This window comes from Hyla sarda, chromosome 1, assembly GCF_029499605.1.
Source record: "Hyla sarda isolate aHylSar1 chromosome 1, aHylSar1.hap1, whole genome shotgun sequence".
Classification (NCBI taxonomy): Eukaryota; Metazoa; Chordata; class Amphibia; order Anura; family Hylidae; genus Hyla; species Hyla sarda.
The window spans coordinates 152564574-152636662 of NC_079189.1; positions in this window are offsets into that span (position 1 = coordinate 152564574).

Consider the following 72089-nt stretch of genomic DNA (forward strand, 5'->3'; position numbering starts at 1 on the left):
ATTTTTTTTGCGCAAAATTTTGCGCAAGCCCTTTTTTTGCGAATTTTTTTGCGCACGTTTTGGTAGAGCATGTCGTCCAGATGTGGCCGAAACGGGGTACCTTGGAGCTGCATATATAGTACACATGGATTTATTACCCAGCAAATATAAGCCAACTTTAACTGCACGTAGCAATCCTTTCTATTTCTGAAGGAAAGTTCTACTAAGGAACCACCAGAATGTTTTTACTTTCCTATCTCAATTCCTCATTTGGTTTGCTTTATATTTTTACTCCTTGGTTATTCCAAAGCACTTTTAAAATAATTTGCATATAGAATATTTGTTTCCAGTTCAGTTATTCATTAGATCACTTGTATATTGGTATTGTTATTTTATGATCCAACAATTTAATACATTTACATAGGAAATGTTTGATATCTTACTTATCATTGAACAAGATCCCTCACATTAAAATAGCATTGTAATCCACTTAACACTGTAGATCATTCTCCTTTTATTTTGAAAATTTACTGCTTTCTGTTATACTTTTCCCCAGCGCCTGGTAAAATGGGGGCTATCACTGATAGCCAGCCATCTTACCATGTGACCACGGGGGGTTTCATCCCCCCCAGCGATCGCTGCGTTTTGCTATGAGAATACTTAGCAGCGCGGTGTGCGAGTCCGGATCACGGGGATCGGGACACACACCGCTCTGCTAAGTGTCCCTTACCCGTCCCCCGGCGTCACTTACCCACCCATGCGGTGTCTCGAGCGGTCTCGGTGCGAGCGGCGTCCTCCAGGCGGTCCCGGGGGTGGTGCGTCCCAGTGGTGAGTTTCCGGCAGCAGGGCGGCATCTTCATTGGCAGCAGTGAGATCGCCGTAAAGCGATCTCACTGCTGCCTCTGGGAGTTTCAAAACTGCAACTACCAGCATGCCCAGACAGCCTTTGGCTTTCTGGGCATGCTGGGAGTTGTAGTTTTGCAACATCTGGAGGGCTACAGTTTGGAGACCACTGTATAATGGTCTCCAATCTGTGCTCTTCCAGATGTTTCAAAATTACAAATCTCAGCATGCCCACTCTGTCGAGGCATGCTGGGAGTTGTAGTTCTGTAACATCTGTAAGACCACAGATTGGAGACCATTATACAGTGGTCTGCAAACTGTGGACCTCCAGCTGTTGCAAAACTACAACTCCCAGCATGCCTAGACTGCCCAAGCATGCTGGGAGTTGTAGTTCGTCAACATCTGACCCTTCAGATATTGCAAAATACAACTTCCAGCATGTCTGGGCATGCTGGGAATTATAGTTTTGCAACAGCTGGAGGCACACTAGTTGGGAAACATTGTTCGTTTCCTAACTCTTTTTCCCAACCCGTGTGCCTCCACTTGTGCCTCCAAACTATAACGCCCAGCATGCACTGACAGACCATGCATGCTGGGAATTGAAGTTGTGCAACAGCTGGAGACACACTGGTTTGGAAACACTAAGTTAAGTAAAAAACTTTCAAGTGTTTTGCAACCAGTGTTCCTTCAGCTGTTGCATAACTGCAACCCTCAGCATGCATGGACTGCCAAAGGGCATGATGGAAGTTGTAGCAGTATGCCTCCAGCTGTTGCATAACTACAAGTTCCAGCATGTCCTTCTGCTGTCACTGCATGCTGAGATTTGAAGTTTTTGCAACAGCTGAAGGCACACTGGTTGCGAAACACTGAGTCTGTTTCCGTGTTTCGCAACCAGTGTGCCTCCAGCTGTTGCAAAACTACAACTCACAGCATGCACGGACAGCCAAAGGGCATGCTCGGAGTTGTAGTTTTGCAACAGCTGGATGTTTCCCCCCCTCCCCCCAATGTGAATGGACAGGGTACACTCACATGGGCGGAGGTTTACAGGGAGTGCTGCAAGATTGAGATGCAGCAAACTCGCTGTGAACCCCCGCCCGTGTGACTGTACCCTAAAAGCACTACACTGCACTACACTTAAATAAAATAAGTAAAAAACACTATATATGCACATACCGCTACACAGCCCCCCTCCCCTCCCCAATAAATATGAACAACGTCTGGTACGGCAATGTTTCCAAAATGGAGCCTCCAGCTGTTGCAAAACAACAACTCCCAGTATTGCCAGACAGCCATTGACTGTCCAGGCATGTTAGGAGTTTTGCAACAGCTGGAGGCACCCTGTTTGGGAAACACTGGCATAGAATACCCCTATGTCCACCCCTATGCAAAACCCTAATTTAGGCCTCAAATGCACATGGCGCTCTCTCACTTTGGAGACCTGTCATATTTCAAGGCAACATTTTAAGGTCACATATGGGGTATCGCCGTACTCGGGAGAAATTGCCTTACAGATTTTAGGGGGCTTTTTCTCCTTTTACCCATTATGAAAAGGAACAGTTGGAGTCTACACCAGTATGTTAGTGTAAGTTATGTTAAAAATAAAATTATTTACACTGACATGCAGGTGTTGCCGCATACTTTACATTTTCACAAGAAGTAAAAGGGAAAAAAGATCCCCATTTTTTGGGACACAATTTAGTATGGAGATACCACATATGTGGGCACAAAGTGCTCTGCGGGCGCACAACAAGGCCCATAAGGTTGAGTGCACCATGTACATTTGAGGTGATTTGCACAGGGGTGTCACAGATGTTAAATGAAGAATAAGGACATTGGTATAATTGATGTGTTATAATTGGGTGCAAAAAGTGGTATTATTGTGAGATTAAAACTACATAATGAAGAAAAAAAATTCTAAAACTAATAACGAGGACACACTTACTGTTTAGGTGCAGATACGCTGCAGACAAAGCTCCTATTAAATAGAGCTGCGGTGTAAATTTATGCTCTGAGGAGAATTCTAAATTTAAACGCAATTCAAGAAAGTAGCTGCACAAGAATGATAAATTTAACGCAGCTGCGCCAAATTTAGACAACAGGCAGAGGGGTAAAAAAACTTCTATTATACACTGGAAATGATACATGTCCCCCAGTCTGACTGGGAGAGCATGGTAAGGGAGCTATTACACCTTGTCCACACTGGTGTGGTGCTGTGCGGTGTCCGTTGCTGCCGTGGCGCCGTGTCTGCGGGGAGGTGAGACCCATTGACTGGTTTGAGTGGCATTGGGGCCGCTCTGCCAGTGGGTCGTTTCCCCCCCCCGTGGGCACTGGTGTTGTGGCGGTGGTGGTTGCCGCCCAGTGCTACGCCATTTTATGCTAGGGACGTTAGGGACCCACTCTGAATAGGTGGCCTTGACGTGGCGAGTGGGCTTGTACTTTTTGATCAAAAATGTATACTAACAACCTGTTAGTTTTTGATATTATGCTGAGAAGCAATCAGATCGTTATACAAGATTGTAGATGTGCACCATGTCTGTTTTCTACCCAAATTATTTATGATGGCGGTGTGTGTATTTACAGTGGCAGTGTATGTGTATATAGTGGCTGTATATGTGTGTATGATGGCAGTGTGTGTCTATATAGTGGCAGTGTATATGCATATAGAAGCTGTGTATGTGTATGATGGCCATGTGTGTATAAAGGGGCTGTGTGTGTATATAGAAGCAGTGTATGATGGCCATGTGTGTGTATAAAGGGGCAGTGCGTGTATATAGAGGCAGTGTATATATTTATGATGGCTGTGTGTGTATATACAGTGGCAGTGTATGTGTATATTGTTCCTGTATATGTGTGTATGATGGCAGTGTGTGTCTATATAGTGGCAATGTATATGCATATAGAAGCTGTGTATGATGGCCATGTGTGTGTATAAAGGGGCAGTGTGTGTATATAGAGGCAGTGTATATATTTATGATGGCTGTGTGTGTATATACAGTGGCAGTGTATGTGTATATTGTTCCTGTATATGTGTGTATGATGGCAGTGTGTGTCTATATAGTGGCAGTGTATATGCATATAGAAGCTGTGTATGTGTGTATGTTGGCCATGTGTGTATAAAGGGGCAGTGTGTGTATATAGAAGCTGTGTATGTGTATGATGGCCATGTGTGTGTATAAAGGGGCAGTGTATGTATATAGAGGCAGTGTATATATTTATGATGGCTGTGTGTGTATATATAGTGGCAGTGTATGTGTATATTGTTGCTGTATATGTGTGTATAATGGCAGTGTGTGTCTATATAGTGGCAGTGTATATACATATAGAAGCTGTGTATGATGGCCATGTGTGTATAAAGGGGCAGTGTGTGTATATAGAAGCTGTGTATGTGTATGATGGCCATGTGTGTGTATAAAGGGGCAGTGTGTGTATATAGAGGCAGTGTATATATTTATGATGGCTGTGTGTGTATATACAGTGGCAGTGTATGTGTATATAGTGGCTGTATATGTGTGTATGATGGCAGTGTGTGTCTATAGTGGCAGTGTATATGCATATAGAAGCTGTGTATGTGTGTATGATGGCCATGTGTGTATAAAGGGGCAGTGTGTGTATATTGAAGCTGTGTATGTGTATGATGGCCATGTGTGTGTATAAAGGGGCAGTGTGTGTATATAGAGGCAATGTATATATTTATGATGGCTGTGTGTGTATATATACAGTGGCAGTGTATGTGTATATAGTGGCTGTATATGTGTGTATGATGGCAGTGTGTGTCTATATAGTGGCAGTGTATATACATATAGAAGCTGTGTATGATGGCCATGTGTGTATAAAGGGGCTGTGTGTGTATATAGAAGCTGTGTATGTGTATGATGGCCATGTGTGTATAAAGGGGCAGTGTGTGTACATAGAGGCAGTGTATATATTTATGATGGCTGTATGTGTCTATACAGTGGCAGTGTATGTGTATATAGTGGCTGTATATGTGTGTATGATGGCAGTGTGTGTCTATATAGTGGCAGTGTATATGCATATAGAAGCTGTGTATGATGGCCATGTGTGTATAAAGGGGCTGTTTGTGTATATAGAAGCTGTGTATGTGTATGATGGCCATGTGTGTGTATAAAGGGGCAGTGTGTGTATATAGAGGCAGTGGCCGACATTTATCATTGTCTTTAGACAGTTTTTTGTGTCTACAAAACGCACAAAAAGGCGCAAGCAGGGTTTATTTGCGCCTTTTTTGTGCCTTTTTGTTTACACACTTCTGCTGAATTTGAGTTGCAATCCACTGATTTTGGCAATACACATGATATAGAAGGGATTTATAAACGGCGCCTTTTTGTAAAAATGCACAAAAAAGGCGCAAAGCCACTGAAAAGTCTCTAAAACTACACCATTCCAGACCTGGCGTAGCTTTTTGGTGTATGTGAAGAGAGAAATTTGAGAAAATGTGACTTGCACAAAATTTATCATATGCTCTGTGAACATTTAATAAATATGGTGCTCCTACACATTATCAGCACACAAAAAAGAGGTGTAAAAAAATGCTTCACCTACAATGATAAATGTGGGCCAGTGTATATATTTATGATGAATGTGTGTCTATATAGTGGCAGTGTATGTGCATATAGAAGCTGTGTATGATGGTCATGTGTGTGTATATAGGGGCAGTTCTACCCCTTTACACTGCTGTCTAATTTACACTCTTGCTCAAGATTTACTAAAGTTGTGCACTCCTTTGATAAATTTTGTGCAAATATAGAAATGCCCCCCTCGCTCTACCTTGAACTCCTTCTCTACCTCACACGGTGCACTGCTCATAGCTAGAAGTGCTGGAGCAGCAGTGTGTGCCGAACAAGACTCTGCATAATAGTAAAATCATAAATCTGTATAAAGTACACAGAGGGGGAGATTATCAAAGAATTTTGCGCCAAAAAATAAAATAAAAAATACATTTTTGCGCGAAAAGTATCACCACATGTTTAAAGAGCTTTGTGCCGCAGTTTACACTGTTCACGTCAGTTTTGTAAAAGTGGGCGTGTCCACGTATATTTCTGCTTTACGTGATATTTATACGTGGGGTGAGTCCAGTTTACATCAAAAATTTCACACCAGCTTTTTGATTAGTGTAGAAATCACAGAAATTGTTGCAGTTTTATAGTTTTGTGTTTTTTTTTTTTTTTTTTTTGGGGGAGAGGTGTTATGTAAGTAATTATAATAAAAAATTATTATTGAAAAATTTTATAAAAATATATATATATATACACTTTTATTTTAAGTTTTTTTTCTTGGTCCCTGCACCTGCAATCACATTTAAGCTCAGAAATGTTTTATTTATACAGTTATCGCTTGTCTGGGCACTAGTAACCATGAATATTTTGTGAGATGTTTTGATCAGAATTTTCTTGGATGTAAAAGTTGGTGCAAAAATTTACAATTTTGGCACAAAAAAAGTGGTCCATAAATGAATTTTCGCATATTTTAAAAGCAGCAAAAGAGACCTTTGAAATGTGAGGATAAAAAAATAAAAGGTGTGAATAATATCGCTGGAACAGAAATTACAGTCGTTTTTGTGAATTTCCCCCAGAATGTCTGGGTTGAAAAAATATGTAATTTTGCTGAACAATCTGTCCCCTTACCTCTATATCTGTGTTTACCAAGTGTTGCAAAACTTGGCATGCTGGGAGTTGTAGTTTTGCAAAAGCTGTAGGCACTCTGGTAGCAGAAATTAGTGTGCGACATGGGTATGCATATGATTATATGTAAACTTGACCATGCACACACTCAGCTCTGCTGCATACACCTGATCACACTCAGCTCTGCTACATACACACATTCACCCACTCAACCCTGCTACACACACACACACACACACACACTCACCTCTGCTACATACACACATAACACACTCACCTCTGCTACATACACACACAACATACTCAGCTCTGCTACATACACACACAACATACTCAGCTTTGCTACATACACACACAACATACTCAGCTTTGCTACATACACGCACAACATACTAAGCTCTGCTACATACACACAACATACTCAGCTCTGCTACATTCACACACGCAACATACTCAGCTCTGCTACATACACACACACACACAACATACTCAGCTCTGCTACATTCACACACACACACACACACACACACACACACACGATACTCAGCCCTGCTACATTCACACACACACATACACAAAGATACTCAGCTCTGCTACATTCACACACACACACAACATACTCAGCTCTGTTACATACACACACAACATACTCAGCGCTGCTACATACACACAGCTGTACCTCCTTCTCCCTCCCTGCACATTACAGTGGTATATTCTTAGCTGTGGTCACCGTAGTTACATTACACAGGTGGAATCTCCTGCACTCATCAAGAAGAGTGGGAAGTTAGAATTTTACACAGTGTGAAGTCTGATCTGTGTCAGGAAGTATTTCACCCGCACTCTGACCAGCTGTATATGGTTAGACTGCGGGTGAACGGGTGATCACAAGTGTCCATAATCATTTCATTGTTATTAAAAGGTACATGGAAAGATTTTAAGTATCACAGAGATAATCTGACTGGTGGCAGAAGCAGAGTAATCTCCACAATCCGCTCTGAAAAATGACATCGATGATTTAGAGCATCTCGCTAAGTGCAGTCCAAGACGGCTTATATTTGCGTTCAAAAAAAGGTACTTGCGGAAATTTTTTGTGTGTAAAGGAAAAGTACACAGTTATTAAATCCTTGCATACTATAGATGTCACTCCAAGGTACCCCATATTGCAACATCAGGAGGAAATGCTCTATCAGAATGAACGCAAAAAAAGAGACGCAAAAACAGCTTGCGCAAAATTTTGCGCAAGAATTTACACACAAAAACGGTGTAAATTCTTTAATACATGTCCCCCATTGTCCTGCTGTAAGACCCGAGATCTCGGATGCAAACCCATCTTTTTGAAACTGGGCTGTACAGTGCGACCCAAGATCCGTTGGTAATCCTCCGATTTCATGATGCCTTGCACACTTTCAAGGCACCCAGTACCAGAGGCAGCAAAACAACCCCAAAACATCATTGACCCTCCACCATATTTCTTTGTAGGCCTCATTCCGTTTTTGGTAAATAGTAGAATGATGTACTTTACCAAAAAGCTCTATCTTGGTCTCATCTGTCCACAAGGCGTTTTCCCAGCAGGATTTTGGCTTATTCAAGTTCATTTTGGCAAAATGCAGTCTTGCTTTTTTTATGTCTCTGTGTCAGCAGTGGGGTCCTCCTGGGTCTCCTGCCGTAGCGTTTCATTTCATTTAACCCCTTAAGGACTCAGGACGTTTGAGTACGTCCTGTCAAATCCCAGCCCCCCGCCGCTAGCTGGAGGGGAGCCGGTGCCCGATGCCTGCTGAAATCGTTCAGCAGGCATATCGCCCAGGGGGGTCATTATGCCCCCCCATGTCGGCGATGGCCGCAGATCGCTGGACAATTCAGTCCAGCGATCTGCGGCAGATTCCGGGTCAATCGGGTCTCCAGTGACCTGGTGACCCGGAATTACAGGCTGTTCGGGGCCGTCTCCGACGGCCCCGAACAGCCAGAGCCTGCAGGGGTGAGGTGGCACTGGTGCCACTTCACGATCGCCCTGATTCGTCGGCCGGTTTCCCGGCCGACCAATGAGGGCGCCTGCTGCGGGTGTCACTCCCGCAACCCGCTCCGCCCCTCTTCCGGAGGACGTGAGCGGGTGCGGGACGTGTACCCCAGGTGCTGGGGACCCCGATCCCCAGCGTCAATGTTGGGATCGGGGCCCCAGGAGCGACGGCCGCGGCGGCGACGACGAGGGACTGACCTGTGCGGCGAGGATCGTTGGAGATGAGTGACAGCCTCCTGCTGTTGCTTAGCAACAGCTCCCAGCATGCAAAAAGGGCATGCTGGGAGCTGTAGTTATGCAACAGCAGGAGGCAGACCACCTTATGGGCATGCTGGGACTTGTAGTTTTGCAACAGCTGGAAGCACATTTTTTCTATGGAAAAGTGTACCTTCAGCTGTTGTGTAACTACAACTCCCAGCTTGCACAATCAGCTAAAGTGCATGCTGGGAGTTGTAGTAGTGCATCTGCTGGTTGCATAACTACAACTCCCAGCATGCCCGTTGGCTGTCGGTGACTGCTGGGAGTTGCAGTTTTGCAACAGCTGAAGGCACACTGAGTTATGTAGCAAACCAGTGTGTCTCCAGCTGTTGCATAACTACAGTCCCCAGCATCCCCAGCCAAAGTAGTATGCCTCCAGCTGTTGCATAACTACAAGACCCAGCATGCCCTTCCGCTGTCCGTACATGCTGGGGGTTGTAGCTTTTGCAACAGCTGAAGGCACACTGGTTGCAAAACACTGAGTTTGTTACCAAACTCGGTGCTTCACAACCAGTGTGCCTCCAGCTGTTGCAAAACTACAACTCCCAAGCATGCACTGATAGACCGTACATGCTGGGAGTTGTAGTTTTGCAACAGCTGGATGTTTCTTCCCCCCCCCCCCCAATGTGAACGTACAGGGTACACTCACATGGGCGGAGGATTACAGTAAGTATCCGGCTGCAAGTTTGAGCTGCGGCAAATTTTCTGCCGCAGCTCAAACTGCCAGCGAGAAACTACTGTGAACCCCTGCCCGTGTGACTGTACCCTAAAAACACTACACTACACTAAAACACAATAAAATAAAAAGTAAAAAACACTACATATACACATACCCCTACACAGCCCCCCTCCCCAATAAAAATGAAAAACGTCTGGTACGCCACTGTTTCCAAAACGGAGCCTCCAGCTGTTGCAAAACAACTACTCCTAGTATTGCCAGATAGCCACTGACTGTCTAGGCATGCTGGGAGTTTTACAACAGCTGGAGGCACCCTGTTTGGGAATCACTGGCGTAGAATACCCCTATGTCCACCCCTATGCAAGTCCCTAATTTAGGCCTCAAATGCGCATGGCGCTCTCACTTTGGAGCCATGTCGTATTTCAAGGCAACAGTTTAGGGCCACATATGGGGTATCGCCGTACTCGGGAGAAATTGTGTTACAAATTTTGGGGGGTATTTTCTGCTTTAACCCTTTGTAAAAATGTAAATTTTTTGGGAAACCAAGCATTTTAGGTAAATATTTTTTTTTTTTACATATGCAAAAGTTGTGAAACCCCTGTGGTGTATTAAGGTTCACTTTACCCCTTGTTACGTTCCCCAAGGGGTCTAGTTTCCAAAATGGTATGCCATGTTTTTTTTTTTTTGCTGTTCTGGCACCATAGGGGCTTCCTAAATGCGGCATGCCCCCAGAGCAAAATTTCCTTCAAAAAAGCCAAATGTGACTCCTTCTCTTCTGAGACCTGTAGTGCGCCAGCAGAGCACTTTTCACCCCCATTTGGGGTGTTTTCTGAATCGGGAGAAATTGGGCTTCAAATTTTGGGGGGTATTTTCTGCTATTACCCTTTTTAAAAATGTAAAACTTTTGAGAACCCAAGCATTTTAGGAAAAAATTTTTTTTTCTTTACATATGCAAAAGTCGTGAATCACCTGTGGGGTATTAAGGTTTACTTTACCCCTTGTTATGTTCCCCGAGGGGTCTAGTTTCCAAAATGGTATGCCATGTGTTTTTTTTTGCTGTTCTGGCACCATAGGGGCTTCCTAAATGTGACATGCCCCCCAAAAACCATTTGTCGGTCCTTCCCTTCTGAGCCCTCTACTGCGCCCGCCGAACAATAAACATAGACATATGAGGTATGTCCTTACTAGAGAAAAATTGGGTTTCAAATACAAGTAAAAATGTTCTCCTTTTTACCTCTTGCAAAAATTCAGAAATTGGGTCTACAAAAACATGCGAGTGTAAAAAATGAAGATTGTGAATTTTCTCCTTCACTTTGCTGCTATTCCTGTGAAACACCTAAAGGGTTAAAACACTGACTGAATGTCATTTTGAATACTTTGGGGGGTGCAGTTTTTATAATGGGGTCTTTTATGGGGTATTTCTAATATGAAGACCCTTCAAATCCACTTCAAACCTGAACTGGTCCCTGAAAAAAAGCGAGTTTAAAAATTTTGTGAAAAATTGGAAAATTGCTGCTGAACTTTGAAGCCCTCTGGTGTCTTCCAAAAGTAAAAACACGTCAATTTTATGATGCAAACATAAAGTAGACATATTGCATATGTGAATTAAAAAAAAATTATTTTGAATATCCATTTTCCTTACAAGCAGAGAGCTTCAAAGTTAGAAAAATGCAAAATTTTCAAATTTTTCATCAAATTTGGGGATTTTTCACCAAGAAAGGATGCAAGTTACCATAAAATGTTACCACTATGTTAAAGTAGAATATGTCACGAAAAAACAATCTCGGAATCAGATTGATAACTAAAAGCATTCCAGAGTTATTAATGTTTAAAGTGGTCAGAATAGCAAAAAATGGCTGAGTCCTTAAGGTGAAAAAGGGCTCAGTTCTTAAGGGGTTAAATGTCGACAGATAGTTCACGCTGACACTGATGCTCCCTGAGCCCTCAGGACAGCTTGAATATCTTTGGAACTTGTTTAGGGCTGCTTATCCACCATCCGGACTATCCTGCGTTGACACCTTTAACCCCTTAATGACCGACCCATTTTTTACCTCTATGACCAGGCTCTTTTTTATTTTTATTTGACATTTATCTCTTTAAATGGTAATAACTTTAGAATTGATAGATTCTGAGATAGTTTTTTCGTGACATATTGTACTTTATATAACTGGTGCCTTTTTGTTAACACATAAAGCATTTTTTGTGAAAAACTTCAAAATATTATGAAAAACTGGAAAATTTCTGGCATTTTTATTTTTTTATTTTTTTATGATGTACACTGTGCGGTAAAAGTGATGTTATATTTATTCTGTGGTTCAGTATGATTATGACGATACCCATTTTTTATAGCTTTTTATGTTCTTTTTCCTTTTCTGAGCAAAATTCTTTTTCTGCCATTCATTTTCCAACAGCCGTAACTTTTTTTATTTTTTGTCCGACACCATTGAGTAAGGGCATATATTTTGCGGAATGAGCTGTACTTTTTACTGGCATCATTTTTGTGCTATGCACTACCTTTTGATCTTTTTCATTCCGCTATTTGTACCAAAATTGGTGAATTTAGCGTTTTTTTGTATGTTATTTTTTTTACGGCGTTCACCGTGCGGGATAATTTACATTATAATTTTATAGTACACGTCATTACGGACGTGTTAATACCTATTGTGTATATGATTTGTGTTTTTGATCTTTTTTGGTGATAAAACAGGGCTTTTATTGGAAAGGGGCATATTTTTTTTTTTTACACTTCATACTTTTATTGAAGAACTATTTGTTAAATTTTTTACACTTTTTACAGGTTATTCTATGCTGCAATACCTTTGTACTGCAGCACCGTATAACCTGATGAGCTGCAGACACTGCAGCCTGTGCGATCCAGCCTCTGGCTGGATTTCACAGGCTTCTGTAGCAGGCATACAGGAGGTCATGATCTGACCTCCTGCTGCCATATCAACCAACGGCGACCCACAATTGTATCGCGGTGCCGCCGCTGGAGAACAAGGGGAGAGCACTCCCCCTGTCAACACCCCGCGCAAATGCCCAGGGGGGTCATCAGACCCCCCCCCATGTAGGCGATCGCCGCAAATCGCAAGTGAATTCACACTTGCGATTTGCGGCTGTTCCGGGTCATACGGGTCTATAGTGACCCGGTGACCCGGAAAATAAAGGGGATTGCAGATGTCCTAGACACCCACGATCCCCCTGTAGCGATAGGAGTGAGGTGGCAGAGGTGCCACCCCTCCTATCTCTGCTATTGGTGGTCTAGACGCGACCACCAATAGCAGATCGGGGGTGGAGGGGTTTACTTTCGGTTTCCCCGTTCTGCCCACCCACAATAGGCGGGGCAGGTCGGGGAAACCGACAGGGACCGGCGCCGAAGATCCATTTACCCATCGGCGGCGGCAGCGGGCAACGATCGGCGGAAGAAGAGGACGGCGACGCAGCTCCCTGGATCCGACAGAAGCCAGTGAGTTACTTAGCAACATCTGGAGGGCTACAGTCTGAGACCACTATAGTGGTCTCTAAACTGTAACCCTCCAGATGTTGCAAAACTACAACTCCCAGCATGCCCAGAGAGCTGTTTAGGCTTGCTGGGAGTTGCAGTTTTGCAACAGCTGGAGGTCTACAGTTTGAGACCACTGCACAGTGATCTCTATACTGTGCACCTCCAGATCTTGCAAAAATACAACTCCCAGCATGCCCACACAGCAGTTTGCTTTCTGGGCATGCTGGGAGTTGTATTTTTGCAACATCTGGAGGTCTACAGTTTGGAGACCACTGTGCAGTGGTCTCTTAACTATAGCTCTCCAGATGTTGCAAAACTGCAACTCCCAGCATGCCTAAACAGCAAACAGCTGTCTCTGCATGCTGGGAGTTGTAGTTGCGTACCTCCAGCTGTTGCATAACTACATCTCCCAGCATGCCTTTCGGCGATCAGTACATGCTGGGAGTTGAAGTTTTGCAACAGCTGGAGGCACACTGGTTGAAAAATACTGAGTTAGGTAACAGAACCTAACTGAAGGTTTTCCAACCAGTGTGCCTCCAGCTGTTGCAAAAGTACAACTCCCAGCATGCACGGTCTGTCAGTACATGCTGGGAGTTGTAGTTTTGAAACAGCTGGAGGTTTGCCCCCCCATGTGAACGTACAGGGTACATTCACACTGGCGGGTTTACAGTAAGTTTTCTGCTTCAAGTATGAGCTGCGGCAAATTTTTCGCCGCAGCGCAAACTCCTAGCTGTAAATTCACTGTAAACCTCCGCCAGTGTGAATGTACCCTAAACCCACTACACTACACTAACACATAATAAAGGGTAAAACACTACATATACACCCCTTTACACTGTCCCCCAATAAAAATAAAAAACGTATTGTACGGCAGTGTTTCCAAAACAGAGCCTCCAGCTGTTGCAAAACAACAACTCACAGCATTTCCGGACAGCCACTGACTGTCCAGGCATGCTGGGAGTTTAGCAACAGCTGGAGGCACCCTGTTTGGAAATAACTGGCGTAGAATAGCCCTATGTCCACCCCTGTGCAATCCCTAATTTAGTCCTCAAATGCGTATGGCGCTCTCTCACTTCAGAGCCCTGTCGTATTTCAAGGAAACAGTTTAGGGCCACATATGGGGTATTTCCGTATTCGGGAGAAATTGCACTACTAATTTTGGGGGCTTTTTTTTCCTTTTACCCCTTATGAAAAAGAAAAGTTGGGGTCTACACCAGCCTGTTAGTGTAAAAAAAAAATTTTTTTTTAGACTAACATGCTGGTGTTGTCCTTTACTTTTTATTTTCACGGGAGGTAAAAGGAAAAAAGATCCCCAAAATTTGTAACGCAATTTCTCCTGAGTACAGAAATACCCCATATGTGGGCGTTAAATGCTCTGCGGACGCACAACAAGGCTCAGGAGTGAGAGCGCATGTACATTTGAGACCTAAATTGGTGATTTGCACAGTGGTGGCTGATTTTACAGCGGTTCTGACATAAACCCAAAAAAATAAATACCCACATGTGACCCCATTTTGGAAACGACACCCCTCATGGAATGTAACAAGGGGTATAGTGAGCCTTAACACCCCACAGGTGTTTGACAAATTTTCATTAAAGTTGGATGGGAAAATGAAAAAAAAAATCTTTCACTAAAATGCTGGTGTCACCCTAAATTTTTCATTTTCACAAGGGAAAATAAAAAAAGCCCCTCAAAATTTGTAACCCCATTTCTTCTGAGTAAGAACATACCCCATATGTGGATGTAAAGTGCTCTATGGGTGCACTACAATGCTCAGAAGAGAAGGAGCGCTATTGGGATTTTGAAGAGAAAATTTGTCCGGAATTGAAGGCCACTTGTGTTTACAAAGCCCCCATGGTACCTGAACAATGGATTCCCCCCCATATGTGACCCCATTTTGGAAACTACACCCCTCATGTAATGTAATAAGGGGTACAGTGAGCATTTACGCCCCACAGGTGTCTGACAGATTTTACGAACAGTGATCCGTGAAAATGAAAAATTTAATTTTCTATTTGCACAGCCCACTGTTCCAAAGCTCTGTCAAACGCCAGTGGGGTGTAAAAGCTCACTGCACCACTTATTAAATTCTGTGAGGGGTGTAGTTTCCAAAATAGGGTCACATGTGGGGGGGGGGGTCCACTGTTCTGGCACCATGGGGGGCTTTGTAAAGGCACATGGCCCCTGACTACCATTCCAAACGAATTCTCTTTCCAAAAGCTCAATGGTGCTCCTCCTCTTCTGAGCATTGTAGTTCGCCCATAGTGCACTTCAGGTCAACTTATGGGGTACCTCCATACTCAGAAGAGATGGGTTACAAATTTTGGGGGGTATTTTCTGCTATTAACCTTTGCAAAAATTTGAAATTTGGGGGGAAAAACACATTTTAGTGAAAAAATAAGAATTTTTTTTTACATATGCAAATGTCGTGAAACACCTGTGGGGTATTAAGGCTCACTTTATTCCTTGTTATGTTCCCCAAGGGGTCTAGTTTCCAAAATGGTATGCCATGTGTTTTTTTTTTTTTTTGCTGTTCTGGCACCATAGGGGCTTCCTAAATGCAACATGCCCCCCAAAAACCATTTCTGAAAAACGTACTCTCCAAAATCCCCTTGTCGCTCCTTCGCTTCTGAGCCCTCTACTGCACCCGCCGAACAATTTACATAGACATATGAGGTATGTCATATGAGAGAAATTGGGCTACAAATATAAGTATACCTTTTCTCCTTTTACCCCTTATAAAAATAAAAAAATTGGGTTTACAAGAACATGAGAGTGTAAAAAATGAAGATTGTGAATTTTCTCCTTCACTTTGCTGCTATTCCTGTGAAACACCTCAAGGGTTAAAACACTTACTGATTGTCATTTTGAATACTTTGGGGGTGTAGTTTTTATAATGGGGTCATTTGTGGGGTATTTCTAATATGAAGACCCTTCAAATCCACTTCAAAGCTGAACTGGTCCCTGAAAAAATGCGAGTTTCAAAATTTTGTGAAAAATTGGAAAATTGCTGCTGAACTTTGAAGCCTTGTGTCTTCCAAAAGTAAAAATACATCAATTTTATGATGCAAACATAAAGTAGACATATTGGAAATGTGAATAAAAAAAATAATTATTTTGAATATCCATTTTCCTTACAAGCAGAAAGCTTCAAAGTTAGAAAAATGCTAAATATTCATATTTTTCATAAAATTTTGGGATTTTTCACCAAGAAAGGATGCAAGTTACCACAAAATTTTACCACTATGTTAAAGTAGAATATGTCACGAAAAAACTATCTCGGAATCAGAATGATAACTAAAAGCATTCCAGAGTTATTAATGTTTAGTGACAGTGACTGTGGTCAGATGTGAAAAAAACGCTCTGGTCCTAAGGTGTAAAATGGCCTGGTCCTTAAGGGGTTAAGGATGCAGGGTGTAAATGTATGTCCTGTCCCCCCTCCAGTTCTATGCTTCATAACCGGTTGGTTCCGCCTGCTATTACCAGAGCTGGGACATGTGGCTAATGCCAGAGTTCACCAATCAGGGTGATGTCCAGCATTAACCACATTAGATGCCACAATCAAAGTTCATTGCAGCATCTAAAACTATGAAAATAGGTTGCCAGATAGCCCAGAGGAACTGATCAGGACCACGGCAAAATTGTGGTGTCCCGATCAGCTCAGCGGACGGTGCCTATCTGCCTCCGGCTCGTCTGATCTGTGCTCCATTAGTGCAGAAAACTTCAACAGCCTGTAGTAAGGTAGCACCGATAACACTGATAAATTCTGTGCTATGGCACAGCATTGGTAAGTGTATGCAATCTAAAAATTACCTGGGGGCAGGGAGGGGTTGAAGGGGCCCAGGCCTTGACCTGTGTAAGGGGCCACAAAATTTCTGATGGCAGCCCTGCCTGTAACAGCCAAGCCCTTGTGGTGGAAGTTTGTAACAGTAAGGCACATATGTTACATCCTTCTTTGTACAAAAAAATGTAGTCTACATTGTTAATAGTCCATGTGGTTTAAGATACATAGGAAAACAGACAACTTGCAAATTAAAAACACGAATACAGGAACATTATAGGAATATAAAAATTGGATTGAAAACACATTGGCCCTGAATAATTATTATAAACCTGTGTTTTGTCGTGTTGTGCACCAAAATGTGTCGTATTGCGCCGCAAGTTGTGTCTGCACCAGAGTCTGTGCCAAATAAAAAAAAAAAACTGACCAACTCTCCATTTTACTCAGAAAACCTGAAAAAGGGGCGTGGTCACCAGGAAAAGGGTTTATGGCTGTCGAAAAGGGGTTATGTCCCCCGACATTTAAAAAAAAAATCCCTACATATTTACTAAGGCTTTGACAAAATGTTGTGGATTTAAACATTAGCAAATACCGTGGAAAAAAATTTTGAGAGGGGAAAAAGTGAATACCAAATTTAACAGGAAACAGGGATTTTGGAGCCGTACTTTGAAAAGTTCACCCCATGGATGATTAAACTTCAACTCTGTAATGGTGGCTATTAACTGTTTAAATTCCATTGTCAAAGCTGACAGCAGAATAGCAGTATTTCATCAGCCTTTGTGCAATTGTTCTGATCGTTTCCCCACAACTTGATTGCATTATCATGGGGGCCCAGAGCCTTTGCTAGGCCTTTGTGTTTCCTAGGACTGAGCTATTGATACAGCCTGCCTATGTTCTGCATTGATCTGTAAAAGATTTCAAATAATCAAAAAAGTGTAACAAAAACTTTTTTAAAGGTTTTAAAAATACCTTTTTAAAAAGTCCCTTTATGTTTCCCTGCTGTGTCTTCATTTCGGATAAACAAATGAAATAAAAGAAGATAGGATATTGTGGTGAGCGCTGCATCTGATTTCTTTGCACCTGTTTGATGTATTTCTGCTACTATTGTAAGGATTCCTCCTTGGGGATTAGCTCGGGGATCGTCCTGGACCACGCCACAGGATGCATTTCTTCTCAATAAACCAGCAAGCAAATGGTTCTAATGCAAATCTGGCACCTTGCCAGTTTTATTACACAGGTTGCAGGGAAAGAAATAAACAAAAAGCAGGAACAAACAAAATCCTAGACCGTCTGGTCACTGACTACACAGATCAGCTTGTCCTGACTAACAACCGCTGAGCTACCCTCAGCCGGTTAAACATATGTCCCCTGCAACCTTTTACTCACAATTCATGTCACTCTCTTTGAGCCACTCAGCTCGGGCTGTGTACTCCTCAGCAGCCTCTGTCTCTTCCCTACAGCCCACATGCTGTCTCCTAGGAAGAGCCCCAACTATTCTGTTCCTTTTCCTTTTAAACACACACTTTCCCTTCCTGATACCTCATTAATCAGGCCACAGGTGGAGCATTCTGCAGAGATAGCAAGGGAAATACACCCTTTCCTTGCCACACTGCCACATATCCCCCCCCTCTGCTCAGACCACCGGGAAGGAGCACTTGTATTCAAAAGGCAGAGTCCAACTGCCTTTCCTTTTCCTTGAACAACTACATCCAACAGATTTTGAGGCACTTGGCTTCCTTCATCAGTAGATTTTATCTGCACCACTTCAATGGTGCACCCTTCTTTCATTCGCACTTTCATCAGCCACCGAGCACAAGACTTTTGGTCACCTTTGACAAATTCCTTGTAAAAAGCTCCATTCATGTCACACCTTTCCAACACCAGGTTCTTCATCTTGGTCTGTGCAGTGCTCTGAACTCTAGGTGCGGACAAGGCAGATGCTCTAGGCCATTGTCTTCTTCTGTCACTGGTATGACCATTGCACGAACTTTGCTGGTGGCCAACCGAGCCTGTATCACCCATTTGCAGGTCTTCTAAGTCATCCTCCACAATTTCAGGAGGCTTCCCTTTAATGCACCTGTCCCTCTTCTCCTTGAGACGGACTCTTCTCCAAATTCTACTTCTGCGGACTTTCTTCCAGTGTTTTCTAATCCAGTGCCTCTCAGGGTTTCCACCACGACCCAGTCTTCTATCACAGTGACCTCTTTTTAAGGACTCTGCTTTCTTATTAGCCCTTTCTTTAGGGACACCGACTTTCACAGGCTCATTTTTAGGCTGAAAACTCTTGGCTCCTTTAGCCAGTTTTTCACCTGCACCTTCAGATGTGTCACTAACTTTACTTGCAGCTTCTGCAGTTATCTCTGGTTTAACTTCTACCTCAGAGAACTTCTCTGCCTCAGAATTTTCACCATGCAATGTTAATATCTCTGCAGCTTCAGAGGACTTCCCGTGTGGTTTCACCTCAGTCTCAGCTTCAGAGGACTTCCCATATGGTTTCACCTCAGTATCAGCTTCAGAGGACCTTTCATATGGCTTCTTCTCATGGTCTTCAGACTCTACTGTTTCTTGCGTCCATTGTTCAGACTCCGCCTTTTTTAGAGAAAGCATCCCTGTCTCCAGTAGCTTTTGCCTCACAAGCAGTTTTTCTTCTTTTACACGGACGGCTGTGGCTTTGGCCTCAATTTCCATCTGAGACACTTTTAACCTCTCGTTAGCCAGTTCTGCTATAACTTGGTCACGGCTTTCTTTTAGGACCTTCATGTCCCCTTCCAGCTTTAAACATTTCTGCTGCTCACTCTTGAGCTTAGAAGAGTTCTTCTTCTCACTTTCCAGCAATTCTGTCAAGTTTTTGACAGTATCCTCCAGGGACAGCAGTTGTTCTCTCATCTGCTCATTGTCTTTATTCAGTTGCGCCATCTTGGACACTTTCTGCTCATAGAATTTTAGCTGAGCCTCTTGTTCAGAGAGCTGAGTACCCAGTGCATCCAAGGCAGCTGCGCGAGACTTAATATGCGTTTCGTTCTGCGCCTCCAGGCTCTGCACCTTATGAGCCATTACCACTTTCTCCTTCTCCAGCTCTTCCATGGCCACCAACCTAGCCTTGTGATCACTTTGTAGAGCCAGATATGCCCCACACAGGACATTCACTTCTTCATCCTTGAATGAGATCTGCTTGGCCAGAATCTCCAATTCTCTCTCCTTGCTGGTCATAAGACCCTGGGAGCGGGACAGTTCATCCTGCAGAGCCGCAAACTCACTTTTGTGGCGCTCCATATCTTTCTGCAGCTGAAGCGTTGCTTCCTGCTCTTTATTCAAGTCTGCAAGCGTTTTTTCTTTCTCCTCTGTCAGGTGATGAACTACTTCTTCCTTTTGAGACAATTTAGCAGAAACCATCTGTAAGGTTTCTTCAAGGTTCTGGATCTGCTCCCTTTTTTTACCAAGACCAGCGCGTTTTTTCCGAGATCTCTTACTTACAGCGGTCTCCTTACTCTCGCTGCTGGACCTTGTGACATTCTCTTGTCCTCTGACAGTCACCTGTGCTTGGCCTGTCTCTTCCTTCAAGCAAACTCGTTCAGACTCTTTTCCACCTTTAGGAGTAGTCTCCCCCTTTTCAAGGGTCTTGGCCACTTGGGCTTCAGGGTAGTTCCTGGACAGTCTCTCTGGACTGTCTCTCTGCTCACTGGCAGACTTCTCTTTCACTTCAACACTGTTTCTCTGCTGCCCAGCAGAAAGGTCTAGGGCTCCTGGGTCTGCAACAACATCTGGTCCAGTGGTTCGACCTTCCTGGTCACGATCCATCTCTGGTCCAGACATCACATCGCCTTCACTCAGGACTCTGTCTGTGACAGTAAGCGCAGCACCCAGCTCCACATGTACTCTCTTCAGTACTTCTGCATTATCCACAGACATCTCTGTAGCTTCTTTTCCAGTCACCTCTTCCAGATGACCGCGCAACTCTGGCCCCACCTTTGGCTCATCTTCAGCTGGCGGATGGAACCCATGTTCCTGTACCTGATCCGTTTCTGGTTTCACTGAAGATTGTGTTTCAGTCAGAGGCACACTTGTCACTTGAGTCGCTGGATCCTCTTGGACTTGACTCACGGTCTGGTCTTCAGCTCCCCCAGCAGTCTGGCAGACCCCTATCTGACCTACATCTAGTAACTGCTGACACTCCCTGTCCTCAGCCTCTGCTGAGTAACTCTCCACTAGTGTGTGGTGCAAGTCAAGTGTTGTGGGCCTATCAGGTGTTCCTGCTCTAGTCACCTGACAGTCTTCCCATAATTGCTGAAAAAATTGAAAATCCGTCCCCAGTACTACATCATACTCCAAGGAGGGGTCTATTGCAACCTTATGACCTATAGTACCATAGGGAGTAGAAATACAGACATTAACCGTTTTATAAACCCAAATACCAGCCTGCATAGACACTATAGCGGGGTCTGGCTTTCTCCTGCTGGACTTTACCAGACTTATTACACATCTAGGGTCTAACAAAACTGTCATCTTTTTACCTTCTATTTCCAGCTCACACAGGTTTTCTTTTGTCCTGTCAGAGGTGGCAGCAGTTCTCTTTACATCTGAACACAACATAAGTTTTTCAACAAAAACATTATCAGATTGCACATGTTCAAAATTTACAGGACAGTTCATAGCACTAGGACCTAACTCAGGCAAAGTGTGTTTTGTTACATTTTCTCCCAGTCCTGCATCTAACATTTTCTGTTCACCAGATTTTTTCAATCCGATCTGCACAGTGTGAACAGTCTCATCAGTTTTCATGAGGGGTTCTCCACCCTCACATGATTTTGCAACTGGACATAGGTTGGTACCACCTTGAACACTGTTCACACAGTGAACTAGGGAAACACCACCCTCCGACTCAGCTTTTTTATGCACAGTCCCATCATTCTTATGTACAGTCTCATAGTCATTAAACATGGCCCCCATAACCCCTGGAACAGTCTTACCAGAATCTCTTGCCGTCCAATCAGTTAAGGGCTGGTGCTGGACACCTCTCACCAGCTTCTCTGCTGCAGAACATCGCTCCACTTGCTCTTTAAGTAGCTCTGCAACTTTAAACCCAGCATCACTGTTAGGCTGCAGTGCACACTGTAGTCTTGCAGCTTGGCTTACTCCCACTTTAGTCAGGATCTCTGTCTTGACTTTCTCATAGTCCCGTAAGATCTTTGGATCCAGTTCACAATGAACTTTTTGGGCATCTCCTCCAATGAATCCAAACACCAAGTTTCCCCAGTGTGTCTTGGGCCATGCCTCATGCATAGCAATCTTTTCAAACTCTGCAAAGCTTGCTTCCTCTTGTGCTGCAGCAGTCTGCAACAAAGCACTTATCAGGACATCCATCTTGCAACACTTCAAACCTTGCAAACACAGTATAGTCCTCTGCCGAAATGTCAGCCGCTTGCCAACAAAATTTTCCGTTGCCCCTAGCAACGCCTTTATACACAGTCTCAAAACGTAATCTGCACTCTGCAGGTGGCCCGTCCACCTGTCTCCTTACTTGAGAAAGAGAGCCCACTCGCTTGATGCGATCTGTTGCCCCTAGCAACAACTTCACCACAGGCGCAGTCCTGCTCTTGTACTCCACAGCTGGGCTCGTCCCACTGTCTCCTCTCTGAGAAAGAGTACACCCTTGCACCATGCACGGTAGTTTTCTCTTGGCAACAACTTCACTGCAACTCGACCACTGGTTGCTCCTAGCAACGTGTTTGCCCGCATCCTCCACCAATTGTAAGGATTCCTCCTTGGGGATTAGCTCGGGGATCGTCCTGGACCACGCCACAGGATGCGTTTCTTCTCAATAAACCAGCAAGCAAACGGTTCTAATGCAAATCTGGCACCTTGCCAGTTTTATTACACAGGTTGCAGGGAAAGAAATAAACATAAAGCAGGAACAAACAAAATCCTAGACCGTCTGGTCACTGACTACACAGATCAGCTTGTCCTGACTAACAACCGCTGAGCTACCCTCAGCCGGTTAAACATATGTCCCTTGCAACCTTTTACTCACAATTCATGTCACTCTCTTTGAGCCACTCAGCTCGGGCTGTGTACTCCTCAGCAGCCTCTGTCTCTTCCCTACAGCCCACATGCTGTCTCCTAGGAAGAGCCCCAACTATTCTGTTCCTTTTCCTTTTAAACACACACTTTCCCTTCCTGATACCTCATTAATCAGGCCACAGGTGGAGCATTCTGCAGAGATAGCAAGGGAAATACACCCTTTCCTTGCCACACTGCCACACTATATTCTATAAGTTGAGCACCCCATAGAGTTATGCATGGATAAAACATGGTGTGAACAGCTGGAGGCTTCCTGTTGGAAAGACACTGCCAGAAGGGGTCTGTTCACATTATCCAAAAGGTACAATGTTAACAAAGCCATACTTACCACTAGAGATGAGCGAATTTTTGGAAAATTCTATTTGGCCGATTCGCTGAATTTTCCCAAAAAATTTGGTTCGGTCCGAATTTATTTGCAGCGAATCGCTATTAAAAATGGCTATTTCTGGGCTACAGAGAACTTCAATAGGGGTGTAGAACACTTTTCTCTTACGGCTGTGGTGAGGTGGATCCACCGACCTGTGAGGATGATGACGTGAGCCATACGAGAGAGCAGAGTCTGGGCTGGCGGCAATGAAGCAAGGTCAGGATACGTAGCAAGGGGTCATATACATGGCAAGGCAAGACACAAGTAAATGCTTACTCTTAGGCAATAAAGACATAAAGATCCTGCAAGGATTAAAGGAAGTGGGGGTTATATATGGTCAAAAGAGACTAGCACCAATCACTGTTGCGCTGGCCTCTTAAATATTAAAGAGCCGGAACACGCATAACCTAGTAGACGGGGAACCTACTATAAATAGGCCTCAAGAACACATGTAGTGGTGTCAAAACCACACAAAAATGTATCCCCAATGGGTTAACAAAACTTCTTTTAATCCATGTGTTCACTATAAAATGTAACTTTTATTAAATATAAGTAATATTGTGAACCAGTGAGAAAAAACACATGCTGAAAAACACAACCTGAGGAATAGGAAACAGGTATGTATTTTGCCCGCTGAAATTGTGGTAACCAGTTGTACTATTGTGCCACTCTCAAAAAGAGGATATATATCCGGGGTTGCTAATTCCCTTCCAAATGGTAAATTACACTCTGGATCGGGGTGTTATAACCCTCCCTTATTGGTCAACTGTGGTTATTCAGTCTCCCTCCACTTATTATGTGTAATACCGCAGTGGTAAATTAATCAATATTAAGTATTTCACTCATGTATAAGAACTGTGGATAAATAATCGCTAGCCTGCTGTGCACCGCAGGTGTGAATTGCCAGTGTATATGGCTAACAGCCACTAACATATTATATACTCCATATTGCGATCACTGAATAGCACAAGACGCAATAGGGTTGCAATTAAAATGTAGTACTGTCACACCCGACATGTTTTGTCACTACATGGAGCTTTATCAAGGAGAACAACTGACATCATTGAGTGTCAGCCACAAATGGCCCCTTTTTATAAGGTATCACTTTGACATCACTAATTCATATGCCAATCGGTAACTGTCTATCTACCAGCCAATACTAGATCTCCATCTTGCACATATTGTCTCAATCAAAGCGCATTATCAAATAACGGCCAATCCCCAGCCAATCTGCATGAGTGTTATTGGATGACATCACACGCCATCCATTCCATGTGCCTGATTTCAACAAATACAATTGGTCCATTAGGTGTCCAATCAGTACATGTTACTATGAAGGTCCTTCAGATCTCTTGTGCGCCGACTCCCAACTCCGATGCACATGATCCCCATGTGATCAAAACAAATATACGTGGTAGATGTAAACAGTGACAGGCACATGCATGCGCATAATCCTACCTTACGGCCGCAATCTCCAACTTCAAGCCACTGCGTTAACAGTTATACACCGACCTCTGCGCTTGCACGCTATTAGCCACATGGTATATGTAAATAAATTGATAGACTAAGCACATGCATATACACATATCTAGCGGCCTCAAGGGGACTCAAGGGCTATCACTCATAGATTCTCTACCAAATTAGAATACATGATCCGTGAAAAGGACTTTGGACTGGTAGGGCTTGGTTGGTAGCAAATTCCCTAACACAAATCAAACATATTTAGATGAATGCCGAATAATTAAACCCTTCATTTAATCCCTTAGGGCTTAAGGATCCCAACCAGAAGATCCAATATTATCCAAATTACCTCTTGGTCCGAGGCTGATCTGCCTCAGACCCCAGAATTTCAAATTGTTTAGATTTAGATACATTTCCATGTACTTCCCTAATATGGCGGGCTATAGGTGTATCCGCACCCTTTCTTATGCCACTCAGATGTTTCAAAATGTGTCATCTGAATTCTTGCAGGTTATTCCCTACATACAATTTAGGGCATGAACATGCACACACATATACAATTCCCGAACTTTTGCCATTGATGTAATCATACACGGTAAACTCTCCCATCCGTAGGATTAGTAAATTCCTTCTGCCGAGTTACAATAGTGCAGAAGGAGCATTGCCCACAAGGGCACGTTTCCATGTTTGGATTCCTCAGCCACGTTTCTCGTTTACTTGTACTATAATAGCTGTGGACCACTAGGTCCTTTAAGTTCGAACCTCTCTGGTACATTACATTCGGGTAAGTATGTAGAACTGATTTAAGGTCCTCGTCCGCTCTCATAATGGGCCAATATCTCTTCAATACATTCACCACTTGGTTGGTCTAGCAACAGCTGGATTTACAGAAAAAGAGGGCCGGTGTAGTGAAGAAAACAGCACAGGGATGAAGAGGACCTGATTGTTGGCTCCACCCCCAGCACAGGAAGAGGACAGGGCTAAGAGCTGACAGGCCTCCCGGGAACACAGAGAGGCCGCTTCATGTGAGGTGAGTGATGTCCCTGTGTGCTGCCTCTCTCCCCCCTGACTTGCAGTATATTCTGGCTGGGTGATGTGTATAGTAGCAGACCAGTGGGGTCACTTTCCCTCCTCCAGTGTCCACAGGTCACGAACAGGTCACATTACCAGAACAATTTTTGGGAAAAATCTTGGCAAAAATGGTGCGGTTTTACTGCGATTTTTCGAAATCGTAGTAAAACTGCGCCATTTTTGCTACGATTTTTCAAAGAATTGTTCTGGTAATGTGACCTGTTAGTGACCTGGGGACACTGGAAGAGGGAAAGTGACCCCACTGGGGCGACAACATGTGAACACACTGCTTGTTTATTTATCATTAACCCCTTAAGGGTACATTCACATATCCAGGATCTGCTGCATATTTTTGTTGCATATTTTGTGCAGCTGACTTTGCAATCCATTAGCTTCAATAGGTAGCAAAATCAGCAGCAGAAAATATACAGCAGATCCTGTACGTGTGAACGTACCCTAAGTGCTTTTTCACATGGACAGATCCGCAGTGTATTTTACGCTGTGGATCCGCCGGCAATGAACCCTACAGTGCTGCCTCCATCTGTGTCTGCTCATAACGTCAATCCACCGCTATGAGCAGACATGCTTCGAGGTGCATGTCTGCCTCGCGCAACATACTCGCATACATTGCAGCCACTCCTCCTGTTCCCTGAGCTAGGCCGAGAGCAGCTGCGATGTGTGCGAGTATACTGCGTATGTGTGTGGCGAACATGCACATCAAAGTGTGTCTGTTTGTAGCAACGGATGGCCGCTATGAGTAAACACAGATGGAGGCAGCACTGTAGGGTCTATTGTCGGCGGATCCGCTCCGTAAAATACGGTGCAGATCCATCCGTGTAAATGAGCCCTAAAGACACAAGGTGTACGTGTACACACAGTGCCTGCTCCCACTCCCTTGGCTAATGCCAGACATCACCAATCAGACTGATGTCCGAATAGGGGTAGGGCAGAGGTGTGGCCAGGGGCCGACTGGGGTCCCTTGCTTTATTTGGTCCGGGGGCCCTGAGTGTTGTCAGTCTGCCCCTGGCTGCATTTTAGTTCAGCCTGCGCACGCTAAGATTGAAGTATTACCCCACAGTTTCTGCCGCCTCCCTGAGGTCCCACCGGCGGTCTCTGCCAAAGGTACCACCAGGCATGAACTTACTTGCCATTCAGGTACACAGAAAAGCTAGGTGACAATTTATCATCTAGCTTTTCCATGTTCCTTAAGCAGGCATGCCATTCAGGAGCATGGAAAAGCTAGGTGAGAAATTGTCACCTAGCTTTTCTGGGCTCCTGAATAGCATATCTGCTTACCATAGCTCAGCTTATAGATAGATTTACCTATAACTTTTAGTCAAATCTGTATATAATAGCTGAGTTAGGATAAGCAGATGTGCCATTCAGAAGCCCAGAAAAGCAAGGTGACAATTTTTAACCTAGCTTTTTTCATGCTCCTGAATGGCATTTCTGCTTATAAAAGCTCAACTATTTTTAGCAGACATGCCATTTAGGAGCATAGACAAACTAGGTGAGAAATTGTCACCTAGCTTTTCTGGGCTTCTGAATGACATATCTGCTTGTTGTAGCTCAGCTATTATAAATAGATTTACCTATAACTTTTAGTCAAATCTGTATATAATAGCTGAGCTATGAAAAGCAGATATGCCATTCAGTAGCCCAGAAAAGCTAGGTGACTAGCCTTTTCATGCTCCTGAAGGGGTATATCTGCTTTTAATACATCAGCTATTATAGACAGCTTTGACTATATGTTATAGGCAAATCTGTCTATAAAAGTTGAGCTATTATAAGCAGATATGCCATTCAGGAGCATGAAAAGGCTAGGTGAGAAATTGTCACCCAGCTTTTCTCTGCTCCTTATCCATTTCTTCTTATATTAGTTAAGCTATTATAGACGGATTTGCCTATAATTTAGAGGAAGTTATCCATATAGGCTATAAGCAGCAATCGCATTCAGGAACACAGAAAAGCTAGGTGATCATTTCTCACCTAGCTTTTTCATGCTCCTGAATGGAATATCCGCTTATAATAGCTCAGCAAAACCTGTGTCAAGGAAGCGTGGTTCAGTTGCCCATAGCAACCAGTCAGATTGCTTCTTTCATTTTTATAAAGGCCTCTGAAAAATGAAAGAAGTCATCTGATTGGTTGCTATGGGCAACTGCACCACTCTTCCGCTATACAGGTTTTGATAAATCTCTCCTAATATGTCACTGTTTGCAAAAAGTGCACTGTGTAGAAAGACACCAAAAATAGCAAAATTGCATTTATTTATTTTTATTTTCACTCCACTAATATTTTTTTGTGTGTTTCACTGTAGATTTCATGGTAAAATAAGTGATGTCATTGCAAAGTATAATTGGTGACGCAGCAAACAAGCCCTTGTATGAGTCTGTAGGTGTAAAAACAGCAATGGCATTCAGGAGCATGAAAAAGCTTGGTGACAATTTTTCACCTGGCTTTTCCATGCTCCTGAATGGCATACCTGCTCATAATAGATCTGCTATAAGGCAGATGTGCCTATAAGCAGATATGCAATTCAGGAGCATAGAAAAGCTAGGTGACAATTTCCCATTTAGCTTTTTCATGCTCCCCAATGGCATATCTGCTTATATCAGCTCAGCTATTATAAACAGATATGCCATTCAGGAGCATGAAAAAGCTAGGTGTGAAGAGCTTTTTCTTGTTTCTGAATGACATATCTTCTTATAGATGTACTACTTTATGTAGTGCTGGGTAATTGCTGCACCTAAAAGGTTTCCCTACTAATTCCGCAGAAACTATATACGTCTGGAAGGAATCGTCACAGCGGTCTAAGCTAGATGGAAAAAAGAATAAAAGAGGATGACTCTAATGAGAGAAGATATTGCCTGTGAGTCCCACAAAGATATGGCATTATAACAACCATTTGGGCACTATAGATAGGCAGGGTTCACACTTGTGAACAATGGAAAACAAATTTGGACATTCCGCACATATGACTAACCGGAGGGCACTTGGACTGCTAGAGAATGCATCGTCTCATAGATGGCAATGCGTTTCCATGCGGTATCCGCAAAAAGAATAGACAAGTCTATTCTTTCTGCAGATGCCAGAATCTGAATTTTTGCACAAGAAACATGCCGTGTGAACAGTGCAGCAGTTTCTCATTTAAATCAATGGGACTCTGCTGCTGAGGGATATTAATGTGGAATTCCCAGCAGACATTCTGTCATGTGAATATACCCATAGAGTGTTTGTATAGAGGGGCCAAGGGTGCCGGATAAGTGCAGAAATCTTTTCTATAAGGTTTCTGTTATGACACTTTATTGGTAATTGTGATGGATGAGCAGTCTGACAGGTTTGAATTCAGACTTGCAGCTTGTGAACCCCAATCCCCATTCACGTCGCATGCACAGGATGTCAACACGTCGCTGGCAAGCAAGCCCTGGTGTTAACCAAAGAAGCAGTGGGTCGTACTTTACATCAAATAGATGTTACAGTCTGGGAGTATAGCGGACCCTCAATCACACCTCTTTGACACTCTGGGCCCCCATAAAAGTGAGTTTTTTTGTTTTGTTTTTTTATAGCTGAAAAACAGATTCTATAAAGATATGCAAAGTTTCCATACAGTATCATATATTCATCTATCCTGGTAAGTCTGGTGTATTGGAACTTCTTGATAGTAAAACTGATCAAGCGAGTGAATATATTGAATAGATATTGGCCCATATTGAGAGAGGACGAGGACCTTATATCAGTTCTACATTCTTACCCGAATGTAAAGTACCGGAGAGGTTTGAACTTAAGGGACCTAGTGGTCCACAGGCATTATAGTGCGGGTAAACGAGAGACATGGCTGTGGAATTCAAACTTGGGAACGTGCCCTTGTGGCCAATGCTCCTTCTGCACTTTTTTAACTCGGCGGAAGGAATTTACTAATCCTACGGACGGGAGAGTTTACAAATTGTATGATTAAATCAATTGCAAACATTTGGGAATTATATATGTGAGTGCATGTACATGCCCTAAATTGTATGTAGGGAAGACCCTGCAAGAATTCAGGTGACGCATATTGAAACATCTAATTGGCAAAAGAACGGGTGTGGATACACCTATAGCCCGGCATATTAGGGAAGTACATGGAAACAATCTAAACAATTTGAAATTCTGGGGTCTGAGGCAGATAAGACTCGGACCAAGAGGTGGTAATTTGGATAATATACTCCTTAAAGGGGTACTCTGGTGCTTAGACATCTTATCCCCTATCCAAAGGATAGGTGATAAGATGCCTGATCGCGGGAGTCCCGCCGCTGGGGACCCCCGTGATCTTGCACCCGTTTGTAATCAGTCCTGACAGCTATTACGCCCCCTCCCGTAGGCTTGCATTGAGGGGCGGAGCATGACGTCACACGGGGGCGGAGGCGTGACGTCACACGCCGCCCGCCCTGTAGTCGCCGGTAATCAGTCCCGGAGCGAACATGCTCCGGGGACTGATTACAAACGGGATGCCGCATGCAAGATCACGGGGGTCCCCAGCGGCGGTACTCCCGCGATCTGGCATCTTATCCTCTATCCTTTGGATAGGGGATAAGATGTCTAAGCACCGGAGTACCCCTTTAAAGGGGTACTCCGGTGAAAACCTTTTTTCTTTTAAATCAACTGGTGGCAGAAAGTTAAACATATTTGTAAATTACTTCTATTAAAAAATCTTAATCCTTCCAGTACTTATTAGCTACTGAATGCTACAGAGGAAATTTCTTTCCTTTTGGAACACTGATAACATCACGAACACAGTGCTCTCTGCTGACATCTCTGTCCATTTTAGCAACCATGCATAGCAGATGAATGCTAAGGGCTGGTGGTTAGCACTGCTGCCTTGCAGTGCTGGGGACTTGGGTTCAAATCCCACTAAGGACAACAATAAATAAAGTGTTATTATTATTATAATAACGTCAGCAGAGAGAACTGGGGTTGTGATGTCATCAGAGAGCATTCCAAAAAGAAAAGAATTTCCTCTGTAGTATTCAGCAGCTAATAAGTACAGGAAGGATTAAGATTTTTTAATAGAAGTAATTTACAAATATGTTTAACTTTCTGCCACCAGTTGATTTAAAAGAAAAAAGGGTTTCACCGGAGTACCCCTTTAAAGAAGAGTCCAAACGGATCTTCAGGTTGGGATTCTTAAGCACTAAGGGATTAAATGAAGGGTTTAATTATTCGGCATTCATCTAAGTATGTTTGATTTGTGTTAGGGAATTTGCTACCAACCAAGCCCTACCTGTCCAAACTCCTTTTCACGGATCATGTATTCTAATTTGGTAAAAAATCTATGAGTGATAGCCCTTGAGTCCCCTGTGATTTAAAATATATGCATTCCATAGGAAATCTAGATTGGTCTCCCTGTTTCATTCCCTCTGAATTACAAATTATCATAAATATATAAGGTGCCCCAATATACATGAATACATGATATATTATGAATCCACAGTTGTACAGCGGTATATATATGCTCAATTGTGAGCTCCGGTGTGGGACCTGGCATTAAAGCCAGGACGAGTAGGAAAGTAACATTTTTGTGGTAATGAATTTAGTGAGTAAATGGGTATTAGCGTGCATGCGTAGAGGCACTGCCCTAGATGGAAATTGTGGTCGCTAGTTAAGTGTATATGCATGTGCTTAGTCTATCAATTTATTTACATATACCATGTGGCTAATAGCGTGCGGGCGCAGAGGTTGGCGCATAACTGCTAACGCAGAGGCTTGAAGTTGGAGATCGCGGCCGTGCACGTGCCTGTCACTATGTTTACATCTACCATGTATTTTTGTTTTGATCACATGGGGATCATGTGCATCGGAGTTGGGAATCGGTGAACAAGAGATCAGAAGGGTGGTAGAACACTTTGCTTTGTTCTAACACGCATATGGAGTGTGCTGGGGTAGTGAAATAATACTGCTATTCAGTATGACATGCAGATAACAGGCATCGCTTTTTGAATCACTGCCGCAGAGCAGCACAGTGACAGAGCCTAGAGGTGGTATCAGTATGAGGAGACCATATAGTGTCTGAATGACACAGCGTGGAGGTGTCTGAAGCATGAGGAGGCCATATAGTGTCTGAATGACACAGCCTGGAGTTGACTGAAGCATGAGGAGACCATATAGTGTCTGAATGGCATAGCCTGGAGGTAGCTGAAGCATGAGGAGACCATATAGTGTCTGAATGGTACAGCCTGGAGGTGGCTGAAGCATGAGGAGACCATATGGTGGCTGAATGGCACAGCCTGGAGTTTGTGGCAGCATGAAGAGACCATATAGTGGCTGAATGGCACAGCCTGGAGGTGGCTGAAGCATGAGGAGACCATATAGTGTCTGAATGGCATAGCCTGGAGGTAGTTGAAGCATGAGGAGACCATATAGTGTCTGAATGGTACAGCCTGGAGGTGGCTGAAGCATGAGGAGACCATATAGTGGCTGAATGGCACAGCCTGGAGTTTGTGGCAGCATGAAGAGACCATATAGTGGCTGAATGGCACAGCCTGGAGGTGGCTGAAGCATGAGGAGACCATATAGTGTCTGAATGGCACAGCCTGGAGTTGGCGGCAGATGAAGAGACAATAGGGCCTCACAATCTCTAAGAAAAAAAGATTAATTTTGAAATTTACATTGAAGATGTATGGTACCTAGTGCTACCATAAACATATATAGGTAATGTCCTAGGCCCAGCAGAATCACTAAAGAATGTAGTTGCTGAATGACACAGACTAGAGCTGGCAGCAGCATGAGTACACAAGAGGGCTTCACAACCCCTAAGATTAAATTATGAATTTTGAAATTTCCATTGAAGATGTATGGTACCTAGTTCTACCATAAACATATATAAGTAATGTCCTAGGCCCAGCAGCATCACTAAACCATTTAGTTGCTGAATGACACACACTGGAGCTGGCTGAAGCATCAGTAAACCATATATGGATGAATGGCAAAGCCTGGAGGTGGCTGAAGCATCAGTAAAACATATATTGGATGAATGGCACAGCCTGAAGGGGAGCTGAAGCATCTGTAAACCATATATTGGATGAATGCACAGCCTGGAGGTGGCAAAAGCATTAGTAAACCCTATATTGGTGACACAGCATGGAGGTGTTGGCAGCATAAGGAGACCATATAGTGGCTGAATGACACAACGTGGAGGTGTTGGCAGCATGAGGAGACCATATTGTGGCTAAATGACACAGTGTGGAGGTGTTGGCAGCATGAGGAGACCATATAGTTGCTGAATGACACAGCCTGGAGCTGGCAGCAGCATGAGTAGACACTAGGGCTTCACAATCCCTAAGATTAAAAGATGAATTTTGGAATGCCCAGCAGCATCAGTAAACCACATATTGGTAACTCCTTGGGGTGACTATGCTAGTTGCGGCCACAAATCAAGTTTGGCTGCCCAGAAGTCCAGCAGATCTTCAAGGTGTGTCAGCATGGAGATGTCAAGGTATGCCACCACCTGCTGGTTCAGGTCCTGCTCCAGGTGTACCTGCTGCTGATGAGTTGCTTCACTATGCGGGTGAAGAAAGCTACTCAATAGCGACTGTAGACTCAGGCTGCTGCTGATGGAGCTGGTACTGCTCCTTCCACTCCTCCCCAGCAGCCATGGCAGAGAGAGGTGAGCTCAGATTCAGACCTGCGAGAGGATGGATGATGGCGCTGACAGGCATCGGCCAACTGACTACATATGTCTATGTAGTAGGTCACTTTGTCCTCCCTCTCAGTGGGTGTAAAAAAGGACCCTATTTTGTGGCGGTAGCGAGGGTCCAATAAGGTGGAGATCCAGAAGTCACCCCGCTGCTGAATGGTGACAATTCAGCTGTCACTACACAAGCAAGTGAGCATGCATCGTGCCATTTGTGCAAGTGACTCAGAGAGACACCCTGCCTCCATCTCCACTGCATAATGCCATGGTGTGTCTGGGTCCTCTGTCTCACCCTCCTCATAACACTCTAGCTGCTCCTGCTTCTCCTCCTGTCAGTTTACTAGAAAAACCGCCCATTTGGCAAAACCTAAACTGTGCTCCACTCTGCCCCCCCCTCCTTCAGTTCAGCCCCCACAGGGCTCATGTGGCTGTGAGATTTAGGGGCAACGTCTTAATTACTATTAATGTGGCTTTCTTAAAGGGCCTGAGCAAACGGCAGGTGTCACATATGAGCTGCCACTGGTTCACATTGAAGTTACACAGGGGAGTACCTTTATCCGATGGGTTATTAAGAAATCGGTAATGGCTTTTCTCTGTTCGTACATTCGGTCCAACATATGGAGGGTGGAATTCCAATGTGTGGCAACATCACAAATTAGACTATGTTGGGGGATACCGTTCTGATGCTGCAGCTCAAGGAGGGTGTGCTTTGCGGTGTACGAGTGGCTGAAGTGCATGCAAAGTTTTCTTCCCATTGTTAGATTGTCACGTGTGCCTGCAGGGCGCATGGCTCAGCCTTCCCAGTCGCAGCGCATACAAGATGTTCTTTATGTTGTCAGTCACCATGGTTCCCATTCCAGTTTTCGTAGAGTAAGCCATTCTCCGATTTCTTTACTAATGACTTATAGAAGTTCCTCCCCTTTGTGACTCTGTTCGCCAAGGGAAACCATATGAAGAAAAGCGTGACACCGCCGTGCCCTGCACACATGGTATGCTGTAGGGCCACTGAGACTTGTCTGGGAAGTGGAGTCTGAGGACACGGTGGAGGATGAGGAGGTGGAGTCGCACACTGTGAAAGGACCAACGGCCTGAGAGCGTGGAGGAGGAAGCGCAAGCTGTCCAAGTGCAGGAACCACATTCACCCAGTGAGCCATAAAAGTCATGTATAGTTACAGCTCCAGACATTGGCGCTGCCGTGCACTTTGGTACACACCAACAGGCTAAAGGACTGGCCCACCTTTTTCTTCCACAAAATTGTGCTGGGCTGGTACTGCCTTCTACGTGAAAAAATGATGGCTTGGCACTCTTCAGCTCGCCTCGGCCAAGCCATCAGTTCTCTGAAAGGTGCAGAGTCCACCACTTGAAAATGGAGGAACTGCAGCACCAGCAACTTGGACAGGAGCACATTCAGCTTCTGCACCATTGAATGAGTGGGTGCATACTGTTGTCTCTTGGACATGGCTTTGCCAATGCATTGTTGGCGGAATGACTGACTAAAACTAGGAGGAGCAGGAGCATCTGGAGCGACAGAAGGAGGGTATGACACACAGCTCCCTTTGGCTGAGGTGGTGGAGCCTTGGCTGGCTGAAAGAGGGAGTGGCGTGCCACTGGGTGATGCAGCTGGCTGGACCACTACATCTGAGTCACAGTTCTCCCAGGCCGCTTTATGGTGGTGAAGCATATGTTGACATATAGGGCCATGGTGCCAACATTAGGACTCCAGCCACACTTCACCTTCTGCCAAAATAATTTGCATGTGGCTGTGTGAACCTCCTCAGAATGCTTGATGAAAAACTGCCATGCCACCGAGTAGCTGATTTTCCCCCCAACAGTCCGCACTAATTGACTGCTACTGCCACCGTCTCCAGGAACCCCTATTCCACTACCTCCCGGGAAGGTAGGCTGTGACGAAGCAGGTGGTCTACCCCGGGCACATTTGGCTCCAGAATTTCCACTTCTGCCACCATGCTGACTGCCAACCATGCTACCACCTTGCTGGCTCAGCTGCTACCTCACGGGCAACCTGCAACTCTCTTCTTCTGATGATGATGAAGCCCCTTCTGCACCCGGCTCCCAAATGCAATCGGCTTCATCATCATCAACAAGTGTCTGTACGTCACTGATGTCCTCCTCAAGTTCCTAAACAGCGTCTCTAATGTCACTCTCCTCATCACTACTTGCCCGCCTAGCGGGGGAAGCGGCAGATGTCTCCTCCACTTCTTGGCTGGGCAGTAGCTGCTGACTGTCCTCTATTAGAGCGTCCTCACTGAATAGTGTAGCTAAATCCACTGCATAAGATACTTCTTTAGGTGAGGGAACAGCATAGGACGGGGACTGCTCCCGGGCCATGCCAACTGAGGGTTGTGATGAAGTGGAGGACCGTGTTAACCAATCGATAATGGCAGATGGGTTGATGGTCGAGACACGACCGCTAGCTGATACCGGGAGCTCAGGCCTCTCGCTGCGACTTCTGCTGCCACTCGCCCCTAGTTTGCTGCGACCTATGCCTGATGAATTTAGGTCTCTGCCACTCATCTGTGTATGTCCTGGCACTTCTCTGCCTGACATACTTAGTGCATATATGAGGGGAGTACAATACACTTCACTACGCTTAAAACAGTATTTGTCTAGAACAGCAGCAGCTGTGTACTTTTGACTGTCCTTTCACAGTATCTAGGCCCTTGACAGATTAACAAGTATAAAATAGTACACTTCTTAGATGTAGGTATGTGGTATGCACTTATGAGGGCAGAAAAATGCGCTACTGTACACTTAACCCCTTAACAACAGTGGACGTAAATGTACGTCATGGTGCCGTGGTACTTAATGCACCATGGCGTACATTTACGCGCCACCATGATCGCGAGCACCGGAGCGGTGTTGGCGTCATGCGAGGCAGGTTCCGGCTGCTATCAGCAGCCAGGGACCCACCGGTAAAGGCGGACATCCGCGATCGTGCGGATGTCCGCCATTAACACCTCAGATGCCATGATCAATACAGATCACGGCATATGTGGCAGTGTGGTACTTTGAATGGATGATCGGATCGCCCGCAGCGCTGACCCGGGGATCCGATCATCCAGCATGGCAGCCGGAGGTCCCCTCACCTGGCTTCAGCTGTCTCCCGGGGTCTTCTGCTCTGGTTGTGTTTTGTATATAATTCATTTTATTATCGTGTGCATATCTTGTGTTCGTGGGGGCCTCAAGCTCAAGTTTCGCCTAAGGCCTCACAAAGTCTAGAGCCGCCTCGTGTGTGTGTCTGTCTGTGTGTGGCTATCTGTGTGTGTGTGTATATATGTGGGGACGACGACAATGCTACCTAATGTGGGGAGCCTGCTGCTGCCTAATGTGGGGAGCCTGCTGCTGCCTAATGTGGGGAGCCTGCTGCTGCCTAATGTGGGGAGCCTGCTGCTGCCTAATGTGGGGAGCCTGCTGCTGCCTAATGTGGGGAGCCTGCTGCTGCCTAATGTGGGGAGCCTGCTGCTGCCTAATGTGGGGAGCCTGCTGCTGCCTAATGTGGGGAGCCTGCTGCTGCCTAATGTGGGGAGCCTGCTGCTGCCTAATGTGGGGAGCCTGCTGCTGCCTAATGTGGGGAGCCTGCTGCTGCCTAATGTGGGGAGCCTGCTGCTGCCTAATGTGGAGAGCCTGCTGCTGCCTAATGTGGGGAACCCGCTGCTACCTAATGTGGGGAACCTGCTGCTGCCTAATGTGGGGAGCCTGCTACGGCCTAATGTGGGGAGCCTGCTACTGCCTAATGTGGGGAGCCTGCTACTGCCTAATGTGGGGAACCTGCTACTACCTAATGTTGGGTACCTGCTACTGCCTAATGTGGGAGCCTGCTACTGCCTAATTTGGGGAGCCTGCTTCTACCTAATGTGGGGAAACTGCTACCTACCTAATGTGGGGAACATGCTACCTATCCTGGTAATTTAATGTGCATAAAACGTGACAAAATTGCTTTGTATTGCGTTTTCATTTTATATACTTTGATAAAAAGGCCCATCACAATTTTCAGCACCAGGCCCATGATGCTCTTAATCCGGCCCTGGGTACAGAGGGGTGCAACACAAAGGTTTTGAACCCAGGTCCTTCGTCAGGCATAGGTATTACAGGTATGTGTTTGAGCTGGTTTAAATATACACACATACAATCCCAGGTTTCAATTACTGCCGGGTCACGGGGTCACTGTGTGACAAGACAGATAATTTGCAAAAAAAAGACATAATACATTAAATATACTATTAAACACTAATTTTAATGTTTGCATATTGTTACTTTACACCTTAGATGTGAGTTCAGTAGTGGAGATTCATTTTGAATATAACTTTTCTGCAGCGCTGGAGGTCTCCATATAGGGACCACTACTTGGGCTCCATGGTATTCAAACCAGCGAATAGTTCTTCACTTCTTCATGGAGTAGGGCAGTCCGGTGGCTCTGATGGATTGCATTTTTTACTAACTGAAGGAGGTGAGTGCGGAGTGTGCGTGATGTTTTCTGTATTGCCGGATAATTGGACATCCAGCTCTGACATCCAAACTAAGTAACCTATCATACCAGAATACGGCACTTACTAAAGCAGGGGCCCTGATATGGATTTACATCACTACTCGAACAACCATCCAATTATCCGGAAATACAGAAAACTTTGCTCTCACTCCACACTCACCTCCTTCAGTTAGTAAAAAATGCAGTCCATCAGGGCCACCAGACTGCCCTACTCCATGAAGAAGTGAAGAACTATTCACTGGTTTAAATACCATGGAGCGCAAGTAGCGGTCCCTATATAGAGACCTCCAGCGCTGCAGAAAAGTTAGATTCAACATGAATCTCCGCTACTGAACTCACATCTAGGATGTAAAGTAACAATATGCAAACATTAAATGTAATGTTTAATAGTATATTTAATGTATTATGTGTTGTTTTTTTTTTTTAATGCAAATTACCTGTCTTGTCACACGGTGACTCCGTGACCCGGCAGTAATTGAAACCTGGGATTGTATGTGTGTATATTTAAACCAGCTCAAACACATGCCTGTAATACCTATGCCTGACGTAGAACCTGGCCTGGGTTCGAAACCTTTGTGTTGCACCCCTCTGTACCAAAAAACGCCAATTTATTTTAAAACAAAATTTCTTGGCTTGTTGGTTTCCTGGGAATAGGCACCATATGAAAAAAAATCATCCTAATTTTTCCTTCCATATTCTTTCACAGTATGAACAGGTATAAAATAGTACACTACTGAGATGTACGTATGTGGTGTACACTTATGAGGGCAGAAAAATGCGCTACTGTACGCTTCAAAAATTATTTGAGTAAAACACCAGCCAATGATTACTTTTGCCTGTCTTCTCACAGTATGTAGGCCCTTGACAGACTAACAGGTGCAAAATAGTACACTACTTAGATGTATGTATGTGGTATGCACTTATGAGGGCAGAAAAATGTGGTACAGTACACTTAAAAAAACGTATTTTAGAAAATCACAAGCCGGTGATTACTTTTGCCTGGACTTTCAAAGTATCTAGGCCCTTAACAGATTAACAGGTACAAAATAGTACACTACTTAGATGTATGTATGTGGTATGCACTTATGAGGGCAGAAAAATGCGGTACAGTACGCTTAAAAAAAACGTATTTTAGAAAAACACCAGCCGGTGATTACTTTTGCCTGGACTTTCACAGTATCTAGGCCAGTGTTTCCCAACCTTTTTTGGCTCGGGGCCCCTTGCGGAAAAAAAATCGCGGGGCACCCCTACCGAAGTTGACAAGCAAAAAAAAGGAAAAAGGCCACAATGCACAATATCCTATATCTATTTATAAGTGGGTATGTAGTTTAAAGTGATGCTTTATACATCAACTCACATGTGATGTCTTCTCTGATCATCGTCGTTCCCTGTTCTTCTCTGTCTGGTCCGGACCATCCTGACCATTTCTTCCAGCCGCAACTCTTCACCGTTAAACCTGCAAAACAAATCAATTAGGCTCCACACTTAACCAGCATTAACCTCCAGAGGGAGAGGGGTGTAGAGGAGTGTATATGAGTGGCAGAGGGGTGTAGAGGAGTGTACATAGGTGGCAGAGGGGTGTAGGAGGGTACATGGGTAACAGGGGTGTACATGGGTGACAGAGGGGTGTAGAGGAGTGACAGATGGGTGTAGAAGAGTGTACATGGGTGGCAGAGGGGTGAAGAGGAGTGTACATGGGTGGCAGAGGGGTGTAGAGGAGTGGCAGAGGAGTGTTGAAGACTGTACATGGGTGACGGGGGTGTCGGGGTGACAGGGGTGGACAGGATTGACAAGGTGGTAACAGGGGTGACAAAGGGACAGAGGGGTGAACATGGGTGACAAGGCTGTGGTCAGAGGGGCGGACAATGGGGGGTGAACATGGGTGATACGGGGATGACAGAGGGACATGGGAGACGGGGTCAGAGGGGTGGACAAGGGTGAAAAGCGGTTAAAAGAGGGGTGGACAGGAGTGACAAAGGGACAGAGGGGTGAATGGGGGGGGGTGGACATAGGTGACAGGGGGATGGACGAGGGTGACAGAGGGGTGGCCAAGGTGGACATGGATGACAGGAAGGTGGACACGGGAGATATGGGTTTAAACGGATGACAGGAGGGTGGACAAGGATGACAATAGGGGTGGACTGGGGGAGCTAGACTGGTGTGTGGACAGGGGGGGTTAACATGGGTGACAGGGATGGACAGAGGGGTGGACAAGGTGGACATGGATGACAGGAGGATGAACATGGGTAAGGGGATGGACATGGGTGGAAGGGGGGATTGACATGGGTGAGAGGAGGGGATGGACATGGGTGAGACGGGGGATGGACATGGGTAGAACATGGGTGGGTGGACATGGGTGGAAGGGGCGATGGACATGGGTGGAAGGGGGGTTTGACATGGGTGAGAGGGGGGGATGGACATGTGTGGGGGGGATGGACACAGGTGAGAGGGGGAGATAAACACAGGTGAGGGGGGATGGACACAGTGAGAAGGGGGATGGACATGGTACAGTACCTTAACCCTTTGCCGACCCATGACATACATTTACATCGCTGATCGCAATGCCACGCACCATTAACCCTTTAGACACGGCGTTCAAAGTTGACCGCCACGTCTAAAGTGAAAGTAAACTAATGCCGGTTATCTCAGGGAGCTGTTCGCGGCGAAATTTCGGCATCACGAACAGCTTACAGGACAGCCGGAGGGTCCTTACCTGCCTCCTCGCTGTCCGATCACCGAATGACTTCTCAGTGCCTGAGATCCGGCATGAGCAGTCAAGTGGCAGAATCATTGATCACTGGTTTCCTATGAGAAACCAATGATCAATGTAAAAGATCAGTGTATGCAGTGTTATAGCTCCCTATAACATTGCAAAAAAAAAGTGGAAAAAAAAAATGAATAAAGATCATTTAACCCCTTCCCTAATAAAAGTTTGAATCACCTCCCTTTTCCCATAAAAAAAAAAAAAACTGGGTAAATAAAAATAATAATAAACATTTGTTGTATTGCCGCGTGCAGAAATGTCCGAATTATAAAAATATATAGTTAATTAAAACGCACGGACAATGGCGTACGAGCAAAAATATTCCAAAGTCCAAAATAGCATATTTTTGGTCACTTTTGATATCATGATATCATGATAAAATGAATAAAAAGCGATCAAAAAGTCAGATCATTACAAAAATGGAACCGCAAAAAACTTCAGATCACGGCGCAAAAAAATAGCCCTCATACCGCCCCATACGCAGAAAAATAAAAACGTTATAGGGGTCAGAAGATGACAATTTTAAACGTATAAATTTTCCTGCATGTAGTTAGGAAGTACGACAAAATCAAACCTATATAAGTAGGGTATAATTTTAACCGTATAGACCTACAGAATAAAGATAAAGTGTCAGTTTTCCCGAAAAATGTACTGCGTAGAAACGGAAGCCCCCAAAAGTTACAAAATTATGTTTTTTCTTCAATTTTTCTACAATGAATTTTTTTTCTGTTTTGCTGTAGATTTTTGGGTAAAATGACTGATGTCATTACAAAGTAGAATTGGTGGAGCAAAAAATAAGCCATCATATGGATTTTTAGGTGCAAAATTGAAAGTTACGTTTTTTTAAAGCTAAGGAGGAAAAAACGAAAGTGCAAAAATTTAAAAACCCTGGGTCATGAAAGGGTTAAGCAAGCCATTTTTCTTCCCCGTTCTTCCCCTCTCTGGTAGGGCACCGACTCAGGGCTCCAGCAGGGCACTCGCACAGGGCACTATACCGGCCTGGCGCAGCTTCTGCATACTTCCCCTCTCTGGCAGGGCACTCACTGGGCCGCAGGGTGGAGGGGGACGATGGGGGACGCACGGATGGATGCACGCATGGACGCACATACAGCGCACACAAACTTCCCTCCCCCTGCAGCACCGGGTAGGGAAATAAAAAAAAATATATTAAAAGTTTTGACAGCAAAATCCCGCGGCACCCTAGTTGACAGATTAACAGGTCCAAAATAGTACACTACTTAGATGTATGTATGTGGTATGCAGTTATGCACTAATGAGGGCAGAAAAATGCGGTACAGTACGCTTAAAAAAATTTATTTTAGTAAAACACCAGCTGGCGATTACTTTTGCCTGGACTTTCACAGTATCTAGGCTCTTGACAGATTAACAGGTACAAAATAGTACACTACTTAAAGGGGTACTCCGGTGAAAACCTTTTTTCTTTTAAATCAACTGGTGGCCGAAAGTTAAACATATTTGTAAAGTACTTCTATTAAAAAATCTTAATCCTTCCAGTACTTATTAGCTGCTGAATGCTACAGAGGAAATTCCTTTCTTTTTGGAACACTGATGACATCACGAGCACAGTGCTTTTTGCTGACATCTCTGTCCATTTTAGCAACCATGCATAGCAGATACATGCATAGCAGATACATGCATAGCAGATGTATGCTAAGGGCAGCATTGTGGCTCAGTGGTTAGCACTGCTGCCTTGCAGTGCTGGGGACTTGGGTTCAAATCCCACTAAGGACAACAATAAATAAAGCCTTACTATTATTATAATAATGTCAGCAGAGAGAACTGTGCTCGTGATGTCATCAGAGAGCATTCCAAAAAGAAAATAATTTCCTCTGTAGTATTCAGCAGCTAATAAGTACAGGAAGGATTAAGATTTTTTTAATAGAAGTAATTTACAAATATGTTTAACTTTCTGCCACCAGTTGATTTAAAAGAAAAAAGGTTTTCACCGGAGTACCCCTTTAAGTACCACTTAATCCCCTGGTTGAACTTGATGGACGTATGTCTTTTTTCAACCATACTAACTATGTAACTATGTATGCACTTATGAGGGCAGAAAAATGCGGTACAGTATGCTTAAGAAAAAACTTATTTCTGCACAACACCAGCAGTACACAACAGTGCTGCAGCACAAAAAAGCTGTGTACTAAACAAAAAATTGCACTCTGTCAAAGACTATTAGGAGTGCTGGGTATTATACCATCTACAGACTAATATGAAAAGCAGATGATTTGTTGTGGAACAAAGACACAGAATTGCGCACACAAATTATTCCTGCCTCCTCTGCTAAGGTTTATGAAGTTGAGGCAGCTTTTTGAAATGTATGAGGCAACGCACAACTATCTGCCTCTCTTTGTAAAACAATGTTGAAGAAAGTGACTGTGAAGTTAATGGCTGCAGTAAAAATCCTTTTCAGTGAAAAAAAAAACACTGCTCTCTGTCCACTAGAACACTGATGTGACTAGGATGTGAAACACTGCTGGAATGAGCTTTTCTGTGTAACGCACACACAGCGATGTCTGTCCTATGTCTATGCAGTGAATGATATGACAAGCCGCAAAATGGCTGCCGAATATATAGGGCTGTGACATCACAGGGGTGACTGGCTGCATCCTGCATATGATTCAGGGTCATCCCGCCTACTTCTCTTCCCGGCTTGCCTTCCCACCTTCCCAGCATTGGTTGCCCCATGTACTGACATGTGGATCCACCATTTTAGATGCCTTGGAGCCTGGACCACAGTAAATGGAGTTACTGAAGCAATAGCGTAATATAATCGCGGCGATATTCGCATTAATTGCAAATCGAATATTTCATGAATATTTCACGAATATTTCATCAGCTTTGATTTGCTCATCTCTAAATATATTAGTGGCTGTTAGCCATATACACTGGGAATTCACCCCTGGGGTGCACAGCAGGCTAGCCATTATTTATCCACAGTTCTTATACATGAGTGAAATACTTAATATTGATTCATTAACCACTGCGTTATTACACATAATAAGTGGAGGGAAACTGAATAACCACAGTGGATGAATAAGGGTTATAACACCCCGATCCAGAGTGCAATTTTCCATTTGGAGGGGAATTAGCAAGCCCAGATAGACATCCTCTTTTTGAAAGTGGCACAATAGTAGTGGTATATTTCTTTCTCCACTGGTTACCACAATTTCAGCGGGCGAAATTCTTACCTGTTACCTATTCCTCAGGTTCCTAACTGTGGTTCCCAGTGTGACACATGTGGACTAGGCAGTTACAGATGCAGATAGGGTTGTGTTTTTTTTAGTATGTGTTTTTTCTCACTGGTTCACAATATTAGTTATATTTAATAAAAGTTAAGTTTTATAGTGAACACATGGATTAAAAGAGGTTTTGTTAACCACATTGGGGTTAAATTGTTGTGTGGCTAGGAGGCGGGGATGCGCAAGCCTGCAGACATGGAGAGCGGAGGAGACAGAGCAGCGAATAGGTGAGGGGAGAACCGGCAGTCTCATGCGTTCGCATCGCGGGATGCAAACCACAGTGGTGCCAGCAGCAGAGACAGGGATGTGCTTGCGGCCAGCAAGTCTGATCGCAGCGCTGACTGTAACAGTACTCCCCCCTTAGGTCTCCCCCGCTTTTTGGCGCAGCAGAAACTGATGAATCAGACCTTGGTCCAGTGTTTTCTCCTCAGGCTCCCAAGATCTTTCTTCAGGCCTGAACCCCTTTCAATCCACTAAGAAGAAGCGTTTTACTCTGACAATCTCTTTAACTTCAAAGATATCAGAGGATCCAGAGACAGTAGTAGAAGAGATTTCCCATGAGAAAAACGATTAAGAATAACGAGTTTGAGGAGAAGGACGTGAAACAAGTTCTGAATGCGTAGAGATGGAGGCAGATGGAGTTTGTAAGACACAGGATTAATGCGTTGCATGACTTTGAAATGGCCCAGGAAGCAAGCACCCAATTTATAGATGGGTGTCTTAAAACAAATATACTTGGCGGATAACCAGACTTTGTCACCAGGTGAAAAGATGGCCTGCGATTTCATGCTGGTGGATGCAAGAATTAAAGAGCGACAAGTTTCTTGCCAAATAGATGAAAAGTCCCGTAACAAAATATCTACCGCAGGTACTTCAGAAGGAACAGGTAGAGGAAGATGAGGACGAGGGTGACAGCCTTAGATGAGAGTAGAAAGCCCGCCAGAGACACGAGCAGAGAGCCCACCAGAATTTGGAAAAAAACTGAACCCCACGATCAGAGACAATGTGAGATGGTAGGCCATAAAATCGAAAGATATGTTGAAAAGAATTGATCCCCCAGTTGTGGAGAAGAAGGAAGTCCACAGAGGGGCACAAAATGAGCCATCTTGGAAAAATGATCAACGACCACCCAAATTACTGTATTGTTGCAGGAGGGAGGCAAATCGGTGACAAAGTCCATAGCAATGTCACAAAGGGCACTTGGGGATAGGCAAAGGGCACTTGGGGATAGGCAAAGGACGTAAAAGACCCGCAGGCTTGAGCCGAGGAGTCTTGTCACGGGCAAAAGTCGTACAGGAACGTACAAAATCAGTGACATCACGCTCCAGGTTTGGCCACCAGTAATGTCAGGTGATTGATTGAATGAACTTCCGTACTCCAGCACGCCTGGCTATTAAAGAAGAATGGCACCAATACAACACTTTGCGTTTCAGATGAGGAGGCACAAAAGACTTCCCTGGAGCAACATGCGCCACCGTAATCATCCGTTCAGGAGGAACAATATGCCGAGGAGTAAAGTCAAGACATTTTACATCAGAAGCTCTAGAGCAGGGGTCTCAAACTCAAATGATCTGGGGGCAACTTGAGATAGCGGCTGGGTGAGGCTGGGCCGCATGCACCGATCACATAAAATGTCCCCATCATGCGCCCCTCACATATAATGCCCCAGTCATGCGCCCCTCACATGTTATGCCCTCATCATGCCCCCCTCACATATAATGTCCCCATCATGCACCCCTCACATATAATGCCCCATCATGCACCCCTGACATATAATGCCCCCATTATGCACCCCTCACATATGCCCCCATCTTGCACCCCTCACATATAATGCCCCCATCATGCACCCCTCGCATATAATGCCCCCATTATGCACCCCTCACATATAATGCCCCCATCATGCGCCCCTCATATATAATGCCCCCATCAAGTGCCCCTCACATATAATGCCCCCATCAAGCTCCCAGACAGGCCCCCAGATATATATGACCCCTATCAGGTAGGGCTCCCCAGTAGGTACACAGGCCCCCTTATAGATATGAGTCCCATCTTGTACGGCTCCCCAGTAGGTACACAGGCCCCCATATGAATACGACCCCCATCTGGTAGGGCTGCCCAGTAGGTGCACAGGCCCCCAGATAGATGTGACCCCCATCAGGTAGGGCTCCCAAGTAGGTATAGAGGCCACAGATAGATATGATCCCCATCATTGATGGGGGGTAATATCTATCTGGGGGCCTGTCTACCTACTGGGGAGCCCTACCTGATGATCAGGTAGGGGTTCCCAATATGTGTACAGGCCCCCAGAAAGATATTACCCCCAGCAGGTAGAGCTCCTATTTAAACAATTATGCCCCCTAAGAAGATAGGTTACCGTTGGCCCCTAGTGATTAGCAGGTCCTCCCTATTGAGTAATCAGGCAAGCACTGCTACAGTTATTGCCAGTGGCGTTGCTAGGGTTGGTGTCAACCGGTGCGGTAAAAAATTGTGTCATCCCCACCAAATGTAAAATGTTAACAAAGATATATAGCAGTAGAAGTATGGAAAGAATCGCACTCACCACGAAGGAGGTCCCAGAAGTAATAACTTTAATCCATAAAGCAGAAAGGAGCAGCAGACATAGGAATAAGCAATTTCAAACGAGCGGGGAGAGAGAGCAGCCACTCTCGGGACGCAGGGGCACACAGGAGGAGTGGCAACTAGTTTTGCGTCAGCCGACGCTTCTTCCGGCCACGCCTGGCCTATAACTTCAACTACTATTGTGATGCAACTATTGATTTAAACTAGTAGTATCTTGATACATATGCCATCCTGATGACATCAGCAACAAATAGCTGATAGAAACGCGTTGTAGGCATAGTTTATTATTTTTTACATATTATTTTACATCTTACATAGATCTTGTTTTATAAATCCTGAGCTGGGAGTTCTCCTCAGATAATCTATATGATAGAGATAACGGCTGTCCCTTGACAGACAGGAATACTGCTGCTCATTATTTCTATTTTTATATGGTAATAGGCTCACGTTTGTTTTTGGTGACATTTTTTAGCTATAACAATAAAAGCTAAGTTTTAGGTACTAAGCAATTATATTTTCATTTTTGAACTAAAATAAAAACTAAAGTTTTTATTCCTGTCTGAGTTCCAATGTGATATACCTATTAAAATGTCCATGCGGCAAAGCCTATGTCGGTCAGACTTCAAGACAAATCAAAGTCAGGCTAGGTGAACATAAATCTATGAGACGGTATTCACACTTGGAACCAGAGGGAATGAAAGAAATGCAACATGGAGAAACGAGTGTAGCACGATACTTTAAACTATTTGGACACTACCACAGATCTCAGATGGCAGATAATAGAAGAAGTTGAACGGAGAACAAATAAAGAAGAAATTAAAAAAACATTATTGAGGCGCAAGGTATATTGGATTACGGATTTAGCGACAATCGAACAGAAAGGAATGAATGAAATGTGCAGTTATAAGGTATTCTTATGAGTAACTGAGGTTATATAAAAAATACCTGGTGTTATATATGTAAGAGTTAAATTTAAATGCAACAAGTGCTGAAAGAGTTAAATTATTGTAACATACCAGTGTATTTAACCCAGCTCAGTCTCCACACCTGTGCGCATGATTAAGGGGTTTTCCACGCAAAGTAGCGTGGCAGGCTGGAGCTGAGGCATTTGTCATCTTGCCCACTTGGGATGTAAACCATCGTACCCCATGCATCTCTATAAGAAATTGTGATGATAACATATGAATAAAAAGAAAAACTTCAAGAAGATCTGAACGTGGTGGTCGTGAGTAGTTCATCTAAACTTTCTTGTGCAGCTGTATATGCTCGCCGCATGCCATCCAGGTCAGTTGAATAGAGTTTGCAATGGTGGTGAACGATAGCACCACTTACCTGTGATGGACTTGGTATATATATATCAAAAATACCCATATACCATCGTAACCTTTTGTTATTGAATGCACGTCCGCAGTTAGCACCCCATCAACACCTCCGACGCCTCCAAACCTCCACCCCCCCCCGTCCTGAGCTGGCATTACGCTGGTCTCAACCTGGAAGAAAAGGGATGCTAATGAGGGATGCTTGGCACAGCAATGTGGGGGGGGGGGGGGTGATGCAGACATGATAAAGGCACAGTAATGGGGGGGGGCTGGGGGATGATAAGGCTGATATTGATCATATCATCCTCATCATACCCCAACTTACTGTACCCCATCATGTCTCCATCAACCCCCCACATTGGTGTCCCTTTTCATGTCTGCATCACCCCCCCCACATTACTGTCCATTTTCATGTCTGCATCACCTTCCCACATTACTGTCCCTCTTCATGTCTGCAGCATCACACCCCACATTAATGTGTCTCAAGATGTGTTCTCCACACCCCCTCACATTACTATGCCTCCTATTGTCTGCATCACTGCATTATCACACCTATGAGGCACAGTAATGAGGGTTGGGGGAGGGGTGGCACAGTGTGTAATAATATATTCAGAGAGCGCAGTGTAATAATATATACAGAGAAGCAGTGTGTAATAATATTATATTCAGAGGACGAAGTGTGTGTTAGTATTTTATTCAGAGGGCACAGTGTGTGGTAGAATTATATCCAGAAGGGGCAGTATTATATTTAGAGGGTGCAGTTTGTGATAGCGTTATATTCGGAGGATGCAGTGTGTGATAGTATTATATTCAGAGGGTACAGTGTATGACAGTATTATATTCAGAAGTTGCAGTGTGTGATAGTATTATATTCAGAGGACACAGTGTGTGATAGTATTATATTCAGAGGGTACAGTGTATGGCAGTATTATATTCAGAAGTTGCAGTGTGTTATAGTATCATTCAGAGGACGCAGTGTGTGATAGTATTATATTCAGAGGGTACAGTGACTGGCAGTGTTATACTAATTATTGTTTTCATATGGATCAGAATCTTCTGATCTTCTGGGTGTCAAGTTCTGCAGAGAGAAAATTTAGCTTGAAGAAGTCACAGCGGTATGTACCTAAATTAGATAAGGAAAAATTATAGAGAAGAGGTCAAGACCTGTGAGTTACTTATATCATTGTCTGATATGTCCAATCAGGGCTGTAGCTATTACTTTCAATATATATCTTTGTTAACCACAAGTGTACAAGCAGGAAAGGAAAACTACCAGGCACTGCTGAGTAAATATGGGCTCTAGAGGGAAGGTCTACTATTATGACACCTGCTGCTGACGAGAGGGATAGTGAGTGGAGGTGCGGCTTTGGCACGGCATGTGCAAACGAGCAAGAAAGATAACGCCTTCTCTATATCCAATGCCAGAGCCAACATAGGGGTGGAGGTAGTATTGGAATGGTGAATAATGTCTAAAATCGTGCACACGTTATCAGGCGCCTGCCTGCCTGGAACAAAGCCCACTTGATCAAGGTGCACCAACGCTGGGAGGAAACGATTAAGTCTAGAGGCAAGGATAGAAGTAAGAAGTTTAGAGTCGATATTGAGAAGGGAGATAGGTCGATAGCTAGCAGGGAGAGAGTGATCCTTATGAGGTTTAGGAAGAACAGTGATGAGAGCATCAAGAAAATCAGAAGATAAGTATGCAGAAGAAAACAAGGAGTTGAAAAAAGTGGAAAGATGAGGGAGTAGAAGAGAAGAGAACTTTTTATAGTATGGGGCGGAGAGCTCGTCTGGTCCCGGTGACTTACGGGACTTCAAGTGATCAATAGCAGCTTGAACCTCCTCCTCCGATATTGGGCCGTTCAGGACCTCTCTGTCCTCCGGGGAAAGGGAAGGCAGTGAGATAGAGGAGAGGAAATCACGAATCTTAAGCTCATCAGCACTGGTATTACTGGGGGGGGGGGGGGGGGAGTATAAAGAAGCATAAAAATCAAAAAAGGCATTATAAATTTTATCAGGGTGGGAGGAACGGAGACCAGGACGCAACTGGCGCAGTGCACTCTATTGAAAGAAGTCGTCTTTCTAAGCATGGAAGCCAGTAACTTATCCGGCTTGTTGGCAAACCTATAATATGTCGAACCCAAAATTTTTTTATTCACAAATTTTGTCAAATCAACATACATAACGTGTCAAGGGGTTATATGCTGTTGAAGTGAAGAAAAAATGTTTCAGTCTCATGATTTTGGTTAAAAATCATGGACAATAATAAAAACAAACTGTAACGTCTCAAGGGGTTACATGCTGATAAAGTGAAGAAAAAATGTTTCAGTCTCATGATTTTGGTTAAATATCATGGACAATAATAAAAACAAACTATGATTTGGGTTAAAAAAACAGGAACAAATAGGAATACAATAAAATCATGACAATAGCTGGCAAGTACAGCCCAATATTGGTATAAATGTACACATAGCAAAACTACACATTTTAGATACAGATATAAGAACAACAAAGTTCCTTCATACTAGGCTTTTGTAATAAAAAAAATTGGCACCTCCTGTCAAAATCAATTAGTACAATATTAAACAGAGTTAAGATAGCTGGCTATGGAAATTTTACTGTATTATCTATTGAGAGCACAGCGAAATATTAGATACTGTGCCCTAATAGAGGCCTCCTCCTCCCCTACAGCCTTCCTATCCATCTCCAAAATTGGTGCCTGACCAATTCTTTGCATCATTTTATGCAAATGACAGTACACAGAAACGCTTCCATAGCCTACATTCTCAACTTTTTTTAACCCAAATTTTTAAAATTCACCAATGTTGTCAAATCAGCATACATAACGTCTCAAGGGGTTATATGCTGTTGAAGTGAAGAAAAATGTTTCAGTCTCATGATTTTGTTTAAAAATCATGGACAATAATAAAAACAAACTATGATTTGGGTTAAAAAAGGTACAAATAGGAATACAAAAAATCATCACAATGGCTTGCAAGTACAGCCCACTATTGATATAAATGTACACATGGCAAAACTACACATTTTACATACAGATATAAGAACAACAAACTTCCTTCATACTAGGCTTTTGTAATATAAAAAATTGCCACCTCCTTTCAAAATCAAATAGTACAATACAGTGACCCCCCAACCTACGATGGCAACGACATATGATCAAATCGATACGATGGCCTCTCAGAGGCCATCGCATGTCGATGTCAGCATCGGCATACGATGCTTTTTTATGTCGGGGCCATCGCATCAAGTGCTATCCGGCAGCGCAAAATGCTTAAGCTGCTGCCAGATAGCAGCTTAATGTTCCCCGTGTGGTGCGGTAAGTATTACTTACCCCTCCACGATGCTCCGGGGTGCCCTCCGGGTCCAGCGCTGGTCTTCCGGTGTCTTCTCAGCCCTCTCCGATGACTTCAATACGCTGCTGCCCACGTCATCCAATAGGAATGACGTACGCAGCGGCGTAATGATGTCGCTACGCAGGCCCAGTAAGGCCTTGCGGAAGACAGCAGAGGACTGGAGAAGACAGTGGAGGACCGGAGAAGATCAGGAGAGCCCAGTGGAGGCCCGGGGTCACCATCAGGAGCGGCGGGAACACCATCGCGAGCGGCGGGGTCAGGTGAGTACAGCTTCTTATACTTTACATTGCACGAATCCCTCAACATACGATGGATTCGACAAACGATGGCTCGTTTGGAACGAATTACCATCGTATGTTGAGGGACCACTGTATTAAACAGAGTTAAGATAGCTGGCTATGGAAACTTTACTGTATTATCTTTTGAGAGCACAGCAAAATGTTAGACACTGTGCCCTAATAGAGGCCTCCTCCTCCCCTATAGCCTTCCTATCCATCTCCAAAATTGGTGCCTGACCAATTCTTTGCATCATTTTATGCAAATGACAGTACACAGAAACGCTTCCATAGCTTACAATCTCAACATTTTTAACCCAAATTTTTTTAATTCACCAATTTTGTCAAATCAACATACATAACGTCTCAAGGGGTTATATGCTGTTGAAGTGAAGAAAAAATGTTTCAGTATCATGATTTTGGTTAAAAATCATGGACAATAATAAAAACAAACTATTATTTGGGTTAAAAAAGGTACAAATAAGAATACAATAAAATTATGACAATAGCTGGCAAGTACAGCCCAATATTGGTATAAATGTACATATAGCAAAACTATACATTTTAGATACAGATATAAGAACAATAAAGTTCCTTCATACTAGGCTTTTTTAATAAAAAAAAAAATTGGCATCTCCTGTCAAAATCAAATAGTACAATATTAAACAGAGTTAAGATAGCTGGCTATGGAAACTTTACTGTATTATCTATTGAGAGCACAGCAAAATGTTAGATACTGTGCCCAAAAAGTGGCCTCCTCCTCCCCTACAGCCTTCCTATCCATCTCCAAAATTGGTGCCTGACCAATTTTTTGCATCCTTTTATGCAAATGACAGTACACAGAAACGCTTCCATAGCCTACATTCTCAACATTTTTTAACCCAAATTTTTAAAATTCACCAATGTTGTCAAATCAGCATACATAACGTCTCAAGGGGTTGTATGCTGTTGAAGTAAAGAAAAATGTTTCAGTCTCATGATTTTGTTTAAAAATGATGGACAATGATAAAAACAAACTATGATTTGGGTTAAAAAAAAGGTACAAATAGGAATACAAAAAAAATCATCACAATGGCTTGCAAGTACAGCCCACTATTGGTATAAATGTACACATGGCAAAACTACACATTTTACATACAGATATAAGAACAACAAACTTCCTTCATACTAGGCTTTTGTAATATAAAAAATTGCCACCTCCTGTCATAATTAAATAGTACAATATAGTGACCCCCCCAACCTACGATGGCCCCGACATATGATAAAAATCGACATACGATGGCCTCTCAGAGGCCATCGCATGTCGATGTCAGCATCGACATACGATGCTTTTATATTTCGGGGCCATCGCATCAAGTGCTATCCGGCAGCGCAAAATGCTTAAGCTACTGCCAGATAGCAGCTTAGTGTTCCCCGTGTGGTGCGGTAACTATTACTTACCCCTCCACGATGCCCTGGGGTGCCCTCCGGATCCAGCGCTGGTCTTCTGGTGTCTTCTCAGCCCTCTCCGATGACTTTACTACGCTGCTGCCCACGTCATCCAATAGGAATGGCGTACGCAGCGGCGTAATGACGTCGCTATGCAGGCCCAGTAAGGCCTTGCGGAAGACAGCAGAGGACTGGAGAAGACAGCGGAGGACCGGAGAAGACCAGGAGAGCCCAGCGGAGGCCCGGGGTCACCATCGGGAGCGGCGGGGACACCATCGCGAGCGGCGGGGACAGGTGAGTACAGCTTCTTATACTTTACATTGCACGAATCCCTCAACATACGATGGATTCGACAAACGATGGCTCGTTTGGGACGAATTACCATCGTATGTTGAGGGACCACTGTATTAAACAGAATTAAGATAGCTGGCTATGGAAACTTTACTGTATTATCTATTGAGAGCACAGCGAAAAGTTACATACTGTGCCCTAATAGAGGCCTCCTCCTCCCCTACAGCCTTCCTATCCATCTCCAAAATTGGTGCCTGACCAATTCTTTGCATCATTTTATGCAAATGACAGTACGCAGAAACTCTTCCATAGCCTACATTCTCAACATTTTTTTACTCAAATTTTTAAAATTCACCAATGTTGTCAAATCAGCATACATAACGTCTCAAGAGGTTATATGCTGTTGAAGTGAAGAAAAATCTTTCAGTCTCAATATTTTGTTTAAAAATTATGGACAATAATAAAAACAAACTATGATTTGGGTTAAAAAAGGTACTAATAGGAATACAAAAAAATCATCACAATGGCTTGCAAGTAGAGCCCACTATTGATATAAATGTACACATGGCAAAACTACACATTTTACATACAGATATACGAACAACAAACTTCCTTCATACTAGGCTTTTGTAATATAAAAAATTGCCACCTCCTCTCAAATTCAAATAGTACAATACAGTGACCCCCCGACCTACGATGGCCCCGACATCTGATCAAATCGACATACGATGGCTTCTCAGAGGCCATCGCATGTCGATGTCAGCATCGACATACGATGCTTTTTTATGTCAGGGCCATCGCATCAAGTGCTATCCGGCAGCGTAAAAAAATGCTTAAGCTGCTGCCGGATAGCAGCTTAATATTCCCCGTGTGGTGCGGTAAGTATTACTTACCCCTTCACGATGCTCCGGGGTGCCCTCCGGGTCCAGCGCTTGTCTTCCGGTGTCTTCTCAGCCCTCTCCGATGACTTCAATACGCTGCTGCCCATGTCATCCAATAGAAATGGCATAATGACGTCGCTACGCAGGCCCAGTAAGGCCTTGCGGAAGACAGCAGAGGACTGGAGAAGACAGCGGAGGACCGGAGAAGACCAGGAGAGCCCAGCGGAGGCCCGGGGTCACCATCGGGAGCGGCGGGGACACCATCACGAGCGGTGGGGACAGGTGAGTACAGCTTCATATACTTTACATTGCACGAATCCCTCAACATACGATGGATTCGACAAACGATGGCTTGTTTGGAACGAATTACCATCGTATGTTGAGGGACCACTGTATTAAACAGAGTTAAGATAGCTGGCTATGGAAACTTTACTGTATTATCTATTGAGAGCACAGCGAAATGTTAGACACTGTGCCCTAATAGAGGCCTCCTCCTCCCCAACAGCCTTCCTATCCATCTCCAAAATTGGTGCCTGACCAATTCTTTGCATCATTTTATGCAAATGACAGCACACAGAAACGCTTCCATAGCCTACAATCTCAACATTTTTTATCCCAAATTTTTTAATTCACCAATTTTGTCAAATCAACATACATAACGTCTCAAGGGGTTATATGCTGTTGAAGTGAAGAAAAAATGTTTCAGTCTCATGATTTTGGTTAAAAGTCATGGACAATAATAAAAACAAACTATTATTTGGGTTTAAAAAAGTTATAAATAGGAATACAATAAAATCATGACAATAGCTGGCAAGTACAGCCCAATATTGGTATAAATGTACACATAGCAAAACTATACATTTTAGATACAGATGTAAAAACAACAAGGTTCCTTCTTACTTGGCTTTTGTAAACAAAAAATGGCCACCTCTTGTCAAAATCAAATAGTACAATATTAAACAGAGTTAAGATAGCTGACAATGGAAACTTTACTGTATTATATATTGAGAGCACAGCGAAATGTTAGACACTGTGCCCTAATAGAGGCCTCCTCCTCCCCTACAGCCTTCCTATCCATCTCCAAAATTGGTGCCTGACCAATTCTTTGCATCATTTTATGCAAATGACAGTATACAGAAACACTTCCATAGCCTACAATCTCAAAATTTTTTAACACAAATTTTTTAATTCACCAATTTTGTCAAATCAACATGCATAACGTCTCAAGGGGTTATATGCTGTTGAAGTGAAGAAAAAATGTTTCAGTCTCATGATTTTGGTTAAAAATCATGGACAATAATAAAAACAAACTATGATTTGGGTTAAAAAAAAGGAATACAATAAAAAAGGAATACAAAAAAAATACAAAAAAATAGGAATACAATAAAATCATGACAATAGCTGGCAAGTACAGCCCAATATTGGTATAAATGTACACATAGCAAAACTACACATTTCAGATACAGATATAAGAACAACAAAGTTCCTTCATACTAGGCTTTTGTAATAACAAAAATTGGCACCTCCTGTCAAAATCAAATAGTACAATATTAAACAGAGTTAAGATAGCTGGCAATGGAAACTTTACTGTATTATCTATTGAGAGCACAGCGAAATGTTAGATACTGTGCCCTAATAGAGGCCTCCTCCTCCCCTACAGCCTTCCTATCCATCTCCAAAATTGGTGCCTGACCAATTCTTTGCATCCTTTTATGCAAATGACAGTACACAGAAACTCTTCCATAGCCTACATTCTCAACATTTTTTAACCCAAATTTTTAAAATTCACCAATGTTGTCTAATCAGCATACATAACGTCTCAAGGGGTTATATGCTGTTGAAGTGAAGAAAAATGTTTCAGTCTCATGATTTTGTTTAAAAATTATGGACAATAATAAAAACAAACTATGATTTGGGTTAAAAAAAAAAGGTACAAATAGGAATACAAAAAAATCATCACAATGGCTTGCAAGTACAGCCCACTATTGGTATAAATGTACACATGGCAAAACTACACATTTTACATACAGATATAAGAACAACAAACTTCCTTCATACTAGGCTTTTGTAATATAAAAAATTGCCACCTCCTCTCAAATGCAAATAGTACAATACAGTGACCCCCCGACCTACGATGGCCACGACATATGATCAAATCGACATACGATGGCTTCTCAGAGGCCATCGCATGTCGATGTCAGCATCGACATACGATGCTTTTTTATGTCGGGGCCATCGCATCAAGTGCTATCCGGCAGCGTAAAAAAATGCTTAAGCTGCTGCCGGATAGCAGCTTAATATTCCCCGTGTGGTGCGGTAAGTATTACTTACCCCTCCACGATGCTCCGGGGTGCCCTCTGGGTCCAGCGCTTGTCTTCCGGTGTCTTCTCAGCCCTCTCCGATGACTTCAATACGCTGCTGCCCACGTCATCCAATAGAAATGGCGTAATGACGTCGCTACGCAGGCCCAGTAAGGCCTTGCGGAAGACAGCAGAGGACTGGAGAAGACAGCGGAGGACCAGAGAAGACCAGGAGAGCCCAGCGGAGGCCCGGGGTCACCATCGGGAGTGGCGGGGACACCATCGCGAGCGGCGGGGACAGGTGAGTACAGCTTTTTATACTTTACATTGCACGAATCCCACAACATACGATGGATTCGACAAACGATGGCTCGTTTGGAACGAATTACTATCGTATGTTGAGGGACCACTGTATTAAAGAGAGTTAAGATAGCTGGCTATGGAAACTTTACTGTATTATCTATTGAGAGCACAGCGAAATGTTAGACACCGTGCCCTAATAGAGGCCTCCTCCTCCCCTACAGCCTTCCTATCCATCTCCAAAATTGGTGCCTGACCAATTCTTTGCATCATTTTATGCAAATGACAGTACACAGAAACGCTTCCATAGCCTACAATCTCAACATTTTTAACCCAAATTTTTTTAATTCACCAATTTTGTCAAATCAACATACATAACGTCTCAAGGGGTTATATGCTGTTGAAGTGAAGAAAAAATGTTTCAGTCTCATGATTTTGGTTAAAAATCATGGACAATAATAAAAACAAACTATTATTTGGGTTAAAAAAGGTACAGATAAGAATACAATAAAATCATGACAATAGCTGGCAAGTACAGCCCAATATTAATATAAATGTACATATAGCAAAACTACACATTTTAGATACAGATATAAGAACAACAAAGTTCCTTCATACTAGGCTTTTTTAATAACAAAAATTGGCACCTCCTGTTAAAATCAAATAGTACAATATTAAACAGAGTTAAGATAGCTGGCTATGGAAACTTTACTGTATTATCTATTGAGAGCACAGCGAAATGTTAGACACTGTGCCCTAATAGAGGCCTCCTCCTCCCCTACAGCCTTCCTATCCATCTCCAAAATTGGTGCCTGACCAATTCTTTGCATCCTTTTATGCAAATGACAGTACACAGAAACTCTTCCATAGCCTACATTCTCAACATTTTTTAACCCAAATTTTTAAAATTCACCAATGTTGTCAAATCAGCATACATAACGTCTCAAGGGGTTATATGCTGTTGAAGTGAAGAAAAATGTTTCAGTCTCATAATTTTGTTTAAAAATCATGGAAAATAAAAAAAACTATGATATGGGTTAAAAAAAGGTACAAATGGGAATACAAAAAAATCATCACAATGGCTTGCAAGTACAGCCCACTATTACTATAAATGTACACATGGCAAAACTACACATTTTACATACAGATATAAGAACAACAAACTTCCTTCATACTAGGCTTTTGTAATATAAAAAATTGCCACCTCCTGTCAAAATCAAATAGTACAATACAGTGACCCCCCGACCTACGATGGCCACGACATATGATCAAATCGACATACGATGGCCTCTCAGAGGCCATCGCATGTCGATGTCAGCATCGACATACGATGCTTTTTTATGTCGGGGCCATCGCATCAAGTGCTATCCAGCAGCGCTTAACAGAGTTAAGATAGCTGGCTATGGAAACTTTACTGTATTATCTATTGAGAGCACAGCGAAATGTTAGACACCGTGCCCTAATAGAGGCCTCCTCCTCCCCTACAGCCTTCCTATCCATCTCCAAAATTGGTGCCTGACCAATTCTTTGCATCATTTTATGCAAATGACAGCACACAGAAACGCTTCCATAGCCTACAATCTCAACATTTTTTAACCCAAATTTTTTAACCCCTTAAGGACGCAGGACGTAAATGTACGTCCTGGTGAGGTGGTACTTAACGCACCAGGACGTACATTTACGTCCTAAGCATAACCGCGGGCATCGGAGCGATGCCCGTGTCATGCGCGGCTGATCCCGGCTGCTGATCGCAGCCAGGGACCCGCCGGCAATGGCCGACGCCCGCGATCTCGCGGGCGTCCGCCATTAACAGCTCAGGTGCCGGGATCAATACAGATCCCGGCATCTGCGGCAGTTCGCGATTAAAATGAACGATCGGATCGCCCGCAGCGCTGCTGCGGGGATCCGATCATTCATAACGCCGCACGGAGGTCCCCTCTCCTTCCTCCGTGCGGCTCCCGGCGTCTCCTGCTCTGGTCTGTGATCGAGCAGACCAGAGCAGGAGATGACCGATAATACTGATCTGTTCTATGTCCTATACATAGAACAGATCAGTATTAGCAATCATGGTATTGCTATGAATAGTCCACTATGGGGACTATTCAAGTGTAAAAAAAATGTAAAAAAATGTAAAAATAAAAGTAAAAAAAAAAAATGAAAAATCCCCTCCCCCAATAAAAAAGTAAAACGTCAGTTTTTTCCTATTTTACCCCCAAAAAGCGTAAAAAACATTTTTCATAGACATATTTGGTATCGCCGCGTGTGTAAATGTCCGAACTATTAAAATAAAATGTTAATGATCCCGTACAGTGAACGGCGTGAACGAAAAAAAATTTAAAAAAGTCAAAAATTCCTACTTTTTAATACATTTTATTAAAAAAAAATTATAAAAAATTTATTAAAAGTTTTTTATATGCAAATGTGGTATCAAAAAAAAGTACAGATCATGGCGCAAAAAATGAGCCCCCATACCGCCGCTTATACGGAAAAATAAAAAAGTTATAGGTCATCAAAATAAAGGGATTATAAACGTACTAATTTGGTTAAAAAGTTTGTGATTTTTTTTAAGCGCAACAATAATATAAAAGTTTATAATAATGGGTATCATTTTAATCGTATTGACCCTCAGAATAAAGAACACATGTCATTTTTACCAGAAATTGTACGGCGTGAAAACAAAACCTTCCAAAATTAGCAAAATTGCGTTTTTCATTTTAATTTCCCCACAAAAATAGTGTTTTTTGGTTGCGCCATACATTTTATGATATAATGAGTGATGTCATTACAAAGGACAACTGGTCGCGCAAAAAACAAGCCCTCATACTAGTCTGTGGATGAAAATATAAAAGAGTTATGATTTTTAGAAGGCGAGGAGGAAAAAATGAAAAAGTAAAAATTAAATTGTCTGAGTCCTTAAGGCCAAAATGGGCTGAGTCCTTAAGGGGTTAATTCACCAATTTTGTCAAATCAACATACATAACGTCTCAAGGGGTTATATGCTGTTGAAGTGAAGAAAAAATGTTTCAGTCTCATGATTTTGGTTAAAAATCATGGACAATAATAAAAACAAACTATTATTTGGGTTAAAAAAGGTATAAATAAGAATACAATAAAATCATGACAATAGCTGGCAAGTACAGCCCAATATTGGTATAAATGTACACATAGCAAAACTATACATTTTAGATACAGATGTAAAAACAAGGTTCCTTCTTACTTGGCTTTTGTAAACAAAAAATGGCCACCTCCTGTCAAAATCAAATAGTACAAGATTAAACAGAGTTAAGATAGCTGACAATGGAAACTTTACTGTATTATATATTGAGAGCACAGCGAAATGTTAGACACTGTGCCCTAATAGAGGCCTCCTCCTCCCCTACAGCCTTCCTATCCATCTCCAAAATTGGTGCCTGACCAATTCTTTGCATCATTTTAGCAAATGACAGCACACAGAAACACTTCCATAGCCTACAATCTCAACATTTTTTAACCCAAATTTTTTAATTCACTAATTTTGTCAAATCAACATACATAACGTCTCAAGGGGTTATATGATGTTGAAGTGAAGAAAAAATGTTTCAGTCTCATGATTTTGGTTAAAAATCATGGACAATAATAAAAACAAACTATTATTTGGGTTAAAAAAAGGTATAAATAGGAATACAATAAAATCATGACAATAGCTGGCAAGTACAGCCCAATATTGGTATAAATGTACACATAGCAAAACTATACATTTTAGATACAGATGTAAAAACAACAAGGTTCCTTCTTACTTGGCTTTTGTAAACAAAAAATGGCCACCTCCTGTCAAAATCAAATAGTACAATATTAAACAGAGTTAAGATAGCTGACAATGGAAACTTTACTGTATTATATATTGAGAGCACAGCGAAATGTTAGACACTGTGCCCTAATAGAGGCCTCCTCCTCCCCTACAGCCTTCCTATCCATCTCCAAAATTGGTGCCTGACCAATTCTTTGCATCATTTTATGCAAATGACAGTATACAGAAACGCTTCCATAGCCTACATTCTCAACATTTTGTAACCCAAATATTTTTTTAATTCACCGATTTTGTCAAATCAACATACATAACGTCTCAAGGGGTTATATGCTGTTGAAGTGAAGAAAAAATGTTTCAGTCTCATGATTTTGGTTAAAAATCATGGACAATAATAAAAACAAACTATGATTTGGGTTAAAAAAAGGAATACAATAAAAAAGGAATACAAAAAAAATACAAAAAAAATTGGAATACAATAAAATCATGACAATAGCTGGCAAGTACAGCCCAATATTGGTATAAATGTACACATAGCAAAACTATACATTTTAGATACAGATGTAAAAACAAGGTTCCTTCTTACTTGGCTTTTGTAAACAAAAAATGGCCACCTCCTGTCAAAATCAAATAGTACAAGATTAAACAGAGTTAAGATAGCTGACAATGGAAACTTTACTGTATTATATATTGAGAGCACAGCGAAATGTTAGACACTGTGCCCTAATAGAGGCCTCCTCCTCCCCTACAGCCTTCCTATCCATCTCCAAAATTGGTGCCTGACCAATTCTTTGCATCATTTTAGCAAATGACAGCACACAGAAACACTTCCATAGCCTACAATCTCAACATTTTTTAACCCAAATTTTTTAATTCACTAATTTTGTCAAATCAACATACATAACGTCTCAAGGGGTTATATGATGGTGAAGTGAAGAAAAAATGTTTCAGTCTCATGATTTTGGTTAAAAATCATGGACAATAATAAAAACAAACTATTATTTGGGTTAAAAAAAGGTATAAATAGGAATACAATAAAATCATGACAATAGCTGGCAAGTACAGCCCAATATTGGTATAAATGTACACATAGCAAAACTATACATTTTAGATACAGATGTAAAAACAACAAGGTTCCTTCTTACTTGGCTTTTGTAAACAAAAAATGGCCACCTCCTGTCAAAATCAAATAGTACAATATTAAACAGAGTTAAGATAGCTGACAATGGAAACTTTACTGTATTATATATTGAGAGCACAGCGAAATGTTAGACACTGTGCCCTAATAGAGGCCTCCTCCTCCCCTACAGCCTTCCTATCCATCTCCAAAATTGGTGCCTGACCAATTCTTTGCATCATTTTATGCAAATGACAGTATACAGAAACGCTTCCATAGCCTACAATCTCAACATTTTGTAACCCAAATATTTTTTTAATTCACCGATTTTGTCAAATCAACATACATAACGTCTCAAGGGGTTATATGCTGTTGAAGTGAAGAAAAAATGTTTCAGTCTCATGATTTTGGTTAAAAATCATGGACAATAATAAAAACAAACTATGATTTGGGTTAAATAAAGGAATACAATAAAAAAGGAATACAAAAAAAATACAAAAAAAATTGGAATACAATAAAATCATGACAATAGCTGGCAAGTACAGCCCAATATTGGTATAAATGTACACATAGCAAAACTACACATTTCAGATACAGATATAAGAACAACAAAGTTCCTTCATACTAGGCTTTTGTAATAACAAAAATTGGCACCTCCTGTCAAAATCAAATAGTACAATATTAAACAGAGTTAAGATAGCTGACAATGGAAACTTTACTGTATTATATATTGAGAGCACAGCGAAATGTTAGACACTGTGCACTAATAGAGGCCTCCTCCTCCCCTACAGCCTTCCTATCCATCTCCAAAATTGGTGCCTGACCAATTATTTGCATCCTTTTATGCAAATGACAGTACACAGAAACTCTTCCATAGCCTACATTCTCAACATTTTTTAACCCAAATTTTTTAAATTCACCAATGTTGTCTAATCAGCATACATAACGTCTCAAGGGGTTATATGCTGTTGAAGTGAAGAAAAATGTTTCAGTCTCATGATTTTGTTTAAAAATTATGGACAATAATAAAAACAAACTATGATTTGGGTTAAAAAAAAAGGTACAAATAGGAATACAAAAAAATCATCACAATGGCTTGCAAGTACAGCCCACTATTGGTATAAATGTACACATGGCAAAACTACACATTTTACATACAGATATAAGAACAACAAACTTCCTTCATACTAGGCTTTTGTAATATAAAAAATTGCCACCTCCTCTCAAATGCAAATAGTACAATACAGTGACCCCCCGACCTACGATGGCCCCGACATATGATCAAATCGACATACGATGGCTTCTCAGAGGCCATCGCATGTCGATGTCAGCATCGACATACGATGCTTTTTTATGTCGGGGCCATCGCATCAAGTGCTATCCGGCAGCGTAAAAAAATGCTTAAGCTGCTGCCGGATAGCAGCTTAATATTCCCCGTGTGGTGCGGTAAGTATTACTTACCCCTCCACGATGCTCCGGGGTGCCCTCTGGGTCCAGCGCTTGTCTTCCGGTGTCTTCTCAGCCCTCTCCGATGACTTCAATACGCTGCTGCCCACGTCATCCAATAGAAATGGCGTAATGACGTCGCTACGCAGGCCCAGTAAGGCCTTGCGGAAGACAGCAGAGGACTGGAGAAGACAGCGGAGGACCAGAGAAGACCAGGAGAGCCCAGCGGAGGCCCGGGGTCACCATCGGGAGTGGCGGGGACACCATCGCGAGCGGCGGGGACAGGTGAGTACAGCTTTTTATACTTTACATTGCACGAATCCCTCAACATACGATGGATTCGACAAACGATGGCTCGTTTGGAACGAATTACTATCGTATGTTGAGGAACCACTGTATTAAACAGAGTTAAGATAGCTGGCTATGGAAACTTTACTGTATTATCTATTGAGAGCACAGCGAAATGTTAGACACTGTGCCCTAATAGAGGCCTCCTCCTCCCCTACAGCCTTCCTATCCATCTCCAAAATTGGTGCCTGACCAATTCTTTGCATCATTTTATGCAAATGACAGTACACAGAAACGCTTCCATAGCCTACAATCTCAACATTTTTAACCCAAATTTTTTTAATTCACCAATTTTGGCAAATCAACATACATAACATCTCAAGGGGTTATATGCTGTTGAAGTGAAGAAAAAATGTTTCAGTCTCATGATTTTGGTTAAAAATCATGGACAATAATAAAAACAAACTATTATTTGGGTTAAAAAAGGTACAGATAAGAATACAATAAAATCATGACAATAGCTGGCAAGTACAGCCCAATATTAATATAAATGTACATATAGCAAAACTACACATTTTAGATACAGATATAAGAACAACAAAGTTCCTTCATACTAGGCTTTTTTAATAACAAAAATTGGCACCTCCTGTTAAAATCAAATAGTACAATATTAAACAGAGTTAAGATAGCTGGCTATGGAAACTTTACTGTATTATCTATTGAGAGCACAGCGAAATGTTAGACACTGTGCCCTAATAGAGGCCTCCTCCTCCCCTACAGCCTTCCTATCCATCTCCAAAATTGGTGCCTGACCAATTCTTTGCTTCCTTTTATGCAAATGACAGTACACAGAAACTCTTCCATAGCCTACATTCTCAACATTTTTTAACCCAAATTTTTAAAATTCACCAATGTTGTCAAATCAGCATACATAACGTCTCAAGGGGTTATATGCTGTTGAAGTGAAGAAAAATGTTTCAGTCTCATAATTTTGTTTAAAAATCATGGAAAATAAAAAAAACTATGATATGGGTTAAAAAAAGGTACAAATGGGAATACAAAAAAATCATCACAATGGCTTGCAAGTACAGCCCACTATTACTATAAATGTACACATGGCAAAACTACACATTTTACATACAGATATAAGAACAACAAACTTCCTTCATACTAGGCTTTTGTAATATAAAAAATTGCCACCTCCTGTCAAAATCAAATAGTACAATACAGTGACCCCCCGACCTACGATGGCCATGACATATGATCAAATCGACATACGATGGCCTCTCAGAGGCCATCGCATGTCGATGTCAGCATCGACATACGATGCTTTTTTATGTCGGGGCCATCGCATCAAGTGCTATCCAGCAGCGCAAAATGCTTAAGCTGCTGCCGGATAGCAGCTTAATGTTCCCCGTGTGGTGCGGTAAGTATTACTTACCCCTCCACGATGCTCCGGGGTGCTCTCCGGGTCCAGCGCTGGTCTTCCGGTGTCTTCTCAGCCCTCTCCGATGACTTCAATACGCTGCTGCCCACGTCATCCAATAGGAATGGCGTACGCAGCGGCGTAATGACATCGCTATGCAGGCCCAGTAAGGCCTTGCGGAAGACAGCAGAGGACTGGAGAAGACAGCGGAGGACCGGAGAAGACCAGGAGAGCCCAGCGGAGGCCCGGGGTCACCATCGGGAGCGGCGGGGACACCATCGCGTGCGGCGGGGACAGGTGAGTACAGCTTCTAATACTTTACATTGCACGAATCCCATAACATACGATGTATTCGACAAACGATGGCTCGTTTGGAAGGAATTACCATCGTATGTTGAGGGACCACTGTATTAAACAGAGTTAAGATAGCTGGCTATGGAAACTTTACTGTATTATCTATTGAGAGCACAGCGAAATGTTAGACACCGTGCCCTAATAGAGGCCTCCTCCTCCCCTACAGCCTTCCTATCCATCTCCAAAATTGGTGCCTGACCAATTCTTTGCATCATTTTATGCAAATGACAGCACACAGAAACGCTTCCATAGCCTACAATCTCAAAAATTTTTAACCCAAATTTTTTAATTCACCAATTTTGTCAAATCAACATACATAACGTCTCAAGGGGTTATATGCTGTTGAAGTGAAGAAAAAATGTTTCAGTCTCATGATTTTGGTTAAAAATCATGGACAATAATAAAAACAAACTATTATTTGGGTTAAAAAAGGTATAAATAAGAATACAATAAAATCATGACAATAGCTGGCAAGTACAGGCCAATATTGGTATAAATGTACACATAGCAAAACTATACATTTTAGATACAGATGTAAAAACAAGGTTCCTTCTTACTTGGCTTTTGTAAACAAAAAATGGCCACCTCCTGTCAAAATCAAATAGTACAAGATTAAACAGAGTTAAGATAGCTGACAATGGAAACTTTACTGTATTATATATTGAGAGCACAGCGAAATGTTAGACACTGTGCCCTAATAGAGGCCTCCTCCTCCCCTACAGCCTTCCTATCCATCTCCAAAATTGGTGCCTGACCAATTCTTTGCATCATTTTAGCAAATGACAGCACACAGAAACGCTTCCATAGCCTACAATCTCAACATTTTTTAACCCAAATTTTTTAATTCACCAATTTTGTCAAATCAACATACATAACGTCTCAAGGGGTTATATGATGTTGAAGTGAAGAAAAAATGTTTCAGTCTCATGATTTTGGTTAAAAATCATGGACAATAATAAAAACAAACTATTATTTGGGTTAAAAAAAGGTATAAATAGGAATACAATAAAATCATGACAATAGCTGGCAAGTACAGCCCAATATTGGTATAAATGTACACATAGCAAAACTATACATTTTAGATACAGATGTAAAAACAACAAGGTTCCTTCTTACTTGGCTTTTGTAAACAAAAAAATGGCCACCTCCTGTCAAAATCAAATAGTACAATATTAAACAGAGTTAAGATAGCTGACAATGGAAACTTTACTGTATTATATATTGAGAGCACAGCGAAATGTTAGACACTGTGCCCTAATAGAGGCCTCCTCCTCCCCTACAGCCTTCCTATCCATCTCCAAAATTGGTGCCTGACCAATTCTTTGCATCATTTTATGCAAATGACAGTATACAGAAACGCTTCCATAGCCTACAATCTCAACATTTTGTAACCCAAATATTTTTTTAATTCACCGATTTTGTCAAATCAACATACATAACGTCTCAAGGGGTTATATGCTGTTGAAGTGAAGAAAAAATGTTTCAGTCTCATGATTTTGGTTAAAAATCATGGACAATAATAAAAACAAACTATGATTTGGGTTAAAAAAAGGAATACAATAAAAAAGGAATACAAAAAAAATACAAAAAAATGGAATACAATAAAATCATGACAATAGCTGGCAAGTACAGCCCAATATTGGTATAAATGTACACATAGCAAAACTACACATTTCAGATACAGATATAAGAACAACAAAGTTCCTTCATACTAGGCTTTTGTAATAACAAAAATTGGCACCTCCTGTCAAAATCAAATAGTACAATATTAAACAGAGTTAAGATAGCTGGCTATGGAAACTTTACTGTATTATCTATTGAGAGCACAGCGAAATGTTAGATACTGTGCCCTAATAGAGGCCTCCTCCCCTACAGCCTTCCTATCCATCTCCAAAATTGGTGCCTGACCAATTCTTTGCATCCTTTTATGCAAATGACAGTACACAGAAACTCTTCCATAGCCTACATTCTCAACATTTTTTAACCCAAATTTTTAAAATTCACCAATGTTGTCAAATCAGCATACATAACGTCTCAAGGGGTTATATGCTGTTGAAGTGAAGAAAAATGTTTCAGTCTCATAATTTTGATTAAAAATCATGGAAAATAAAAAAAAACTATGATATGGGTTAAAAAAAGGTACAAATGGGAATACAAAAAAATCATCACAATGGCTTGCAAGTACAGCCCACTATTACTATAAATGTACACATGGCAAAACTACACATTTTACATACAGATAAGAACAACAAACTTCCTTCATACTAGGCTTTTGTAATATAAAAAATTGCCACCTCCTGTCAAAATCAAATAGTACAATACAGTGACCCCCCGACCTACGATGGCCACGACATATGATCAAATCGACATACGATGGCCTCTCAGAGGCCATCGCATGTCGATGTCAGCATCGACATACGATGCTTTTTTATGTCGGGGCCATCGCATCAAGAGCTATCCAGCAGCGCAAAATGCTTAAGCTGCTGCCGGATAGGAGCTTAATGTTCCCCGTGTGGTGCGGTAAGTATTACTTACCCCTCCACGATGCTCCGGGGTGCTCTCCGGGTCCAGCGCTGGTCTTCCGGTGTCTTCTCAGCCCTCTCCGATGACTTCAATACGCTGCTGCCCACGTCATCCAATAGGAATGGCGTACGCAGCGGCGTAATGACGTCGCTACGCAGGCCCAGTAAGGCCTTGCGGAAGACAGAAGAGGATTGGAGAAGACAGCGGAGGACCGGAGAAGACCAGGAGAGCCCAGCGGAGGCCCGGGGTCACCATCGGGAGCGGCGGAGTCACCATCGCGAGCGGCGGGGACAGGTGAGTACAGCTTCTAATACTTTACATTGCACGAATCCCTCAACATACGATGGATTCGACAAACGATGGCTCGTTTGTAAGGAATTACCATCATATGTTGAGGGACCACTGTATTAATCAGAGTTAAGATAGCTGGCTATGGAAACTTTACTGTATTATCTATTAAGAGCACAGCGAAATGTTAGACACTGTGCCCTAATAGAGGCCTCCTCCTCCCCTACAGCCTTCCTATCCATCTCCAAAATTGGTGCCTGACCAATTCTTTGCATCATATTATGCAAATGACAGCACACAGAAACGCTTCCATAGCCTACAATCTCAACATTTTTTAACCCAAATTTTTTAATTCACCAATTTTGTCAAATCAACATATATAACGTCTCAAGGGGTTATATGATGTTGAAGTGAAGAAAAAATGTTTCAGTCTCATGATTTTGGTTAAAAATCATGGACAATAATAAAAACAAACTATTATTTGGGTTAAAAAAAAGGTTTAAATAGGAATACAATAAAATCATGACAATAGCTGGCAAGTACAGCCCAATATTGGTATAAATGTACACATAGCAAAACTATACATTTTAGATACAGATGTATAAACAACAAGGTTCCTTCTTACTTGGCTTTTGTAAACAAAAAATGGCCACCTCCTGTCAAAATCAAATAGTACAATATTAAACAGAGTTAAGATAGCTGACAATGGAAACTTTACTGTATTATATATTGAGAGCACAGCGAAATGTTAGACACTGTGCCCTAATAGAGGCCTCCTCCTCCCCTACAGCCTTCCTATCCATCTCCAAAATTGGTGCCTGACCAATTCTTTGCATCATTTTATGCAAATGACAGTATACAGAAACGCTTCCATAGCCTACAATCTCAACATTTTGTAACCCAAATATTTTTTTAATTCACCGATTTTGTCAAATCAACATACATAACGTCTCAAGGGGTTATATGCTGTTGAAGTGAAGAAAAAATGTTTCAGTCTCATGATTTTGGTTAAAAATCATGGACAATAATAAAAACAAACTATGATTTGGGTTAAAAAAAGGAATACAATAAAAAAGGAATACCAAAAAAATACAAAAAAAATTGGAATACAATAAAATCATGACAATAGCTGGCAAGTACAGCCCAATATTGGTATAAATGTACACATAGCAAAACTACACATTTCAGATACAGATATAAGAACAACAAAGTTCCTTCATACTAGTCTTTTGTAATAACAAAAATTGGCACCTCCTGTCAAAATCAAATAGTACAATATTAAACAGAGTTAAGATAGCTGGCTATGGAAACTTTACTGTATTATCTATTGAGAGCACAGCGAAATGTTAGATACTGTGCCCTAATAGAGGCCTCCTCCTCCCCTACAGCCTTCCTATCCATCTCCAAAATTGGTGCCTGACCAATTCTTTGCATCCTTTTATGCAAATGACAGTACACAGAAACTCTTCCATAGCCTACATTCTCAACATTTTTTAACCCAAATTTTTAAAATTCACCAATGTTGTCAAATCAGCATACATAACGTCTCAAGGGGTTATATGCTGTTGAAGTGAAGAATAAATGTTTCAGTCTCATGATTTTGGTTAAAAATCATGGACAATAATACAAACAAACTATTATTTGGGTTAAAAAAGGTATAAATAAGAATACAATAAAATCATGACAATAGCTGGCAAGTACAGGCCAATATTGGTATAAATGTACACATAGCAAAACTATACATTTTAGATACAGATGTAAAAACAAGGTTCCTTCTTACTTGGCTTTTGTAAACAAAAAATGGCCACCTCCTGTCAAAATCAAATAGTACAAGAATAAACAGAGTTAAGATAGCTGACAATGGAAACTTTACTGTATTATATATTGAGAGCACAGCGAAATGTTAGACACTGTGCCCTAATAGAGGCCTCCTCCTCCCCTACAGCCTTCCTATCCATCTCCAAAATTGGTGCCTGACCAATTCTTTGCATCATTTTAGCAAATGACAGCACACAGAAACGCTTCCATAGCCTACAATCTCAACATTTTTTAACCCAAATTTTTTAATTCACCAATTTTGTCAAATCAACATACATAACGTCGCAAGGGGTTATATGATGTTGAAGTGAAGAAAAAATGTTTCAGTCTCATGATTTTGGTTAAAAATCATGGACAATAATAAAAACAAACTATTATTTGGGTTAAAAAAAGGTATAAATAGGAATACAATAAAATCATGACAATAGCTGGCAAGTACAGCCCAATATTGGTATAAATGTACACATAGCAAAACTATACATTTTAGATACAGATGTAAAAACAACAAGGTTCCTTCTTACTTGGCTTTTGTAAACAAAAAAATGGCCACCTCCTGTCAAAATCAAATAGTACAATATTAAACAGAGTTAAGATAGCTGACAATGGAAACTTTACTGTATTATATATTGAGAGCACAGCGAAATGTTAGACACTGTGCCCTAATAGAGGCCTCCTCCTCCCCTACAGCCTTCCTATCCATCTCCAAAATTGGTGCCTGACCAATTCTTTGCATCATTTTATGCAAATGACAGTATACAGAAACGCTTCCATAGCCTACAATCTCAACATTTTGTAACCCAAATATTTTTTTAATTCACCGATTTTGTCAAATCAACATACATAACGTCTCAAGGGGTTATATGCTGTTGAAGTGAAGAAAAAATGTTTCAGTCTCATGATTTTGGTTAAAAATCATGGACAATAATAAAAACAAACTATGATTTGGGTTAAAAAAAGGAATACAATAAAAAAGGAATACAAAAAAAATACAAAAAAATGGAATACAATAAAATCATGACAATAGCTGGCAAGTACAGCCCAATATTAATATAAATGTACATATAGTAAAACTACACATTTTAGATACAGATATAAGAACAACAAAGTTTCTTCATACTAGGCTTTTTTAATAACAAAAATTGGCACCTCCTGTTAAAATCAAATAGTACAATATTAAACAGAGTTAAGATAGCTGGCTATGGAAACTTTACTGTATTATCTATTGAGAGCACAGCGAAATGTTAGACACTGTGCCCTAATAGAGGCCTCCTCCTCCCCTACAGCCTTCCTATCCCTCTCCAAAATTGGTGCCTGACCAATTCTTTGCATCATTTTATGCAAATGACAGTACACAGAAACGCTTCCATAGCCTACAATCTCAACATTTTTAACCCAAATTTTTTTAATTCACCAATTTTGTCAAATCAACATACATAACGTCTCAAGGGGTTATATGCTGTTGAAGTGAAGAAAAAATGTTTCAGTCTCATGATTTTGGTTAAAAATCATGGACAATAATAAAAACAAACTATTATTTGGGTTAAAAAAGGTACAGATAAGAAAACAATAAAATCATGACAATAGCTGGCAAGTACAGCCCAATATTAATATAAATGTACATATAGCAAAACTACACATTTTAGATACAGATATAAGAACAACAAAGCTCCTTCATACTAGGCTTTTTTAATAACAAAAATTGGCACCTCCTGTTAAAATCAAATAGTACAATATTAAACAGAGTTAAGATAGCTGGCTATGGAAACTTTACTGTATTATCTATTGAGAGCACAGCGAAATGTTAGACACCGTGCCCTAATAGAGGCCTCCTCCTCCCCTACAGCCTTCCTATCCATCTCCAAAATTGGTGCCTGACCAATTCTTTGCATCATTTTATGCAAATGACAGTATACAGAAACACTTCTATAGCCTACAATCTCAACATTTTTTAACCCAAATTTTTTTTAATTCACCAATTTTGTCAAATCAACATACATAACGTCTCAAGGGGTTATATGCTGTTGAAGTGAAGAAAAAATGTTTCAGTCTCATGATTTTGGTTAAAAATCATGGACAATAATAAAAACAAACTATGATTTGGGTTAAAAAAAGGAATACAATAAAAAAGGAATACAAAAAAATACAAAAAAAAAATAGGAATACAATAAAATCATGACAATAGCTGGCAAGTACAGCCCAATATTGGTATAAATGTACACATAGCAAAACTACACATTTCAGATACAGATATAAGAACAACAAAGTTCCTTCATACTAGGCTTTTTTAATAACAAAAATTGGCACCTCCTGTTAAAATCAAATAGTACAATATTAAACAGAGTTAAGATAGCTGGCTATGGAAACTTTACTGTATTATCTATTGAGAGCACAGCGAAATGTTAGACACTGTGCCCTAATAAAGGC